Source organism: Oryx dammah, unplaced genomic scaffold (assembly GCF_014754425.2).
Source record: "Oryx dammah isolate SB20612 unplaced genomic scaffold, SCBI_Odam_1.1 HiC_scaffold_26, whole genome shotgun sequence".
NCBI classification, from domain to species: Eukaryota; Metazoa; Chordata; class Mammalia; order Artiodactyla; family Bovidae; genus Oryx; species Oryx dammah.
The window spans coordinates 87,548,848-87,620,149 of record NW_024070210.1 but is presented as its reverse complement, the minus strand read 5'-3'; the positions used below and the strand labels follow the sequence as shown (position 1 = coordinate 87,620,149).

Sequence of the window (71,302 nt, the reverse complement as noted above, 5' to 3'; positions counted from 1 at the left end):
AGATTTTACACATAGACATTTATATTAAGGTAAGTATAATATAGTGGATTCTGGACCCCCGCTGCCTTGGTTCAATCCCGCCTGCGTCAATTACTAGCTGTAGAGCCTTAGGGAAATTATCTAGCGTATTTATATTTAATCTATGTAAAGTGTTTAGAACAGAGCTAGGCACACGGTTAGTGTTATATGTGTGTGCCATTACTATAAATTCCCTACTTACCTGCTAGGGATAAAGTGATGAATTAAAAATAAAGATGTAGAGAGACTTCCCTGGTGGTCCAGTGGCTAAGGACTCTGCATTCCCAGCACAAAGGGCCGGGGATAGATTCCACACATGCCACAACTAAGGGCGTCCTAGGCAGCACTATGAGAAGGCGATGGCACCCCACTCCAGTACTCTTGCCTGGAAAATCCCATGGACAGAGGAGCCTGGTAGGCTTCAGTCCTTGGGGTCGCGAAGAGTCAGACACGACTGAGCGACTTCACATTCACTTTTCACTTTCATGCATTGGAGAAGGACATGGCAACCCACTCCAGTGTTCTTGCCTGGAGAATCCCAGGGACGGGGGAGCCTGGTCGGCTGCCGTCTGTGGGGTCGCACAGGGTCGGACACGACTGAAGCGACTTAGCAGCAGCAGCAGCAGGTAGCACTAGTGGTAGAGAACCAGCCTGCCACTGCAGGAGACGCAGAGACATGGGTCTTCCTGGGCCAGGAAGATTTCCCAGAGGAGAGCACGCAACCCACTCCTGCATTCTTGCCTGGAGAATCCCATGGACAGGGGAGCCTGGCGGGCTGTAGTCCACGGGATTGCAAAGAGTTGCACATGACTGAAGTGACTTGGCATGCACGCCGCAAGTAAGAGTTCCCATGCCGCAACGCAAAGATCCGGAGTGCTGCAGCAAAGACCTGGCCCAGCCTAATAAATAAAATCAATAAAAATAAACTTTAACATTTTGAAAATAAAGACACAGAGGTGATGGGGGTGGTCAGAGAAGTTCTCTCTGAAGGAAAAGACATTTGAACTGAAACCTGAATAAGATAAGGGTTAGAACGGTGCTGGTAACAAGAGCATTTCAGGCAGAGAGAATGGCAGGTGGAAAATTCCTGTGGTAGGATTATGCCTGGGGTCCCCAGGAGCAGTAAGATGCTGAGGATGCCTGGAGCAGAGAAAGGGAGAAGGGAGGCTGGTGAGTTGACCATGAGGTGGTTACATCAGGCCTTGTAGGTCAGAGTAGGGGTCTTGGATGTTATTCTAAGAGTAATGGGAAGTCAATAGAGGGTTCTGAGCAAGAGAGTGACAAAATTTATGTTTTAAAATCTTCTTTGTATGATGGTGCCACAAAAAAGTTAAAGTAGAATTACCATATGATTCAACAATTTCACTTCTGGGTGTATACCCAAAAGAATTGACAGTAGGGCCTCAAGAGCTACTTGTACACCTTTGTTCACAGCAATATTATTCACAAGAGCCCAAAGGCAGAAACCACCAAAGGAAGGACGTTCTGACCCACGTTGCAACACAGATGAACTTTGAGGACATCAGGCTAAGCAAAACAAGCTAGTCACCAAAAGGCAAATACTGTATGGCTCCACTTATATGAAGTACTAGAAGGGTCAAACTCATAGAAACAAAAAGTAGAATATTGGTTGCTAGGGACTAGATAAGGAGAAGGAAGGGGTTAAAGAGCTGTTTAATGGGTACAGAGGTTCAGTATTGCAACATGAAGATTTCTGGAGATGGGTTGCACAACAACGTGAATGTACAACTGCTGAGCTACATACTTTCAAATGGTTAAGAAGCCTGGGGGTCAAATCCAGCCCGTTGTTTATTACCGTATTACCTTGGTAACTCGACCTCTCTGGGCTTCTCCTTCCTGTTCCAGAAGATGAGGGTTATAATAGGTGCTCACTCTTAAGTTCATCACAGGATCAAATGAAATCTTGTATGTAAAACAACTGCCTTGAGTTCATCACAAACACAGTGGCCATAGGAAAGCCGCACATCTTGAAATCACAAAATCCGGTTCCATCCCGGGCCCCTCTTAGGCTTGGTGTAAGAACTCCCTATAAGAACAATGGAAACAGTCAGAGACTATTCTGGGGGCTCCAAAATCACTGCAGGTGGTGACTGCAGCCATGAAATTAAAAGAAAGCTGAGTGCCAAAGAATTGATGCTTTTGAACTGAGGTGTTGGAGAAGACTCTTGAAAGTCCCTTGGACTGCAAGGAGATCCAACCAGTCAATCCTAAAGGAAATCAGTCCTGAATATTCATTGGAAATACTGATGCTGAAGCTGAAATTCCAGTACTTTGGCTACCTGATGCAAAGAACTGACTCACTGGAAAAGACCCTGATGCTGGGAAAGATAGAAGGCAGGAGGAGAAGGGGACGACAGAGGATGAGATGGTTGGATGGTATCACCAACTTGATGGACATGAGTTTGAGCAAGCTCTGGGAGTTGATGATGGACAGGGAAGCCTGGTATGCTGCAGTCCATGGGGTCACAAAGAATCAGACACAACTGAGTGACTGAACTGAAGAACTTGGACAAGTCATTTAACCTCACTGTGTATGTTCCGTATAAAATCAGGCCATACTATCAGCACTCTCTGTGCCAAAAGCATTTTTGTGAGAATCAATCACAAGAACTCATAAAGAACTTTTGAAAAGGCACAAAACGGCAAATGGAAGGTATTATTACTGCATCACTAATGACTAATTACAGATCCAATATCTAGGCTTTGGGTAAAAAAACAACAACGACAGGGTGGAGTCTATATAATCCATCCTTTCTCTTGTGACCCAGGATTTCCAGGCTTGGCTTAAGGAACAGACAGGGAAGAATACCATTCAGAGTCGCTGTAAAAAAATACAACCCATAATTGTAAGTCAATCATACACATGGCATGAGAGTTGGTGAGTTATTCATAAGAATGGAATAAAGATAACAAGCTTGTATTTGTAGCATTTTCACTCTGAGGGAAAACTGTTTTGTTACTCTATTTTTTCTTTTTTTTTAATGCAGGGGAAAACAAAGGGGTGAAAGCACCAGGTCGTGATATAGAAGCAAAGAAACAGCAGGAACTGAGGGGGGGGAAAAGGCCCAAAGAAAGGTCTGTCTTCAAAGGCGAGTGCGTGACATCTGAGAACAGGCCAGGTTCTGGAACCCAGGGCAAGGACAGCAAGGCAGGAAGGACTCTAACATTCCCAGCGGCCAAAGAGAGCCTTTGGGTTTTCAGGGCTCATCTGAAAGACACCCGCACACTAAATAGCCTGGTATTCAATTTATTCTCTGCAGAAGAATGAAAGGCTGAGTCAATGCTGCAAGGATGTGAACTTGGCTTCTGAGGGAGCTGGGTGTGGATGGTTTTAAACACTAAATCGGCCCCTTCGGGCAGGGGAGCACCCATATACTAAAGGACATGGAAAGCAGTCATCGCCTTTTAAAAAGAATATTTCTGTTTTCATTATCATTTAAGGCTGTAGTCAGTGTTGAATGATAATAAGAAACTGGCATGGGGAAAAAAATGCGCCCAAATCGCAGGCGTACACAATAAAAATGCTATTATAGACTTTTGTGAATATAAATAGTTTTTTAAATGAGGCTGCTAAGACTGGCATCTTAGATGCTACCTGAAAAAGAGTCATGGTTATATATTCCAACAGTTGCACCCGCCCCTGGGCTCGGCTTTCCACTGCAGAATGGGCTGGGTAATTTTTTTGGAATAAATATCAAAGGGATAAGGAAGGGAGGCGAGGATAGAAGTGGAGGGAGCACAAAGGGCAAAGAGAAATGACTTGATGCCCAACAGGAGGAAATTGAAGAGGACAAAGGGAAGCGAAGGATAAAAAGGAACGAGGATGGGTTTATTCAGAGTCCCGTTAAATAATGCATCCTCAATCCGATCGAAGAACAGGCTTCACTTGGTGATTTTGTCCCTGCATTTAGCCTCAACCCCAAACAGTCAGGGTGTTGCTTTCTTTGCTTTCCCCCATTCGGATGAAGGTGTTGCAGTAATGCGTATTCAACAGGAACATAATAATGTCTTTGCTGGAATTTCTTCTTCTGGAGTCACTCCCCCTCCCCGCTATGTGAGTTCATAGATGTCAAGGGGGCCTAGTTGAAAAGTGGGGAGGGGGAGGAGGCCCATATTGAGAATCCATTGTGGGGAATTCCCTGGCAGCCCAATGGTTTGGACTCTTAAGGGTTTGATCCCTGGTCGGGAAATTAGAATCACTCAAGCCTCAAAGCAAGCCAAAATGAAAAAAGGAAGAAATTTTCTTGCAAAGGTCAAAGCTTGGTGTGAACAATGTAAAGTGAGCATCGGGAAGGGCTTTCTGACAGTGAGGAATGTTGCACCCTGGAAGCATAATAAAAGAGCTTGTTGAATTTCAGAGCAGTGGGTCTTCCTGAAGGTGGAGATTCAGACTAGAATAACCACCGCACGTCTCTCACATCATTCAGGTACAAATCCTTACCCAACCAGGCAATGATGTGTGGAGTTTGGTCTGCTGGGTCTGAGACTACTGACCACTGTCTGGAGGAAGCAATGGGGGCATGGAGATCTACCAAGTGAGTTTTAGAGTCTACAGTAAGTTCCATCCACTTATTGATGTTGAGCCCAAAGAGTGTGAGTAAAGAGACAGACACGTGCAGATGAAAAGCACCATAGGGTAGCTGAGAATATGGCATCAGAGCTGGGTCACTGCCATCTGGGTGCCCCGTGAGGGCCTCAGGGCAGGACTCAAGTCAGTCTGCTCTTCTCGTCAGCTCTCAGCAGACCTCCTGCCACGCTTGGCCAATCTTTTAGCCCACAGCACTGCTGTTGTCCTGGATCCCAGCTCCACACCTAGAGCCATCCCTCCATGATGCTGTTGCTGGTCCTCCTCCTCCCCATTCCTTGCAATCTGTCTGCTCTCAAGTCCTTCAAGACCCTCCCTCATCTATCCCTTCTTTTCCATCCCCTCTGATCTACCAATTCACTTTCTGATCTACCCAAGTTGAAACCATTTCTCCTCTGTAGGAGCTTCCTTCCCGTCTCCTTCCTGCTCTCATCTCCTCCTCCTTCTTCTAATAAACCATCCTGACATCATCTCCAGATTGATCTCTCAATGTGTGACTTGGATCGTACCATTCCTCTGTTGAAAGCTTTCCAGGGGTCTCCACTGCTTATACCACAAAGCCCAGGATTGGGTAACCGGTCACTCAGTGAAAGCCACCTTCCATTCTCTCATTGTCGTGTGTCTGCTTGATGTTTTACCTTCTTCTCTGCTTACACTCAGTTCAGCCACCGCCTCCACTGCTTGGCCATCCCCTGGCCTGAACTGTTATACTTAGAATCTCATGCTCTTTTTCAAATACATGTCCATTTGGCAATTCATGGCTCATTACCTGTGGCATCTCATCTGTTTCACATGACATCGTTTTGCCTCTTTGTGTCTCCACTGCCTGATCAGTTTGAAAGCTTCCTGGTCTGCAAGCACTGTCCACATCTTAATTTGTGTGTGTGCCCTAATCAATTAGTATGAACAGAGTAGGTGTTCATTAAACGCTTAACTTGGGAGAGGAAAACCTTACGAGAATTCTTCTTCACAAAGGTCTTGAAAGTCAGCAGTCTGCTCTGGAAATTACAGAAAAGGACTGCCTTCCCAAAAAGCTTCAGCCCCGGTTGAGGCAACCCTCCACATGACCCACTTCATCTCACCTTCACGGCTCAACTCGGATTAAAAATTCAAGAGCTTCACTGGAAACACCCACCAGGAGACAACACAGATAGAAGAGAGGAAATTCTGTAAAGGTCCCCGGATCTAACCCAATCACGATGAGACTAATTTTGGCTCATGACCCAACAAGCCACACAAGTAGGGTTATGAGAACAGGCTCTGGCCAGAGCTGAGCAACAGCACTTCTGGGACCCTGAGGGTGCACACATGCTCGCCTACATGCAGATTCAGACATACATAATCATCCTCAGCAGAATTTTAAAACTTTGTTCCCAAATAGCCTATGGAATTGAATTTCTGATATCTGAGTGCATATATGGATATGCATTTTCCATTACTTGTTTACACAGACTATAAAACATCACTGTAGAGGAGTCGCCAGTTTATTAACGGGTTGCCCGCTTCAAGTTCATTTGTTGGCTATTTGGAACTCAGAAGCCATTTTTTCCTGGAAGCCAGAGTGTGCCCAAGCACACTTAACCCTGTGCTTTAATACCACAAAGGTTTTCATTCTATTCATCAGAGGTTTGCAAACTCAAATGCCTGCAGTGGCCAGGGGGGCAGGGGTGGACAATCCAAATGAGGAGAGTCAGGTCAGGAGACCAGGGAATGAGGGAGACTGCTGCGCATGCCCCCTCTAAATGGGTTCCCCATCTGCGCATGCTGGAGCCCCTCCCCAGCTCCAGCAGTGGCTGCCATGTGGCTGCCCACAGGCCCAGTGCAGATCAGGAGAACCCAAACACCAAAATCTTAATCCGAAAGTAGTTGGCAACTAATTAGAAAAATATTTATACAAAGTATAGATGAAATAAGACACATTGTCCTGCTGGAACTGGGCTCATGCTTACAACCTCCACTTAATAATGTTGCTTCTTGGACTTCCCTGGTGGTCCAGGGGTTAAACTGCACTTTCACTGGAGAGGGTGTGAGTTCAATCCCAGGTGGGGAAACTAAGAGCCCACATGCTGCAACGCACAGCCAAAAATAATAATAATGTTGCTTCTTTGAGAAAAAGACATTCATCTTAATTTCTACAAGCCAACAGGAAACTATTTTCTCTCTTCCGCTAACCTGGGTGGCTCTTCCTCGGTATAGTCCTAGGTTAAGGCTCTACCTTGCATGATTGAAGGCTAATATCTCTGGGGTTCTTAAAGCCCAAGGTTGCTATAGGGCCCCGTGGCCTAAATCTAAGCCCCACACTTGGCCCCATCACTGTGTGAGGACAGGACTTTTCCATTCCCTTCCAATGTGTCAGGGCCATTTGTTAACAGGGTATATAGGGGTGAGTTAGGACCTACCTGTGTTTTGCTTTATGTTATGGTGGTGGTGGTGGTGGTTATTACTTCTCTCTTATTTTGTCTGTTTGTTTGCTTTTACTAATTATAAATGCTGTATGAGTTCACTATAGAAAACTTGGAAATTTTTCCCTTCTAGAAGTAATCACTGTTAATAATGATTTCCTTTCTTTTTTAAAAAATCTCTTCCTTTCTAATTTTCTTCACATTACATAGGTGTAGTGGGTTGAACGGTGGTGCCCGTCACTCCACTTTCCCCCAAAAAAGTTATGTCCACGTCCTAATCTCTGAAACCTATAAATGTGACCTTACTTGGAAAAGGAGTCTTAAGGGTCTTGAGATGAGAATTTAGCCTGTGGCACCACCGATGTCCCAGTTCCTAGCGCCAAACCTAGAGTCATCCCTCCGTGATAGGTTATCCAGGTAGCTCCTAAATCCAGTGGCAAATATCCTTAGAGGAGACACACAGAGGAGACACACAGAGGAGACACACAGAAGAGGAGGAAGCAGTGGGGGCAGAGTGATGAGGCCACAAGTCAAGGAACGCCAACAGCCACCAACACTGGAAGAGGAAAGGGACAGATTCTCCCCTGGAGCCGTGGGAGGGAGCACGGTCCTGCCAGACTTCGGACTTCTGGCCTCAAGAACTATGAAAGTAAATTTCTGTTTTGCTAATTTCGTGGTAATTTGTTGAGGCAGCCCTAGGAAAATAACAAAACAATACATGAGCAAATGGATGTAATTAATTCAAACAATACAGGATTAAGTAAAGTAAAAAAGAGCGATCTCTTACCTGCCACACAAATCCCTCTGTGCTCCCGATTAGTAGTAACTGTTGGTAATAACTCATCTAGGTCTTTTCCTATGCGTGCCACACACACACACAGAGACATACACAGAGACATATGCACATAAATATAGTTATATGTCTGTGTTTTTTTAATAAATGGGAGTATGATATTCTGCTATTTGTTCTTTTTTAAAATTCAGTATTTCTGAGGGATATTTGCATGTCTGTACATAAAGATCTCCCTGATGCTTCTCAATGATTGCAGTATATTCTATGAACATAGCTTATGCCATTGTTTTCAACGATTCTAAACTTAGTAACAATATTACAATGATAAATCAAAGTTGACTCTCTTCATGTGGCTACAAGTGAAGTTAATCCCCCCCTTTTCAACCTACATATTAAATATATATAGCATGTATATGTGTGAGAGAGAGAATTAGTACTGTTCACCAAATACTTCTGGATATCTTCTGCCCTTGGGATTGCGTGTGACCAAATAACTTGCTCTAGCTAGTGGTCTAGTGGCTCAGCAGTGAAGAATCTGCCTGCAATGTAGAAGACTGGGGTAGACATGGGTTCAGTCCCTGGGTAGGAAGATCCCTTGGAGAAGGAAATGGTCACCCACTTCAGTATGCTTGCCGGAATAATCCCATGGACAGAGGAGCCTGGCAGACTACAGTCCATGGGGTTGCAAAGGAGTCAGACATGACTAAGCACATACACTTGCATGTAAAGCAGAGGTCACTGCTGACATTTCCAACTGGAATCTTTAACCGCAAGTCCACAACTGTCTCATTCTTTTTCCCCTGCAAAGTAATTGCAGAAGTGCTAAAAGGAGCCCCATCAATCCAGGTCTCTTGGTAAGGATGACATAGAGTGCAGGAACAGGGACTTCCCTGGCAGTCCAGGGGTTACAGCTTCATGCTTTTACTGCTGAGGGCAAGGGCTCAATACCTGGTCAGGGAACTAAGATCTCACAAGCCAGCCGGCGTGCCCCTCTTTCAAAAAACAACATTTGACACCCCAGAGTGGAGAGACAAATAATGTGAGCAAAAAATAAAGCTTTGCGGTTTTAAATCACTGAGATTTGAGGGTTGTTTATTACTGCAGCACAACCCAGCTAATCATAACTGATTTTACAAATACAATATATATGTGATATATATATATACACACACATTTATATTTTTATATCTATATACATTTATATGTTTTCATATATGTATCGTACCCTTCTAAAATTGGAGAAAGCTTAAAACAAGTGGTTTGAAAGAAAAATGTGTGGTTTATTACAGCCTGCTCTGTATTAATCAACAATACAATTAACAATACACAGTACTTTCTGTTTACTTACTTACCCTTTTAACATTTTCACTAAGATGATGAGCTTAATGCTAGTGGAAATAAAACCCCATGCTGTCAATATCAGGCATACATTTTCACTAAGATGATGAGCTTAATGCTAAGCTGCTGCTAAGTCGCTTCAGTCGTTTCCGACTCTGTGCGACCCCAAAACGGCAGCCCACCAGGCTCCCCCGTCCCTGGGATTCTCCAGGCAAGAACACTGGAGTGGGTTGCTATTTCCTTCTCCAGTGCATGAAAGTGAAAGGTGAAAGGGAAGTCGCTCAGTCGTGTCCGACTCTTAGCGACCCCATGGACTGCAGCCTACCAGGCTCCTCCATCCATGGGATTTTCCAGGCAAGAGTACTGGAGTGGGGTGCCATTGCCTTCTCCGAGTTTAATGCTAGTGGAAATAAAACCCCATGCTGTCAGTATCAGGCATATGACGATGGCCATAAATAAGCAAATATGTTGTTTGTACATGTGGGTCTGTGAGCTTGGTTTCTATCTCTATATACCATTGTGCTCTGCATCTATTAAGGAGGTTTCAGGCTCTTTTCTATGGTTTAATGTACGTTTGAGATAACAGTGCTCTGTAGGCTTAAAGAAGAGCCCTTCTATCTTGCTTCTGGATGAGGGATTGGCAGGTGCTGCTCGAATTAGGGAGGGAGGAAGTACTGTTCTCTGATCAACAGTGATGCCTCCAGCTGATTAAAGAACATTGTTTGTAGAACTGGAAGGGGATCAAAATGCCTTTAGTTCTCTAAGTCAGAAAAGACAAGGCCTTGAAGGCTAAAATGATAAACATAACAAGAGCCTAATGGTTTCAGTGAAAGATATCCAAGATCCAAGCCTTTTTTCTCCTGGGTAGGAGAATATTTTTTAATGATCTCTCTTAAAATGTCAGATTTAATAGAAAAAAAAAAGAAAAGAAAACCCTCCTGCTCTCCCCCACCAAAACACTGCAATCAGAGAAGTTTCCTTAATTTCGGCTCTGACCGCCTTCACAACCTACACAGAAGATGGACAGCACATACCAGTAGCCTCCCACTCTCCTGGGTTTGATGACAGTAACCAGCCACACAATGAAAGACGCCTGTAACGATGACACACATTTTAAATTTAAAATGCAAATATTCAAAAATGCCAAGGCCTCCTATCACCTGTCACAGTGGGATTTTAAGAGAGGATCCTAATCTGGGAGCGGGGTGGGGGAGGGGTGGATATAGCATCATTCCTCTGTAGCAACTAAAAGGGGGAAAACAAAAGGAGATGGTTCTACCCACCAGATTGCCCATGATGCAGCTACAGATCCCACATGCCACACTAGGACCCAGTTCAGCCAAATAAATAAATACTTTTTTAAAATTTTTTTTTAAAAAAAATTAATAGAATGTAGGTTTGTATTGGTGGAGTTTTCTCCTCCTTAGCTTGAATTAACCAAAGCAGCATTATCTATCATTCATTTACTTTCATTTAGCCTCTGGATTACTAGCTTGGTTCTCTCATTTCTTTTTTTAAGAAAGTCACTTATGCTGCTCTCAGAAACTTAATAAATACTATGGTTTTAAGTATAACTTATTGAGTTCAAATGTTTGTTATGGTCTGAATGTTTGTGTCCCCCCGACAAATTCATATGCTACAATCCTGACCCTCACAGACGATGGTATTAATAGGTGGGACCTTTGGGAGTTGCTTAAGTCATGAAGTGAAACCTTCATGACTGGAATTAGTGCCTTAAAAAAGAGGCTCTGAAAAAAAAAAAAAAAAGAAGAAGGTCTGTGTTAGAGAGGGTTTGGAGAAAAAGGAACCCTCTTACACTGTTGGTGGGAATGCAAACTAGTACAGCCACCATAAGAACAGTGTGGAGATTCCTTTAAAAACTGGAAATAGAACTGCCTTATGACCCAGCAATCCCACTGCTGGGCATTCACACCAAGGAAACCAGAACTGAAAGAGACATGTGTACTCCAATGTTCATTGCAGCGCTGTTTACAATAACTAGGACATGGAAGCAACCTAGATGCCACAAACAAATGGATAAGGAAGTTGTGGTACAAATACACAATGGAATATTACTCAGCTATAAAAAAAGAACACATTTGCGTCAGTTCTAATGAGGTGGATGAAACTGCAGCCTATTATACAGAGTGAAGTAAGTTAGAAAGAGAAACACCTATATAGTATTTCGACACATATATATGGAATTTAGAAAGATGGTAACGACAACCCTATATGCAAAACAGCAAAAGAGACACGGATGTAAAGAACAGACTTTTTGAACTATGTGGGAGAAGGCGAGGGTGGGATGATTTGAGAGAATAGCATTGAAACATGTATATTAGCATATGCAAAAGAGATGACCAGTGCAAGTTCGATGCATGAAGCAGGGCACTCAAAGCTAGTGCTCTGGGACAACCCAGAGGGATGCGGTGAGAGGGAGGTGGGAGGGGGCTTCAGGATGGGGGACACATGTACCTGTGGCTGAGTCAAATCAATGTATAGCCAAAACCACCACAATATTGTAAGGTAATTGGCCTCCAATTAGAATTAATGAATTAAAAATAAAAATAAATTTTTTAAAAAAGAAAAAAAGGGTGGGCTCTGGAGAGATCTGTAGCCCCTTCTGCCATATGAGGATTCAAAGAGAAGTCTGAAACCCAGAAGAGGGTCCCCACCCAATAATGCTACCACCCTGATCTCCAAGTTCCAGCCTCCAAAACTGTGAGAAATAAACTTCTGTTGTTTACAGACTACCCAGTCTGTAGTATTTTGTTATAGCAGCCTGACAGACTATGACAGCTAGGCAGGATTCTAAGATGGTCCCAGGATTCTTGTCTCCAGTGTACACACACCTTCCGCAGGTATAACTTAATTTTAACTTTAATCTGATGAAATAACTGTATACCATGACTGATACTTCATTGGTAATAATAATCCTACAAGATGGGTGAAAGCAATTTCATCAAATAACCTCAATACAAAAAAAATTAAAATGACAAATAGCAATGTTCCTATATTTGCCTGATAAATAGCTATCCACATGACTGAATGAATTTTCTTCTAGTCTGCTTCAAGACTTAAAGGATTTTCTTTTTCTTTCCTGTATTAATCAATGAAGCTTAGTTTCTAATTAATTTTGGAGCATCTGGATCTTTGAGCACCTTGGATAAAGGTATTGTTTAAAGCTAAGGTTATTTGCTTGTTTGGTTTTTGTCTCAAATAATTGGTTGCATTTTAATGACAGTATATGAAAGCCAAGTCTCAACGGCTCAGATACCAGCACAGAAGGTACTTTATCTGAAGCACCCGCCCCCACAACAAAAATCAATGAAACAGCGCCCCTTTGTGGTAGAGGGGCAAAAGTATCCATACCCTAACCTCGCTGAGATACAATTGGCAAGCACAATAATTTTCTCTTTAAAAAATTAGAAAGAGTTAAGTAGAATATTTTAGAGTAATCATTGCAAACTGGATTATAAGGATTCACGGGGTGTTTAGAGAGCCAAAAGGGAGCCATTGTATTTGCTGGGAAAAGTGAAAATCAAGGATTAATGGCCTTTAACATATAGGAAATTAAATCACCCCTAATACAAACAGCAAAGCAATGAATGTCAGCAGCAGTTTGTCCTCCGATGACTCTTCCACTGAGATGGAGCACAAATGGAAGTAAGCTGATTCTTCAGATAAATGGGATCATGTTAGACATTTACATGACCCTTTAGGAGTCCTTGATACCAATACCCAACAACATCTGTCCTGCTTAGCTGCATTTTGTGATTGAAATCATGAAGGCCCAGGGAAGTTAGGAAAGTAGTAGGGTCACATTTGAAACCCAATGTTTCCAATTCTCTAAACCTAAAAATGTCTAGGTTTATCCCATGGTCCACTGTAGAGAAGGTACCCCATTCTGTGCCTGGCTGTTTAGCAGCTGAAAGGTGGCACGGCTGGGTCATTGCTGCCAGGGCTCTGTGTCCAAACTGCTTGGCTTCCAAGGCTGGCTCAAATCTGTGGCCCAGGGCAATTAGTCAATCCTCCTGTACTCTGGTTTCCTCACTTGCAGAATGTAATTGGTAACAGTATTACAGTCAAGGTATTATTTTGAGGATTAAATGAGAAACACAGAAACAGGACCTGGGAGCTAGTAAAAGTTTGGGAAACGTTAGCTGTAAGTACAATAGCTGATGCTTCATAGGTTGACAAGCACTTCAGAAAGCTGCAAACATTTGGGGTTATAGCTAAAGACTTCTAGGACTTTCCTGGTGGTCCAGTGGTTAAGAATCCACCTGCCAAAGCAGGAGACACGGGTCCAATGCCTGGTCTGGGAAGATGCCATGGGGCAGCTAAGCCCATGTGCCACAGCTACTGAAGCTCTTGCACCCTACAGCCTGTATTCCACCACAAAGAGAAGCCCTCACAATGAGTCCCTGCGCAGAGCAACAAGGACACGGCACAGCCAAAAACCTAAAATGAAAGAAGGAAAGAAAAGAAGGAAGACTTCCAGGATGTGTATCAGATATCGACAGTGGTAAATTACATGGAAGAAGTAGACTTTGCATGCAAGCAGAACTTCAGCCTTTTCACTTGGCATCCTTCAGTATTGTTGAAATGTATTGCAACAAGCATGTACTGTCGTGATTTTAAATAAGTAAAGAAAGAATATTTCAAAGCCTGCTTCAATAATCCCCTCTAGCCCTGGGATCTCATCGTCCAGAATTCCTTTTATACATTTAACCTCCCTGTCCTCTAAGCCCTTTGTAAAGACACCCTGTCCTCTCTAGGCTAACCCTTGGATGAAACCTTTTGATTATAATCCAGTGGTTGCTGATGTCTGCACTCCCAGCGCGCATCTGCAAAAACAGCAGGCAAATGCTATGAACTCTTGCAGCGTAAGCATGCTGGTGCTCAGCCTGAAGAAGACTGCAGTCAAGCACCAGGGAAACCTGACCACAGCCAGAGATTTCTATCAGCTGCAGAGCACTGCAAGCTGTCACAGCATTCTGCTATCTGGGCACCAGGCTGTCCATCGGCGCTCAGACTGACAAGGAAAGGAAAAACTGCAAAGAGAAGCACGCTATCAAGCATCCTTCCCAGTGTGGCAATGACATTTAGAACTGCTGGAGAATCCTGAAGCAGCTTCATCAGGACTTTTACTATCTAGCGAGGAGCTTTAAAATAAATAGGCAAGGCTTCGGCAAGTTCTTTAATCTCCTTTGTAAAGTGGGGCTGTGTTACTTAGGATAATACCAGCTGCCATAAGAAGTTTATTTCACTCCTGCAAGAGACTCCTGGGGATGCTCCTGGGGAGGGAAGACAGAACTCTGCTCTGCATAGTTCTTCAGGGACCCACGTTCGTTCGAAGGGTTGGTGGGTATGCTGTCTTCAATGCCGACTTTCAAGATCCCCTGGGCTCTGGCATCCACTCAGGAACAGGAAAGAGGAATATCCATGTGAGGTGTTCAAGGGTTAGGACTAAAAATGATGCCATTACTTTTTGTGGCCACACTTATCTATATGCAAGGAAGGCTGGGAAATGTGCAGTCACCTGTGAGCCCAGAAGAAAAAAAGGATATGGATTTGGTTAACAAGAAATCACATGTAGACCAGCACTGTAAGAAGAGGTGAGACTAGAGCTGGAGTAGTCATAGGTACAAGAGTTGAGGTGATGGTAGAGCCAACTTCGCGTAAGGGGTTTGAGTTAAGGACACTCAAGCGGTCACTAACACTCTCACCAGGGGGTTTCAGCGCACTGCCTTCAAGCCAAGGGGAGGAGTTGCACTGCCACCCAAACATCCCACCTCCACCCTCTTTTCTGACCTGGGATGTGTGGTCATGTGATTAGTTCTGGCCACTAGGCAGAAGAAACACTTGTCACTTCCAGACTGAGCTTTTAATTTCTGACCTAAGGCTGTCTAGAGGCCTCTTTTTCCTCTGCCAGTGAAGAGCAAGGGAGCTTCCGTGGTGGCTCAGTGGTAAAAAAAATTCGCCTGCCAATGCAGGAATCGTGGGTTCTATCCCTGGGTTGGGAAGATCCTCTGGAGAAGGAAATGGTAAGCCACTCCAGTATTCTTGCCTGGAAAATCCCATGAACAGAGGAGCCTGGTGGGTTACAGTACAGTCCATGGGGTTGCAAGAGTTGGACATGACTTAGCGACTAAACAACAACAATGAACGGCAAATAGTATTTCAGACAGGACTGACTCCATCCAGCCTGGGCCCTGGAGAAAATACAGAATGGATCTCACAGGCACCTATGCAACATCTTGTTGTTTTAAGTCATTGGGATTTTTGAAGTTGTATATTACTGCAGCATAACCTTGTTTATTCTGACTGAGAGAGAAACATATTTTCATCCAAGAAGCATCAGATGGTCTGTGAGACAAACAAATCAACAAAAAGGCATTCTTGTCCATTTTAGATCATCAGTTCCAAAAAACAAGGGAGTATGCTTTTGAGAACATAATTTGTACATTATCTTTGTCATGCAAGCCAAAGAAGTGCTTGGCAGGCCTTGGATTATTTTAAATACTGATAACCTCAACTTTTCAATAGAGCCCCAGACACATTCTCTACCTTAAAAGATCACTAGTCCCAAGTTAGAGGAAGTTTAAAGTTGTTGTTCAGCTGCTCAGTCGTGTCCACCTCTTTCGACCCCATGGACTGCAGCATGCTAGGTTCCCCTGCCCTTCACTATTGTTTTAAATAGTCTAAAGTAATGCTAAAGAGAGATGTTAAGGACATATAAGAAGTTAAAAAAAAAAAAGAAAGAAAGAAAATGGGAGCACTTTGGAGGGAATCATGAGCAGCTGTCAGAAGCATTTTTACGTAAAGGTCAAATCCTGTTGCGTGCCTGGGGTCTCTAGACCTGTCCTCCTGCACTGCTGGTTGCCATATGGGCCCGCCTAGTGCTTTGACCTGGGGACCAGCACTGTGACGTTCTCCTAACTTGTGTGATTCTGTCTCAGATCTCACTCACATCATCCCACATGCAGATAACTACATAAAAATGCAATGAGTGAGGGATCATGACTTTTTAATATATTCCCCCAGAGGGACTTCCCTGGTGGCCCAGGTTAAGACTCCACATTTCCAATGCAGGGGATGAGGGCTCATCCCTAGTCAGGGAACTAAGATCCTGAATGCCTTGCAGCACAGCCAAAAGATTAAAAATGACAACAACAAAAAATATGTTCTCCTAGAGCAGAGGGCCCCAACACCACTGCCCCCCGGCCCAGGCCACACAGCAGGAGGTGAGGGGTGGAAGAGTGAACAAAGCTTCACCTGTGCTTACAGCTGTTCCCCAAAGCTGGTATTACCAGCTCCACCTCCTGTCAGACCAGCAGAGGCACTAGATTCTCATAGGATGCAAACCCTAAATGTAATGAGGTTGAATCATCCTGAAACCATTCCCCTACCCAGCCACCCCACCCAGCCACACATCCACCTCCACCCCTAGTCAGTGGAAAACTGTCTTTCAAGAAAACTGTCCCTGGTGCCAAGAGGGTTCAGACCAGTGCCCTAGAGAAAGTAATCAAACTGAATACTCTAGTTCCGCTCACTTTAGCATAAAAGAAAGTGCCAGTGCTCTTCCACCAGCTGGATGAGGTGCCTTAACTAGCACTGAACAAGTTGACTATAAACTCAGATATAAGAGTTATATTTTATTCATCTGTGAAGAGTGAGGAGCCTGCTTTGGATTCAGCCAGATTCCAGCTTGGATATTGATTCCATCACTTAATAACTGGATAATGTTGACCTTGATAAGCTTAACCTCTCTAATCTTATTTCATCATCTGTAAAATGGGGATAATAATGCCTGACTCCACTGACTTTAAAATTAAATGACACTTCTTTGTAAAGCTCCTGATGCAGCTCAAAGGTCTTTGATGAGAGTTTGGAGGCACAGTGGCTTCCATCCAACCAAGAGAGTGTGATCTCAGAAGAAACTGTATTTTAGTTCAGTCACTCAGTTTTATCCGAATCTTTGTGATCCCATGGACTGCAGCACACCAAGCTTCCCTGTCCATCACCAACTCCTGGAGCTTGCTCAAACTCATGTACATCAAATTGGTGATGCCATGCAACCATCTCATCCTCTGTTGTCCCCTTCTCCTCCCACCTTCATCTTTCCCAGCATCAGGGTTTTTTCCAATGAGTCAGTTCTTTGTATCAGGTGGCCAAAGCACTGAAGTTTCAGCTTCAGCATCAGCCCTTCCAATAAATATTCAGGACTGATTTCCTTTAGGATTGATTGGTTGGATCTCCTTGCAGTCCAAGGGACTCTCAAGAGTCTCCTCCAACACCACAGTTCAAAAGCATTGATTCTTAGGCGCTCAACTTTCTTTATAGTCCAACTCTCACATCCATACATGACTGATGGAAAAAACATAGCTTTGACTAGATGGACCTTTGCTGGCAAAGTAATGTCTCTGCTTTTTAATATTCTGTCTAGGTTAGTCATAGCTTTTCTTCCAAGGAGCAAGCGTCTTTTAATTTCATGGCTGCAGTCACCATCTGCAGTGATTTGGGACTGTGTTTTAGCCTCCATCAAATTTCAAGGAGAATTCCTTTGCCAGAGGCTGCAAATGCTATCATGCTGAGGTTGAATAGATAATGTTTACCTCAAGGGAAAGGATTGGTTTCCATTTTATCTGCATTGTTTGAATTTTTATATGAATTAAAAATACATGACATTAAAAATAAATCGTTTTTTTTTTAAGGGAAAAAAACGTTGAGTTAGCAGGGTTGCTGGCTTATTTGCTGAATCTTTTAGCTCTTTCAGGGACAGCAAGAGCAACAAACAGAACATACTAATATTTATCTATATTAATACAAAACACTAATAATTGGGCTTCCCTGGTGGCTCAGCGGTAGGGAATTCATCTGCCAAAGCAGGAGATGCGAAAGCAGGGTCAGAAAGATCCCCTGGGGAAGGAAATGGCAACCCACTCTAGTATTCTTGCCCGGGAAAATCCCATGGACAGAGGAGCCTAGAGGAGCCTCCTGTCTATGGAGTTGCAATGAGTCGGATAGGACTTAGCAACTAAACAACAACAAAAAGATAAGTATCCATATTAATAAGGGGGTCTCATTCCTATATGGACCTGAACATAGAAACAAAGCACAATAATCCTTCACAGTTGCACCAAATATTTGCAAGACTTCAGTAGTTTCCCTGTACTGACAGTTTCAACTTCCCATGATTCCACTTATAATATTTGGATTTTACCATGGTGTGAAAGTAATACCCACTCGGAATTTTTTTTCTTTTCTGAGCTAATGGCACAAGACACTCTCCCATGATGCTGAGCAGGGGAACAAGTCTAAGCTCCGAGACAGCATGGTGATCAGCAGAGTAAAAACCGAAACGCTGGCAACCGTTCTGCTTTTCACTTAACAGCACAGCATTCAATAAATTACATGAGATATTCAATACTGTCTTAAATAGGCTTTTGTGTTAGATGATTCCGCCTAACTCTTGGCCAAAGTAAGTTTTCTCAGCAGGTCTAAGATAGGCTGGGTCAAGCTGTGATGTTGGGTAGGTTAGGTGTGTTAAATGGATTTTCAACGCAGATGGGTTTATCAGGACCTGATCCCATCGTCTGTGGAAGAAGATCTGTTTTATCTTCGTCTCCCTGAAGTTTTTTCCACCCCTCCCAGGCAATTCCACCCCCGGGCAACCGTTAAGGAGGGGAGAAACTGAGGCAGGGTTGGGGAGAGGCTGTGAGTCCGGCTAGAACACCCACACCGCGGGCCTCTTGCTGCTCTCAACACCGGGGTTCGGGCCGTTAGGGCGGTTTTCAGTGTGGAGCCCGGAGCGCTCAGGCCGCCTAGGGGGGCCTGCCCGCCTGGAGCTCCGCGGAGACTAGGCCGAGGGGGCGGGCCCGAAGCCTCGGCCTCGCCTCCGCCCGCGCGGCGCCTCGGCTGCCGCTTCCCGGCCGCTCGCGGAGCGGGTGCCTCCTGGGGCCCGGAACTGTGTCCGGGCGCGACCAGCATGCTGCAGAAGCGGGAGAAAGTGCTGCTTCTTAGGACCTTCCACGGCCGGACGCTGCGGATTGTGCGGGAGCATTACCTGCGGCCCAGCGTGCCCTGCAACAGCCCGCTCTGCCCGCAGCCCGCCACCTGCCACAACGGTCAGGGCCCGGGGTGCGGAGGGCTGGGGGCACCGGGCGCCGAGGCCGGCGGGAGCTGGGTGGCCGGGGCTGGAGCGCGGGGCGCCGAGGCCGGGCGGGAGCTGGGTGGCCGCTGGGTGGCCGGGGCTGGAGGGCGGGGCGCCGAGGCCCGGCAGGAGCTGGAGCTGGGGCGGCGGGGTCGGGGTAAGAGCGTCGGCCTTAAGGTGGAAGGGCGCGGCCCAGAGGCAGAGAGCGGGGCCGCGGTGGCGCAGAGTCCGAGGCCCCCGGGCCTCCGCCCGCCTCCAGACATCACCTCCGACCCGGCTGCCGGGCGCGCGCAAGGGGCAGGCGGCTTCCAGACCTCCGAGAGCTGGGCCGGGCCACGGCTCCGCGGTCTCTCAACCCCGACTCCCGATTGCTCTGCCCCGGGAAGCGGAAGGGCCGAGGGGCAGGCGCCCCAGCCGCGCAGATGCCTGGTTTGGGGGCTCTCCGGGGGGGCTGTGGGCGCTGGAGCGTCCCGCCCCAGGCTCGCGGTGGTGAAACCTGGAGGTCCCGAGCCGTGGGCCCTGCAGTGCCAGCCGGGGAGCGGGAGCAAACGCTGCTGCTGCTTCTCGTTGTACTTTGCTTTGCTCCCCACCACTTTTCTGACCTACCAGCACCGAGGCCTCAGGCATTTACCCAGTGGAGAGCCCACTTGACTGTAGGATTTGTGAATCATTTGGGCCCTCCTTGTCTACGAAGGTCATTGGGAAACTGGATTTGGGTCGGCTGCCCACTACACCTTCCTCCACTTGATTTCTAGGCTGCTGGGGTGGCCGGTTTAACGATGGAGGTTGCAGGTTCTCTTCCCCGTTGTGGGAGAGGAGCATGGTAGTCCTTTTCAGCGAATATCTGGGATCCTCAGCTTATGGTTAAGGTGAACATTTCAGTTACAGCTCGGCTAACCAGCTCCGAGACACAGGCTGGGTGGAAGTCCCACCTCTGCCCCTCTTGCACTGAGCATCTCTTCTAGTCAATTCAGCCTTCCTGGCCCAAGGAGACTTCTGAGCACGTTCGCAAGCTTGAAACAGAACCGACTTGAAGTGCCTGGGCATAAACAAGTGGTTAACATGTTTATTTGTGGTGCCCCACTGGAATGTGAGTGTAGGTCAATGAGTTAACACAAAGTTAAGTTGTGCTTGGATTTGCTTGTTTTTGTTCTTTGTATTTTAATCTGTCATCTTCTGTACGACTGGCAACACCATAGACCACATTGAGCTTTTATTTATCATAACTTCAGAAAAATGAAGGTGCTGAATTTACCTCTACCAAAGTGGATTTGTCTTTTAAAAACTTCACAGTGTTGTTAAGATTAGAAGTTGTTCTGCACATGGGGACATCGTGACATTGAAATCATAATAAGGCAGGTTTGCAAACACTGTCTGATCTCTTCCGTTTTGAATTATGCTTCAGATGGGAAACTCTTGTCTGGTGACGTGACTCATTACATGGTTCCAGATTGGAAAGTCGTTCAAGATTACCTTGAGATCCTTGAGTTTCCTGAGTTGAAGGGAATTGTTTTCATGCAAACGGCTTGTCAAGCTGTGCAGCATCAAAGAGGCCGGAGGTATCTGTTTTGCATTATTTATTTATTTATGGTGCAGGATTTTTTTTCCCCTTTAGAAAAGGTCCCTTGTTGGAGAGAGAGAGGAGGAATTCATTATTTTCATCAGAAAGGACTTTTTGAACTAATCTGGCATTTTCTTTGCCAGTAAGGAATGCAGTAACATTCTTTTTTTATTTCTTCTTCAACACCTGGCCCAAAGATCTGACTGTAAATCAATAAACTGCAGTGTCCCCAGGATGTGGGTATTTAAGATTCTTGGCTTTTGGTTTGCATTTTTATAGTAGCAGACCTATTGCTTACTTCTGGTTGAAAACTACATATTATTTAATCTTCTTATTTATAGATATATTGTTTCAGAAACGTACATTATTTTCCCCTTGGGAAAAAGAAAGTGTTTTAAAATTTAAGGCTCCTTTATTGAGGAGGCAAATTTCTTTATAAATTTATTTAATCACTTGTGATTTATTCAGTGAAACCAGAATTAACTTGTTTTATTTTTAGACTACTGGTATAACCACCAACCATAGTAATTGTATTTGCTAAACAAAGAATTTCTGGTTGAACTCAGTCTAAATGCTTGCCTTGTACGTAAAGGAAGAGCAGTTTTTCACCTTTTAAACAAATACACTATAAATGGTTTTGCTTCTTTTAAGTTGGGAAAAGATTTATGATTTGAACTTGATGGCTGTATGGAAACAGCATATTAGAATTATACACCCAACCTCTTAACACCCCAAGTTAAGCAGAAATTATGTTTATTCTTTTTTAAATGTTGTGGTTTCTTCAGACGTTGGTAGTAAAAGATGAAGTGTGTTTATTTGTATATGAAAATGATAAGTTGTCCTTATTATATGCTCAATTCAAAAAATATGCACTTACTAGATTGTGTGCAGGTTTTTCAGATAGAATATTTTTATATGAGCTTGAAGTTGATTTTGTTAAGACACAAAGATATAAATGCTTATACGCATCCAGGTTTAAATGCTGCTCCAGGTGTCGTATTTCAATTTCTGCTACTAAAATCAATTTGCTGTTATAGTGTGAGTTGCTAACACACTGCTGAGCCTTTTCAACTTCTGTTTTCTAAAATATTTTTAATATTAAGGATTGTTTTAAAAACCAATTCCTGGGACATTTGAAAGCAAAGAATTGGAATTTAAATAGTCTTTTTTCCTGAACATTTCAAAAGTAGTTAACTTGAAAAACTACTGGTTTTCAATTACTTATACAAAAACAAAAGCTGAAGAGTCATGGAACAGACTCACAGGGTAACACCCTAGTTTTGCCATTTTTGAGCTCCTAGTTCCAGGCTTTCTGAAGTACAAAAAGAAGTCTTGGTCCCTCTCTCAACAAACTTGTCTTGTTGGAGTTAGATGCAAGAAGCAAGAAGGTAATTGTGGCATACCTTGGACACATGTAAGATGATTTAATGTGGAAAGTGCAGAAGTGAACATGGGGTGTGAAGGTGAAAATGCCTTCTGAAGGAAACAGTTTTGAGACTGGTCTCAATGCAGGGAAATGAACATGACTGATGACGAGGAATAAGAAGAAGTAAAAGGAATCAGCAGGTTTGGGACTTCGTGTTTTATTTACCTGTTAGGCGACCAGCAGGTGTATTCAGGTTGAAACAGCTAAAGGAAGTTACCTAAGCCCTGCTGCTGCTGCTGCTGCTGCTGCTGCTGCTGCTGCTAAGTCGCTTCAGTCGTGTCCGACTCTGTGCGACCCCATCGACAGCAGCCCACCAGGCTTCCCCGTCCCTGGGATTCTCCAGGCAAGAACACTGGAGTGGGTTGCCATTTCCTTCTCCAATTCATGAAAGTGAAAAGTGAAAGTGAAGTCACTCAGTCGTGTCCGACTCTTCACGACCCCATGGACTGCAGCCCACCAGGCTCCTCCATCCATGGATTTTCCAAGCAACAGTACTAGAGTGGGTTGCCATTGCCTTCTCCGACCTAAGCTCTACAAGGCTACAAAGTGTCATATATTAAAAGCTAGCTTTATAGTTGATGACAGCCACTGAATGTGTAAGATTCAGGAGATAAGCTTGATTACCTTGGCCTTTGTAAGTGTTACATGTAAATCATTTGAGTATTTGTATTTAACCGAAGGCGGCCTAGCAGCAGTGGTAAGGAACCCCCCTGCCAATGCAAGAGACATAAGAGGTGCAGGTTCAATTCCTAGGTTGGGAAGATCCCCAGGAGGAGGGCATGGCAACCCACTGCAGTACTCTTGCCTGGAGAATCCCCATGGACAGAGGAGCCTGGCAGGCTACAGTTGATAGGGTCACACAGAGTCGGAAACGACTGCAGTGACTTGGCACGCCTGTGGCCTAGCAGAGGCTCTCTGGTGCTTTGCTTCATTTAATGTTGGGGAAAGTTTTTTCAGTTCTTCCTTAGAGATTTTTGAGATTCTGGTAGATAATTCATTCTATTTGGCATGCTTTTAGGAACATTGTTGCTTAGCAAAGTTTTGTCAAGTGAAAATACCTGGTCTGCTCTAGTGTCTGGAAGAAGGATGCCTTGCTTTCTCCTTTTGACTCCTTCCTAAATGCCATCTGTATAGCGTGAGTGTCTCTTAGTACATACATAACATAAGACTAAGATCAAAGTGTTACAGTTGGAGAGGATCTCAGAGGTCAACATAATCTAACTACCCACTCTACATCAATGTTACTCAACATGAGTAATGCAGTCAACTTTGTTTCTAAAAGAAAAGAAATTCTCATAGATACCCAGTGTTAATTTAAATTGTTACTTAAATATGTTTCAACATAAATTTAGGCATAAATCCTCATACCTGACTACTTAATGCAACCCTAAACCCAAATCAGACCTTCAAATTAAACAAAGCTACAAAATCAGAAAACTGCAAATGAACATTAATTTAATGGGACCAATGTCATTGTTTTACTGAAATGAAATCACCCGAGTTGGGTGTAATAATGGAAAGACACAGCCTCTATTGGAGTAGGCAATGGCAACCCACTCCAATATTCTTGCCTGGAAAACTGCATGAACCGAGGAGCCTGGCAGGCTACAGTTCATGGGATCTTAAAGAGTCAGACATGACTGAGCAACTAAGCACACACACACTGCCTCTGTGTCTATAGACATAGATTCTATATTTAATATGATTTTGTAGTTTGATTTCAATAATATCAATGCAGAAAATGCCTGTTCTCATAAGTATATTGTACAAAACAGTATGAGGAATGTCAAGTTTTTGATTGGAATAATCACACGCTCTGCCATCTAACAGTCCTCAAGTGTTTATTTAATGAGGGCTCATGTGATAGCCCTGTAAGGCTGACGTACATTCATGTGTTAAGGTGTTCATCTGTGTATTTGAGAGCTTCTGTGTGTCAGAAACTGCTAGCACTGAGGATACAGTGGAGAACAAAAGCAGACGTGCTCTTGATGGGGAGACAGGCAGTAATGGATACTCAGAAACAGATGGGGAAGTGTGACTGTGACAGGCATGCTGAGGCGTGGGGCTTGGCTCAGGAGAGCCCAGACTAGGCGCCGGAGGAAAAGCTTTCCTGAGGGAGAGGCCTGTGGAGCTCTGAGGGGTGTGTGAGTCCCAGGCAAAGAAAGAAAAGCTTTCCGGGCAAGGGAACTGTGCTGTGCAAGGTCGGGGGACGGAGTATGTGGAGAAGGAGGGAGGAGAGGCCCTGGGCTGGGCTAAGATAGGGCCCGTGGGCCTCAGGGATGTGGCAGAGGGTTTCCAGCAAGGGGGATAACATGATCGAATTCCAATTTTGAAAAGATTACTGGGCCAGTGGGAAAGAGGCTTGGCGAAAAGAGGCATTTGCTTTAGTTCACATGAGCGATGTGGCTAGCTTAGAGACAGGGAGAGAAATAGACTTTTCTAAGAGCTCTTTAGTAGGTAAGATCTATAGAACTTTGTAAATATATAACAGATTGAAAACATGTCCACACAAAAACTTGGAAACAGATGTTCATAAGAGCTGTATTCATAATAGCCAAACTATGGGAAGAACCCAAATGTCTAGCTACTGATAATGATTACACGAAAGGTGGTTTAACCATAGAATGAAATATTATTCAGCCATAACAAGGAATGAAGTAGTGATAAATGCTACAACATGGACTTGAATATGTTATGCAAAGTGAAAGAATCAAGCCACACACATGGAAATCCTATATTGTATGATTCCATTTATATAAAATGCCTAGAATAGGTAAATCCAAGAGACGAAAAGTAGGTTAGTAGTTGCCAGGGGCTGAGTCAAAGGGAATGGGAAATGACTGCTTGATGGGTATAAGTTTCTCTGGGGGTTGATAAAAATGAAGTTAGATAATGGTAACGATTACATAACTCTGGGACTACACTAAAAACCATTGAATTGTACATCTTAAAAGGGTGAATTTTATGCATCATATCTCAATAAAGCAACTGTTTTTTAAAAAGATCTATAGGGTTTAGTAATGGATTTATGTAAGTGCGATAAGGGAGAAGGTAGTGTCAAGAATGACGAATGACGCTAAGGTTTCTGGCTTGTGTAACCCGATACAGAGGGGGACCACTGGAGGAGATCGGGGTGGGAGGGTGGAGGTCTTGAGTTTGAGGCTTCCAAAAGGGCAGGCCCTGCCACCAAATGGCATTGCAGCTAGAAGCCTGGTCCAAAATATGCTCCATTTAAAATGTTTTAAGAATATCACCTAATGCAGGCAAATAGTGTTTGATTCCACTTATACAAGGTACCTAGTATAGTCGAATTCACAGTCAGAAAGTACACTGATAGATACCAGGGGCTGGGGGGCGGCGGAGGGGAGAGGAGAATGGGGAGTTAGTGTATAATGAGGACAGAGTTTCAGTTTAGGAAGGTGAATAATTTGGGAGATGGATGATGGATGAGAGTTGCACAGGTTGAATGTACTTCATGTCACTAAAAGTTAAATATGGATAAGATACTATGTTTTATATTATATGACTTTAACTACAGTGAAAAAAAGAAAATTAAGAAAGAATACAACCTAATATAAATGGAAGTAGAAATTTTTGAAATTCTTGTAGAAAACTTAAGGACCTCTGAAAGCAAGTCTAGGAGACCTCACCCAAATTCTGCAAAAACTGAAGCAATGCAGCCTTGAGTACGGAGCCCACTTCCTTGTACATCTCCCAATGGTTATATGACGCCCACTTCTAATCCCCAGAGAGAGGAGTCAGCAGGGGAAGGCGTGTTGCGTCTGCAGATAAGATCACTATTGAATAAAAATAGAAGAAAAAAAAATCAATCTAGAAAAGGTAAGTTTTGCTGTCCCCTGAGAAACTGTCTGTAGATAATGGAGATTTAGAAAACACTTTAGCCAGACCAGGAAACTAGGGTTTTTCTATAAGACTTAAAGTTTTTTAAACTTCAGATAACTTTTCTGTACTTGACTATTTGAAACTCTTGTCCTGTCATTCAGGCCAGATTTGTTTAAGGCACTATGATGATCTCTGCTGGCTGCATGCAGGATGCTCATATATCTCATTCCACATGTGCGCCACCAGCCCTGACTAGCAAAAAATACGACTGTGTTCTGTGGATATGGTATGAAATTATAACCATAAGCCCACATGCCTACAAGAGCACTTGACTGTCACACTCAGAGTGATGCGCTATTTGTTTCCTGCTTTCTCCATTAATATTCTCGTGCCATTTGTTCATTTGTTTTATCTGGCTGATAGGTAGCTGACAAATGGAAGCACACCCCAAAAGTCTAAGGGAAATATATGGGAGTAGAACTTCCAATTGAGAAAATTCTTTTTGCTAAGTGATAAATCTTTCTAAACATTGGCAAGGATTGTCATTACGCTTATTTGGTGGTAAACCCCGCTGGGTCTGGCTTGTGGAGCATCAGGTATTTGGAGAGGACTGGATTCGAGAAGCCCCACGTTTAGAGTACGAGTGTGCTAACCAATGCAGTGATGTGTGCGAAGCCTAGCAAAAGAGCAACTGGGTTCTGAAATGTCAAAGTTTGTCCCAGGGCATTTGTCTCTTGTATTTGGCTCACTGTCATTGCAACGGGTTGTGAGTTCATTGACTCATTAGGAGACATTTTTTGAGCACCTGCCATGGGTTAAGTGCTAGAGATATAAGGAGGAAGCATGCTGTCTGCTCTCTCGAGCCTGTTGTCCCCTCTCTTTCCTCCTTGGGGCCCTTTGTCCACTTAATGCTCACCCATCCTGTTCCCTCCCTCCTGGATGCCTTCCTCTTCCCTCCTGGGTTCCCATCACACCCTGCACATTGCCTTTCATGTGAAGGCACTTATCCCACTGAAATGGGTTGTTCTATCTTTTTTTGTGGTTTTATTTTGACAATTAGTGTAGCTATTTTTTTTTAATAGTAAAATATATATAACATAAAATGTACCTCTATCTAAGTATACCGTTTGGTAGCATTGAATACACTGACACTGTTGTAACAACCCGCCTTCAGAACTTTTTCATCTTCCCAAACTGAAACCCATTAAATGTTAATTCCCCATCCCCCTCCCCCAAGACCCGCACCCCCACCCCCCCAAACCCGACACACACAACCACCGTCCTGCTTTCTGTTTCCGTGTATTTGGCTCCTCCGGGAAATACATATAAGCCTAATCAAGCAATACTTGTCCTTTTGTGACCGGCTTGTTTCACTCAGCATGTCTTCAATGGTCATCTGTGCTGTAGAATATATCAGAGCTTCCCTTTTAAGGCTGAGTAACAGTCCATGGTATGTATATACCACGTTTTGTTTATCCATCCATTCCTCTGTAGACACCTGGGCTGGTTCTACCTTTTAGCTAATATGAATAATGTTGTTATGAACATGGGTGTGCAAATATCTCTTTGAGACGCTGCTTTCAGTTCTTCGAGGTCTGTACCCAGAAGTGAATTGCTGGGACATGTGGTAGTTCTAGTTTTGACTTTTTTTTTTTTTTTTTTTTTTGAGGAATGGATGGTTATGTTGCGTTCACCATGAGCAGGACCATGCAGATGAAGGACAGCATCGGGGATATCTAGATGGTTCCCCTGAGGGCCCTCAACAGAGCACAGAGAAGGTGTTTGCTAACTGCAAGCTGTTTAGTCTGGTATAGTACAGCCAATACCTGCACTGAACTCAGGTGCTTTATTAGGGATATGGCTAAAGGGAGCAAAACACTGGAGGAGATCAGGAAAAACAGGCAATAATTTTTCAGTATTTTCTCTGAATTAATAAATTTCAGATGTTTATAAAACCTCTTCTAGAATTTTTTATTGCTTAGCAAGAAAAGTACTCATTTAAAAAATTCATGCATGCCAGAACTGTGTGAAGCAGGAAGTGAAAGTCCTTGCCTAACCACCTGGTAAGGAGGGTCTGGGTCTTGCTACCACAGTGATGGAGATGCTTCTGTGCATATTCTCAGAGGCTGTGAAAAATGATTTTAAGTGTATCTTTGTGAAAGTGGGAAAATTATAAATTGAATATGTTCTAGGGGAAAGGAGCAGCTTTTGTTTACACAAGTGAAATTTTATGAAGGAAAGCTACCATTCACATAAATGAAGCTTGAATCCTTTTGTTCATTAGGACAGTTTTATAAGTTGTAGTTACTTGATGATTCTTTTTGCTGTTGATTCCTTTTAAAGTGGCTCAAAATTAGAATTACTAAGAAAGTAAAATGTGTTTCTTGTTTTCCAATGAAGTGTTGAGATGATATAGATTTGATAGCATTTATTTAGAGGGAAAAAGTTAAAGTTCTGCCTTTGCTTTATTGAAAAGACTCATTTTTAAAAATCCATGGTGGCAGGCTGGAGGTAGGAATGCAAGGACACAAATTTTATTATATTAAATGCCAGTCATCTACCTTGGATAATTTATATGTTAATTTAACATCTGATTTAATATTAATCCATTTTAAAATAAATAATTGGTTTCCTTTAAAATAATTGTGAATATTATATATTTCATATTACCAAGACAATTGAAAAGCACCTTCTTAGAAACTGACTTTTTTTTTTTTTTTAATTTTATTTATTTATTTGGCTGCTCTGTGTCTTAGTTGTAGCATGTGGGATCTAGCTCCCTGACCAGGGATCGAACCTGGGCCCCCTGCACTAGGAGCTCAGAGTCTTAGCCACTGGACCACCAGGGAAGTCCCTAGAAACTGACTTAAATGAGACTTTACATTTTATTTGCTTTGGCTGAGATTAACAGGAAGATCTTCTGATGGGGAAAAACCTTAAAACTTTCTGTTAGTTGTCTGACAGATGAAGCTAGCCTTCATTCATGTAAATGGTGTGGCTGCATCAATGAAATTCACAGATAAATCCCCAAACTTACCTTACATGCCTTTTCCAGGTCTGCCAGCAAAAAATAAACTGTATTAAAACCCAATGTCATTTATGGAATAAAGTGAAGTATAAAAATACAGCCCTAAACTCTGCTTGCCTCTGAGAGCCTTTGACTAAGGGGCTACATGAGGCAAGGTCGTATAATTACATAATAAACAGCCAGAGGTCTCAGAAAGGGAAAGGGATGTAGAGGAATTTAATTGACCTATGAACTAACTAATGAGGCTCTGCCCACACCCATTCCAGCAGGTGAAATGGAGAAACTGCAGCCCAAGCACACTGCACACTCTAAGGCCAATATAAATAAGTGTTTCTTGGGTTTTAAATAATCAATCTTTCACTCTAAAATACCTCATCTTTTTTGAACCTTAGCAAGAGCTGGCAGGAGATGAGTACATGCTACGTGAGATTTATTCTTCTTCTCTGTGTCACAGACAGTATAACAAACTGCGAAATCTCCTAAAGGATGCGCGTCATGACTGTGTCCTCTTCGCTAATGAATTCCAGCAGTCCTGCTATCTCCCTCGGGAAAGAGGGGAGTCCATGGAGAAGTGGCAGAGCAGGTATGGCCCTGAATAACAGCTAGGTTTTCACCCTGTCAGCTTCTTTCATTTCTCTACCATTGGTTATTTCGCAGTTGATCTCAATATAATGCCAGAACAAACCAACAATTATTCTGGAACTGTGATTAATACTGAAATGCTTAATGTGTCCACATTCTAGAGATGTCATTTGAATACAATTTTAGAAATTGTAATTAAGGAGATACAGGTGCCTAGAGTAAGTTGCCCCAGGCCCCTAAAGGCTAATAGGATCCAGAAGTCACAGCATTAATGCAAGTGTGTGTGTGTGTGTGTGTGTGTGTGTGTGAGGCAGGGAGAGGTCCTACTTACTTTTAAGCTAAGATCATCTCACTTTCTCTGATTTAGGTTGCTTTAATATCCCCATCTGTCTTACTAAACAGAAACTCATAGTTTAATTCTAGTCAAGCTGTTTTAGGAACTGGGGGTCATAGTTGAGGCTGTGTACCTAAATGCAGAGCCCTGAGGCAAAGATTTGGGAGATGAGTTGTTTATGTGAGAAGCAATTCCCAGAAGCAGGAGTGAGGAACTGGGGAGAGTGATGCAGAGAAGCAGGGAAAACAGTAAAGGATGTGCTGCTGCTGAGGGAAACTGAGGCTCCGTCTTCTGGGAACCTCTGCAGAGCGTGCCCCAGAAGTCACCTCCAAGGGCAGAGGTGAGGGCACTTAGTTACCACTCTAGCTGAGGGTCATTCCCTGAGGGTGTTAACTCCAGTCAGCGGGCTCTTGAGAAGGGACGGAACTGTCACCCCGCCTCAGCTGAAGCCAGAGGCAGCCTTAGGGCGCAGGTGCTGGGTACCCATAGCTTCTGCTACACTCTTCTGTAGAAGGCAAAAAAGACTATAGTTTTAAAATAGCTTAGCCATACAAAATATTTACATCATCTTTTTCCTTGTAATTCTTTGTCTGTGTAGCCATTAAATATTTAAATTCTCTGAAGCAAAATAAGCACTGATATATACTGAGTCTTTAATGGACTAAGTTCCCACAGGGCTCCACAGCAGAAAGGGAAAAGCAAATCTTTTGCTAGATTGGGTCACGTGTGAGGACTCACACTTACTAACTACACAGCCTTGCATGCAGTCAGTACTCAGTGAATATTTTTTAATTCTAGAACTAAAGGAACCTTATATAGCATCTTCATTTGCAGAAAGGGAGACAGATGCCTACAGAAACTGACTTTCCAAGTCCATCCACTTCATCGGAAACACGATCCTTTCTTGAATACATCTCCAGACCTAGACTCCCATTTTCAGTTCAGATTCTCCTCAGGAAGGTTTTCAGACATTTCACGTGGTACCACATTGGATTTTGTCTTTACTGGGTTATGATCTTCAGCTACTTGCATCCAGCCTACTTTTTCTCTTAGCCAAAGTCTTGTTTGTGGTGCTATGTGGTTCATCCGTCAAGTTAAAAGGTGTTAATGGTGTCAGAGCCTCATGGTTTCTAGGACATATCAAGAAATGGATGAGGTTTCTGTGGTACTTGGATGTCTTAGAAAAAAGAGATCTCAAGCACTTTCTGATTCTTCTTTTTATCCCCCAGAGTACCCAATCCAGGACATGTTTATAATGGGTGCTCAGGAAGTACGTGGTGAATGAGTGAATGGTTGTCTGTATAAACCAAAGGGGAGCAGACTGGAAGCCAAGTGTGGGGTTCTGATCAAGAGCTTGGGTTTGTCTGCCTTGGGAGGGCTCACATGCCCCTTGCTTTCCAGGAGCATCTACAATGCAGCCGCTTGGTACTATCATCACTGCCAGGATAGGATGCCCATCGTTATGGTGACAGAAGATGAAGAGGCAATTCAGCAGTATGGAAGTGAAACAGAAGGAGTGTTTGTGATTTCCTTCAAGGTATTTCCAGCTGGGGAGTGTGTGTGTGTGTGTTCACTTCCACAGTGGTGCTCATAAGGCTCTGGATCCCTTTAGCAATACAGAAAAGGGAAAATAAAGAATGAAGACTTTAAGAAGTTCTGTGTTTTTATCACTCTCCACTTAATTAATCTTATCTTTGGCAAATTTGGGCAAACTCCCTGTGACTGTAAGGCCTACAGTTTCTAAGACTGCAGACCAGTAAACCCCTATTGACAGTGAACACATGTTTAGAGTTATAACAGTAATACTAGTAGTAACGATGATAGGTTGAATCTTATAAAATTGCCAATATTCTGTTGTTTTTGACTTAACAAAATGGCAGTTTTACATGGTTCTACCTAAAAATAATAGCCAGCATTTATCTATGCCAGGCACTGTTCTGAGTTTATTATTTCATTCAGTTCTAACAACAACCCTTTGAGACAGGTGTTAGTATCCCCATTTTATTGGTGAGGAAACTGAAGCACAGAAAGGCTAAAGCAACTTGCCCAAGGTCACAGAGAGGAAGTGATAGAACTAGGATGAGAACCCAGGCAGTCTAACTCCAAAGCTCTTAATCACTATGCTCTATTGACTCCAAAGCTGTTTTGCTGAATATACACAAAACATAGTTTTAAAGGCCAATCTTCTTTTTCTGCTATTCCAGTGTTCCTCACACTTCTTTACTTGTGACCTTGGGCGTGTGTCAGTAAGGGTAAAGGAAGGGGTGACCTGTGATATTACTTCTGTGAAGGCTGTTGGACCAGCTTGGTGTCCATGTAACAGACAGGAGCAGCATTATCAGTGACTGTTCTTTGACTTTTCTGACCCAACACAGTTCTCCTATTTCTTAGGTACCTTTTTAGAGAATAGGATGCCTGTTACTCTCTCAAGAGATTACTGGTCACTTCTGCCTGCCCAGTTGGTTGATCAGGTTTCAATGGTGAATATTGTTTTTTGATTCAGAAACTAGAATGAGGCCCTCCATTACCCCTGTCAGTTTACAGAACGTCTAGTTGGATTTTGAATTGTAGATCCTATAAAGGTTCCCATGTACATGTATTGCCAAAGATTTGCCAATAGAATTTTCTTGGCCCTGCTATAAAGAAAAAGTGTTCTGACATGCCAGAAAAATCCAGGGGCGCTGGATATTAATGGCAGTGTCACTTATTTTTTCTGTTGCAATACATCATGTCTTGTTCCTGCAGAGGACAGTTGACTAAAATTACGTTTTTCTACTTTTTGTGAAAATTACTTTTCTCTGTAGCCCAGTAGCATAGTACAGTTTGATTTTGTATAGCATTTCCTAAGCAAACTGTGTGACCAAGTGCTTTATAGCAGTGTATGATAGCAGAGAAAAAGAGATACTATGCAGTTCAGATAAGCAGGAAGCCCAGAATTTTCTGTGGAGACTCGAAGGTAGATTAGAAGGCGTGAGGACAATAAAGTCCTCTTGAAGAAGTGAGCGCATGTAGCCTGGACACAGGAGGCAGATGAAGCGCAGGCAGCCTCACCACACCAGTCTCCTCTGGGTGTTGACCTTGGTGTCTTTTCTAGGGCCTCTCTGCAAGTTACACCAAGAAGTACAATAATATTCAGTAATGTTCTACTTGGAGGGGACCCTAACACTTGTTTGGGAATTATGTTTCATACCAGGTCGTCACACTGATAAAGCATCTCCACAAAGGTCTCCACATGAATTGTGACTATATCTGTATAGTCACAAAAGAAGATGTGGTCCTCAGGGAGTTTATGAGGCTGGAAAACCTAACACCAAAGAACAGAAACCTCTTTCCTTTCCTCCTCTCTGCACATCTGAGATTGCCTATAGGTTGAGGGAGGGGAGACTCTGCCTTATTATACTTTACTCCTCACCATTTTTTGCCAGGTTATTTAGATTTCTTATAATCTCAAACATTTCAAGGTTTTTTTAAATTGCACATGTAGGAGCTCTGCCTGTCCGTTCACTGGGGGCTGTTATCTGCAGCAAAGTAAAGACAGGCAGCCCGGATGTGTGCACATACTTGCCTGTCTTTGGAGAGTGAGGGAGACTTGAAAATGCAGAGTGATCAGGGGGTAGAAGCGTTCCACCGTAGGAACAGCCTCTCCTGCGGTTCCTTGGGCAAGACTGCCAGGATTAATGAGATGGTAGAAAATGAACCGGTAGCATGAGGCTCGGGAGGGTACTGCCATTTAACACCTCTTCAAAACCGCACGGCGGCAGTTCCTGTTCGGGAGTTTTTGTAATGCTGCTATAACAGAACCTTTATCTCCTGACCATGTTTCTCTCGTGCCTTTATTAAATGCAGAACTACCTGGACAATTTTTGGCCTGATTTAAAGGCCGCCCGCGAGCTCTGTGAGTCTATCCTTCAGTCTCGACGAGAAAGAGAGAATGAGAGTCAGGAGAGCCATGGGAAGGAGTACCCAGAACACGTACCCCTCGAAGTGCTAGAAGCCGGCATCAAGTCTGGGCGCTACGTCCAGGTGAGGGTGGCGGTGGAGAATCGGCGCAGGACCAACCAGTGTGTTTCCTGCTCTTCTTTATCTAGCTCCTGTCCCAGGCCTCTGATTTCAAAGGCTGTCAGCGAGATGGCCTCCGTAAGCCAGAGTCGCCAGTGTTCAAGGCAATGTGGGAGTCCCCTCTGTAGGCATCGCTCTTGGGTTTGGAGCTACTCCCTAGTGCTCTTAGTTAGATTACACACTAAGCGTCACACAGGTAGCCTTTAAATGCCTCCCGTGGGCTTCCTAGGCAGCACTAGTGGTGAAGGAACCACCTGCAAATGTAGGAGATGTAAGAGATGCTGGTTTGACCCCTGGATCGGGAAGATCCCTAGAGAAGGACATGGCAACCCACTCCAGTATTCTTGCCTGGAGGATCCCATGGACAGAGGAGCCTGGTGGGCTGCAGTCCACGGGGTCGCACAGAGACAGACACGTCTTAGCACGCACCGGGAAAGAGAATATCTTTTTGCATTAAGGTCTGGAGGTTTGGCAGAATTGTAAAGTTGTTGAAATTTTACTTCCTCGTGCCTTTCCCATTTTCCTGCCCCTTCCAAATGTGTCTGTGTGTTATCTCAGGACCCAGGACCCAGATACTATCAGGGTCTTGAGAGAAAATCAGAATTATTATTCAGATTTCAACAGTTCTCCATGCTTTACTCTGTGTGTGCATGCGTGCACACGTGCAGTTTTATCACATGTGTAAACTTGTGTATTTACCACCACAGTCAAGATACAGAGCTGTTCTACCATCGATTTTACATACAGATTTTTATGTAGATTTGGGTTGAACCTACCACATTAAACTCCCTCCCTAAAGTGTAGGGTTTTTTTTTTAATTATTTATTTCTTTGTGGGATCTTTGATCCTTGTTGTGACACGGGAGATTTTTAGTTGTGACATGTGAGCTCTCAGTTGTATGTGGGATCTAGCTCCCTGACCAGGATTTGAACCCAGGTCCCCTTGCATTGGGAGCAAGGGGTCTTAGTCACTGGACCATCAGGGAAGTCCCTGAATGTGGGTGTTTAAAACCTATATCTGTTGGAGAGGCTAATGCTTCCAATTGGTAATAAAGTTTACAGCATTCCTGAGGATATTTTGGGGAAGAAGATATTTTAAAGACTGCTCATCACTTAGGTGAGATAAATCATAGCACTTGTAACACTTGGTACAGCTAAGAGTAGGTCAAAATGATGGTACATTCTCTGGAGAAAATAAACGTTGGTGATGAATTATTATTATTATTCCTAAAGAAAGGGATCATAAACCTTATATGAATATAATGGGGATATTTTCATACAATTTTTGAGCTGTACCTTTTGGAGGTTAAAACAGATAGAAAAGAAGCTTTTCATATTGATTTTGATTTTAGGGAACTCTGAATGTCAACAAACACAGAGCACAAATAGAAGCTTTTGTTCGACTTCAAGGAGCCAGCAGTAAAGATTCAGGTTCAGTATAAACCTTACATAAATTTCCATACTGCTTTTTTCCTCTGATATTACACACTGAAGAAAGCAAAGTTGAAATTATCACTTCATATATGCCATGTCAGATATCCTCACATACACTGGTTGTGTGGGATCACGGGCTGTTTTTTTTTCTTCCCTAGCTTTTTTGTCTATAATTTCTGATTTTTTGGTAATAACTCTAAGAAATGGTAATGGCTACCATTTTATTGAGTGCTTATTATGTATCAGATACTATTCTAAGCACTTAAAGTAGGTATTGTTATTGTTTACTGCCTTTTACACATGAAGAAATTTAACGACAGAAAAGCGAAGTAACTGTCCCAGGATGGTGCACTCGGTAAGCAGTGGGACTGAACCTGTGAGGCTTTAAGACATTGTCCTGTACTGCATCACTGAGCTATATATTGCCTCATTGGAGTCTTTTAAAAAGTAACACAGATGAAAAAAAATGTGTGAATAAATTGGATCATAATAGAGTGTACTGTTAGATCTGCAATGACAGGGTGAGGCTGGAGGAGGATGAGAAGCAATAGCTTTCTCTGGGCTTCTGCTCGTCAGACTTCTAGTTCTGCAGTATCTGCAGTTCAGTGGCCTGCTGACTGTTCCCTCACCACATGGCCCCTGAAGGTATGGGACAGAGTCCCAGTGTGGGCTGACACTGTCTCCTGCAGGGAAGCTACCTTAAAAGACAGTTGAGGGACTTCCCTGGCAGTCCTTCCCTGGTGGCTCAGAGGTTAAAGCGTCTGCCTCCAATGCGGGAGACCTGGGTTCGATCCCTGGGTCAGGAAGATCCCCTGGAGAAGGAAATGGCAACCCACTCCAGTATTCTTGCCTGGAGAATCCCCTGGACGGAGGAGCCTGGTAGGCTACAGTCCATGGGGTCGCAGAGTCGGACACGACTGAGTGACTTCACCTTCACCTTCACCTGGCAGTCCAGCGGTTAAGACTCTATACTTCAGGGCAGGGGATGCAGATTTGATCCCTGGTTGGGAAACTAAAATCCCATATGTCAAGCGGTGAGGCCAAAAAAAAATAGATGGTTGGGGAGTGGCTTTATGAAAGCACATTATACAGCATGGCCTAGCAGCAGCCTTTCTTCCTTCCTAACCTGTGGAACAAAAGTTGCCTTCAGTTTGACTTTCCATCTTTGAAAGGAGAGAGCTTTTATTTGCAATAATGCTGATTAGATCTTGAATGGATTATGTTGAAAGGCCTCACTGGCCTCACCAAAGATCACTGGTGTGGTCTCCCCCTTGGCTTTATGGGGTTTCTCTGTGCTGCTCCCAAAACAGATCTCGTCAGTGACGTCCTAATCCACGGGATGAAGGCTCGAAACCGCTCAATTCATGGAGACGTGGTGGTTGTCGAACTGCTCCCTAAAAGTGAATGGAAAGGGAGAACCACCGCCCTGGGTGAGAATGACGGTGATGACAAGGCCTTGGGCGAGTCCCCAAGTGAGCCCATGCCCACAGGTGAGCCAGCCCGAAAGCTGCCTGGCTGTCCAAGGGGACTGTTTATTTTTCCTCTCCTTAGTCCAGAAATACTGCAATTATTAATATATGATATCGTCTCTTTTCCTACATTATCAGTTTCCCATCTCTGCAAGTTTATTTTGTTTTCATCAGCACCCAAATAGGCTATAATATGTCTCACCTTAAAATAAAAACCCTCTTAGGTCCCACATCCTCTCCAGCTATTGCCGTTTTCTCTGCTTCAGTTTCTGGAGAAACTCATTGAAAAGGGAATTCTCCCTCTCCTCTCCAGTTCCTCTCTCCCTGGTCTCTCCCAAAACCACAACATCCAGGCCCCACCCCCTCCTACCTCTTGTCCTTTGTCAGAGTCACCGGTGACCTCCCTGCCCACAGTGCTCGGCACCTATAACCTGCCAGCAGCATTTGGCTGGCAGATCACCACCTCATCTTCGGCTTCTGGGCTTTTCTCCTCCACTGGTGGATTCCTCCTTATTCCCTTGCTGGTTCTTGCCCGTCTTACTGTACTCTCGGACGCACCCGGCTCCTCCTCTCTGGGTCTCTCCCTCTCCGCACTCTCCCCAGGAGCTGCCTCCAGCCCTCTGACTGTCTCTCCAGCCCAGAACCCCTCTGCAGCCAGTTTTGTCTACTCAGTGATCTGTGTGGCCTCCTCCCCTGGATGTCTAACAGGCACCTCAGACTTTGCACACCTAATAACAAACTCCTGATTTCTGCCCCCCAACCTGTTTCTCTCCGACTCTTCCGCATCTCAGTAAATGGCAAGGCTGTTTTTACAGTTGGTCACCCCAAGACCTTGGAGCTCTCCTCACCTTCGTTCACACATCAGCATGTGCTGTCCACTCTAGCTTTAAGGCGTGGTCTGGGTCCAGCCGCTCCTGCCCTCTGCCACGTGGCTCCTAAGTCAGTGCCCTAAGACCTCCGGGTGAGATTTTCCCGACGCCGCCTCACCTGCCTCCCTGTGCCTGTCCTTGCTCCCAGAGAGTCTTCTTGGCAAGGGAGCCACGGTGAGTCTTTTAAAATCTTCAGGTCCTGTCAGGTCTCTGCTTCTGCCGCGGTGAGCAACTTGTCCTTTACCACCTGAGAAGCAAGCTCTCCCCAGACCTCACACCCCCTTTCCTGACTTCAGGTCTCTGCTCAGAAGTCACTTCATTTCAAATAGCTGCCACTCTGACCCTTCATCCCTCCTGGTCACCTTACGCTACACTGCAACTCTTAGCTTCCTCACTCCTCACATATTTGTCTCCCACCCCCACAGACACCCAGACTGGAGTGTAAACCCCAAGAAGTCAGGGACTTTGTTCTGATACAGCTGTATTCCCTGCTAGAACCTAGAACAGGGCTTATCCCTAGTAGGGGCTCCATAAATACTTGTGAAAAGCAAAGATCGCACTTTTAACTATTACACTTTGCCTTTTCTTGACTTCAATCTGTGATGATTAAAAGTTTTAGGTACCAGACTTATGATTTGTATTACTTTTTCTGTGAATAATGTTGAACCAAATGATTTTGGCTGGTAGGAAAATGCAAGACAGTGAAAATGCACAACAGAAGGCATAGGTTTAAAAAAGTGAAAATCAGGGACTTCCCCGGCGGCCCAGTGGTTAAGACCTCATGCCTCCCCTGCAGGGGGCATGGATTCGATCCCTGGTCAGGAAGATCCCTGTGGTCAAAAAAAAAAAAAAAAGGTGAAAATCACTGACTTTCCCCAACATACCTAAACCTGAGATTGGTGAAGTCAGGGCCAGAAAGTGGGACTAATGTCTTCTAAAAGTCACACCACAAGAAAAGGTAGGTGGGGGGAACACATACTAACTGTTTATTTTAAAAATTACCCATCTTAAAAAAAAATGATCCATCCTTCTTAGAAGGAAGGCAAATGTTTGCATCTCTCAGCTTGTGTGGATGTGCTTGAAAAAACTGGATGTTGCGTTTCCTGTTCTCTTCCTCACTGCTGAGCTGGTCAGAGTCCAGTTAGCTGACACCTTACCAGTGAAGGTTTCTTTTGTTTTGTTTTCCCAAAGGCAGAGTGGTAGGCATCCTTCAGAAGAACTGGCGGGACTATGTGGTGACATTTCCGTCCATAGAAGAGGTCCAATCACAGGGCAAAAATGCCCAGAAAATCCTAGTTACACCTTGGGATTACAGAATTCCCAAAATCCGAATCAGCACTCAACAAGCAGAAGCTCTCCAGGTACCTCCTCTCTTTGCCTCTGGTCTCTGCCAGCTTTCGAGCAGTACCAGGAAATACTGTTAACTTCTTTGCATAAGAAGGGGTAAATTATTGATGGCATGTGGCATTCCGAGATCCTGTTTTCTAAAAATTCTAAATAGATAGAACCATCTATTAAGTAGTCCTTGGTTAATAAATGAAGGCCAGAGAGAAACCGTCCTAGAAAGAGCTGTGCAGGACAGCTGGAGAGAACATTCATTATCCAGCTGTCCAACACAAACTTCCAATAGATACACTTTGCCAACGCTAACAAGCTTTCTTCCAGCAAGTGATATAGAAATACGATTGCTCTGCCCTGTGGGGATGATATAGTGGTACTTCACAGAATCGATTATCCATAAAGGAACGGAGCCCCGGAGAGAAGAAGTAAACAAGAAAGTTAGAAATTAACCTTTACTGTGGCAAAGGGTGTAGGCGTCACCCAGTCTGATTTGCCCGATGTTCTCTAGTTTGTAAATGAGACGTTGAAGCAGGATGTCCCCAGCCTGTAACCTGTTCATTGTGTACCTTTCCATCCTGAAGCCTCACTCAGGCTCTCAGAGGCCAGGTGCAATAGCTGCTTTCTGTATCTGTGGCTTGCTGGAATATGGGGCAGTGAGGTTCAGTTCACGCTGATAACCTTCTCCCCACCAAAAGATGTCTTAAGAAATTAGAAGGTAACTCCAAAACACACACAAATTGAAATTTTTTGCTTTGAAGTTTCATCTGGACTGGGCATAGTTGGGCTTTTCCCTTGGGCTGCACATGTTAACTAGGATGTGTCACAGGTGGCTCTGTCCCTCAGCTTTCCGTCTCCAGCCCACTTACTTGGTGCAGAGAGGTAATGCCTCCCTTCAGAGCACTGGGTTAAGCGTTTACCTACCATCTGGCAATTTAGTAAAACAGGAAGAACCCAATAAAAGGAAAAAAAAGAAAAGAAGATGGTTATTTGTATTAATAAATTGGCCACTCTCTGTGGACCTCAATGTTTATCCCTTGTTTGTTTGGTATTGCTAGTTGACCCACTTAACTCCTGACACTGGGTTTGTGTTTCCCCCTCTCTGTGCAGGACTTCAGGGTAGTCGTGCGCATCGACTCCTGGGAGTCAACATCCATGTACCCAAATGGACATTTCGTGCGTGTTCTAGGGAGAATCGGAGAGCTGGAAGGGGAAATTGCAACCATCCTGGTGGAAAACAACATCTCAGTTGTCCCGTTCTCAGAAGCTCAGGTCAGCCTTGCCCCAGTCCTTTGGTCTGATAAAAGGCATTTTCTACTTTTTCGTTTGTTTGCCTTTGTTGTTGTTCTGTCGGTAAGAAAGAAAAATTTTTGTACTGTGTAACAAACTGCTGTCTAAACCAGAGCTAATGGGAAAAGTTCATTCCTCTTTAACTCTGTGTTTGAACGAGATTGAAGTCAACTTCAAGTGCAGTTAGTTTCTTACAGCCTCATAGCTGTCAGATTTTTACATGTTTCCAACTGTGCTTACAAATGGTATGTCAGTAGCTTATAGTCAGTATCCATCCGTCCCCCGGAACTACATGGGCACCTAGTTGTTACAGACCCACTGGGCTCTGCTCCCTGTCTTGTTCATTCAACCAGAGGCCTGCAGAAAGCTGTGGGAAGCAGCTTCTTGGGTATATATCTCTGACCCATGGGTCAAAACAGTCATGCTCATTAGGAAATCATTTCTGTGACCTTTACAGAAGACAAAAATTATATGAACATAAAGCATCAGCTCTTTCCATCACATTATGATCTGTTAAAAATCCTCGTAAATCTTGTTTATTATTCTTGCATAGCTAAATTCATAGTGCACATAGGCTATTTTTTGCTTCTTGCACTTAAAATTATTTCTATGTGTTGACATAGCCTACTTATTTTTAATAATGATGGCAAATTACTCTATATTGATGTACTCTAGTTTGCTTAAGCTTTCCTCAGTTGTGGAGCATTTGGGATTTTTAATGTTTCAGTATTATAAAAGGTGCTACTTCAAATGTTTCATAAACAACACTTTTTTTTAAATGTTTTGATCATTTTCTTTAGAATGTAATACTTAAAGTGAGATTACCAAGTCAAAGGGCATAAAAAAATTTAAATAGTTTTTGCTGTGAATTGGCAGGTTGTCCTCCAGAAAAACTGGGCCAGTTTGCATTGTCACTAAGAGCATATGGGTGTTCTTATTTTCATTATAATTTTTGACAGAATAGTAACTATAATAGTAAAAATACTTTAGAATATCTTAACATTATTAAAATTTTATGTTTAACATTAGTATCTCGAAATCATTTGTTGACTTGTTTTGACAGCTTAGTGAAAAGGTTGGAACAAAATAAAACATGAATTAGACTTCATAGGACTAGAATTCTTCCCTTTTAGCCTACTTAACTGCAAATTGATGGCTTGAATAGGTAATAATGCAGAAAAAAATGCCCAAGATTGATCTTGCTTTAAAAGGGGAATATGCTTTTAATATCTGGGACATGTTGATTTTTTTCAGGGCTTGACTTGAAATAAAAGCTCAAATATACTTAAACAAATGGATCATTTGAAAATGCGGTAGATATTGTACTTTTTATAAGCCACCCATTCATTCTTGCTCCAACCCTCACAACTAAAGAGACTGTAAATGCTCTGGAACATTTCCTGTCAGACTGTAGAGCCTTCAAGGGCACGAAGCTTGTGTCTTTCCTATTGAGTCCCAACTTTCCAGAACCTCACACGGCTGCTGACACCTATTAGGCACCTAATAAATAATTATTGCTCAAAAGAAACAAACAAAAAAAAAAAAAAAAAAAAAAGAAACAAACATAGGTAGAAGGTAGTGAGTAATGAGGGGCTTCCCAGGTGATCCTAATGGTAAAGAATCTGCCTGGCAATGCAGGAGACGTAAGAGACTCGGGTTCAGCCCTTGGGTTGGGAAGATCCCCTGGAGGAGGAAATGGCAACCTACCCCAGTATTTTTGCCTGGAGAATCCCATGGGCAGAGGAGCCTGGTGGGCTACAGTCCATAGGGTCGCAAAGAGTCGGACACGACTAAGTGACTTAGCGCACGCACACAATGAGTAATGAATGAGGTTTCTATGAGGTCACATGGAGAATGTTAGCGAGTTTTTATGGAAACTTCTGGTGCATGAATTGCTGAATCTTGGGCCTCTCCTTGTACAGATGTGTGAGATGCCAGTCAACACACCAGAAAATCCCTGGAAGGTAAATTCCCAAGAGGAACGAGACCGTAAAGACCTGAGGAAAACCCACCTGGTGTTCAGCATCGACCCCAGCGGCTGTGAAGATGTGGACGACACCCTGTCGGTCAGAGCCTTGGATAATGGCAACCTGGAGCTTGGAGTCCACATTGCAGATGTGACGCACTTTGTAGCACCACACTCTTACATTGACATTGAAGCTAGGACAAGGTAATGCTTTTAGAAATCAGCACTAGGATTGTGTGTGTGTGACTATAACGTGTTCTGCAACTGTGCTAAGTCACTTCAGTCATGTCTGACTTTTTGCGACCCTATGGACTATAGCCCACCAGGCTGCTCTGTCCAAGGGATTCTCCAGGCAAGAATACTGGAGTGGGTTGTTATTTCCTCCTCCAGGGAATCTTCCCTATCCAGGGATCAAACCCAAGTCTCTTACATCTCCTGCGTTGGAAGGTGGGTTCTTTACCTCTAGCGCCACCTGGGAAGCCCATGCTAGTTTCAGATTTTTTAAATAAAGATTTCACAATCGGGAACAGTCCTAAAGATCCTTCCAGGAAAAAAAAATTTTTTTTTGAAGTCCACTTCCCCTTTGCCTTGAGAAAAGTAGTATCTTGATCAATTTCTGTTTCCTTTATTTGCTTTTTGGCTGCATGTGGGCTTTCTCTAGTTGGGATGAGTGGGAGCTACTCCCTAGTTGCGATGTGCGGGCTTCTCTTTGCAGTGGCTTCTCTTGAGGGAGGTTGCAAGGGCTTAGTTACCGCATGGCATGTGGGATCTTCCCGGATCAAGGACTGAACCTGAGTCCCATGCATTGGCAGGTGATTCTTAACCACTGGACCCCAGGGAAGCCCCTGCCTTTCCTTTTTTAACAAAATCTTTTCACATGTTGTACCCTACAGTGAAATGGGTTAAATTTTTCATGTAGTAATATCCTATTTTATATAAATACTGGGTCATTACACTTTTAATTTTTCCTACACAACTAAGATTTGTGCCACTCTGTCTTTCTCTTTTATATCAGTGGAAGAACATTCAGCCCAAAGCGATACCACTTAGGAAAGTGGGAACAGGCATAGCTTTGTCGCCCAGTCTGCTGCACTTTATGAAAAGCAGCAGCCTTGGGGAATTGGCACTGAGCCCTCGGCCATTTCCTCACCGCAGCCTGTGCCGTCAGCAGTTCCGCCTCTTGCTGCTGAAGGTCATGGACCTGCTTATGTGTCGTTCACAGGGCCACCACTTATTACTTAGCGGACCGTCGCTATGACATGCTGCCCGCCATCCTCAGCGCTGACGTGTGCTCCCTCCTGGGAGGCGTTGATAGGTGAGTTGCTTCCTTATTTCTGTCATCAGAGCTCGTCTTGGTCCTTCCGTGATCGCTGGTAGCTCTGCTTCTGGCCGCTTCCTCTTTCTAAGCTACTTTCCCACCACCCTTCCCACCCCTGCTTCCTCCCTAATCCTCTGTTTGGGGGCAGCTTTATTTCTCGCACCTTTCCTTCCCTTCCACTCCTCTTTTCTTTTTGTCTCCTTTCCTTCTGCCTAGCAGGGAGGCTGCTTCTTCCTCTTGTTGACTTTTTAAAGTCAAAGTCTAAGAACAAATGTGTGTCACTTTGTACATATATGTTCCCTGGTTGAGGCTGTTTTTCACAAGGGTCATGAACTTAGGGAGTTTTGTGTTTATTTGTTGTAATTAAAGTTTATATCTGTCCTTGAAGCTGAAAATTCACACCTTCCAAAAGAGGTTTAGTGAAAGGCTCCCACCTGCCACTTTCCATCAGTTACCAATTTATGTATTTTTTTAGATACAATACTGTAGCAAAAAAGCACGCTCCGTTTTCCACCTTCCTGTATGGGGAAACACCCAGTTCTTCCCCGCTCTTTCTTTCTTTCCCATAAGTCTCCCTTGTCTTTACAGAGGGCACATTACCTCTGACACTGCTCGCCACCAGACACGTGGAGGTCTTCCTCCACACCAAGCTGTTCTCTGCAGCCCCAGCTGGGGGTCCTACAGTTTGATTCAGTTCTGATGCTGTCTTCCCCGGAGATGGCATCAGGTTCCACAGGGTGAGGGCTCAGCCTCACACAACTGTCCACCTCTCCCCAACTTCAGACACTGTCACAGGCCCAGATTGTCACCGTGCTTCTGACTGACCCGCTGTAGGTTAGAGCAGGGGTCCCCAACCCCCAGGCCACGGACTGGTACCAGTTAGGAACCAGACCGTCACACACTAGGTGAGCAGTGGGCAGGCAAGTGAGCGAAACTTCATCTCTATTTACAGCCTCGCCCCAGGGCTCGCGCTGCCACCCGAGCGCCGCCTCCCGTTGGACCAGTGGTGGCATTAGATTCTCATAGCACGAACCCTGCTGCTCTTGACTCATCCTGAAGGCTTCCCCAGTCCACCCCTGGTCTGTGGAAAAACTGTCTTCCATGAAACTGGTCCCTGGTGCCAGGAGATTGGGGACTGCTGGATTAGAGCTCTCCACTAACCGCTCCTCGCACTTCAGATGCCAGTTGAAGTCCACACTGTTACCTGTACTTCTGACCAACTGGCTGTAAATCAGAGATAGCCAGACCTCCTCCTCAGGTTCAATTAATTGTTAGAGCAGCTCTCAGAACTCAGCGAAACAATGTACTTATGTTCACTGTATAAAGTGTATGATAAGGGATACAGGCGAACCTCCAGATGAAAGTTGTGTAGGGCAAGGTATGTGGAAGGAACACAGAGCTTCTAGGCCTGGGGTGCCACTCTCCCAGCGCCTCCGTGTGTTCACCAACCCAGAAGCTCTCCAAACCTCGCTCACTGGGGATTTTATGGAAGCTTCATCACATTGGCGTGATCCATTAGTAACTCCATTTTCAGCCCTTCTCGAGAGAATGAGGGGCAGGATTGAAAGCTTCTAATCATGGCTTGGTCTTTCTAGCGACCAGCCTCCTGCAGGAGCCCACCTCATTAGAACAAGACATGCCTGTCTCCCAGGAAATTACAAGGAGCCCTGTGTCAGGAGGTAGGGACAAAGACCAACATGAGTCTTCTGTTATTTCACACACTAATGCGCATATTTGGACATGTGGTCTTTCTTTGTTGTACAAATGGTGACCATATATATACTCTTCAGACCTTGCTTCTTTTTTAACTTAACAATGTGTATCTTGGAGATCACTCCATATTAATAACAGTTCTCTATCTACGGAAATTTGGATTGTTTCCAAGCTTTTGCTATTATAAACAAAACTGCACTGAATTACTTGGAATGTAGCTCGTTTCACCTTTTTAAAAGTACAGTGTTTCTGGAAGATAAAGTCCTAGAAGTAGAATTTCTGTGTCAAACGGTATATGCATTTGTGTTTAAAAAGCAAATTGCCTTCCATAGAGGTTATACCAGTTACATTCTCTGTCACTGTATGAGAGTGCTAGTTTCTCCACAACCTTGCCAACACAATAGTATTTTTTTATCTTTGCCAATTTGATAAATGAACATGGTATCTTAAAAGTGGTTTTGATTTGCATTTTTCCTTCTATGAGTAAAGTCATTTTTTTTTGTATGCCTAACAGTCGTTTGTGTATCCTGTTCTATGAACTCTTTCATGTTTTTTGCCCCTTTTTCTTTTGCTTTCTTGATCTATTAGTAATTGGTATGTAAGAGCTCTTCACATGTTAAGAAATTAGCTTTTTTTTTTTAAAGAAATTAGCTCTGTTTTTGATGTCAGTTGCAGATGTTAGAGTTATGGTGGTAAAGTTTTTATTTACTAAGTGAACTTTTTGCTCATGAACCTGCTATCAAGACTGATATCCTAGTTCAGTGTTACCTAGTAGCATTCAAAAGTCTTGACTCCTCTTTGCTAGAGAGCCCAGTAGGCTTAACTCTTCTATCAGTGCTATGCTGTTCTAAGGAACATGGAGAACCATTAAGTTGGGCTTGCAACAGTTCGTGTGAACTCATTTCAGATTTGCTCAGAGATCCACAGAAACTTGTCTAACCTCCTTTTAAGTATCTTTCACCTTAGCAGCAGAGTGTTGGATTGAAACATCAGACCGGAAACCCATAGCAGTGTCATTTCTTTCGTTAAATTTAGGCTCTAGTTCTGTTCATTTCAAACAGTGGTAGAATTAACAATGATGAATGTGACTGGTTTTGCAGGTATGCCGTAAGCGTGATGTGGGAATTAGATAAGACCTCCTATGAAATTAAGAAAGTATGGTATGGCAGAACCATTATTCGATCGGCATACAAACTGTTTTATGAAGCAGCCCAAGACTTGCTGGACGGAAACTTCAGCGTTGTGAAGGATATTCCGGAATTCAAGGATCTGGATGAGAAGAGCCGACAAGCCAAGCTGGAGGAGTTGGTGTGGGCGATCAGAAAGCTGACTGACATAGCCCGCCACATCCGAGCCAAGCGAGACCGCTGCGGTGCCCTGGAGCTGGAAGGGGTGGAGGTTCGCATCCAGCTCGATGAGAAAAAGAACATTCACGACCTCATCCCCAAGCAACCCCTGGAAGTCCACGAGACCGTGGCTGAATGCATGATCCTGGCCAACCACTGGGTAGCCAAGAAGATCTGGGAGAGCTTCCCTCACCAAGCCTTGCTGCGCCGACACCCTCCTCCCCACCAGGAGTTTTTCTCTGAACTCCGAGAGTGTGCTAAAGCAAAGGGCTTCTTCATAGATACACGGTAATTTCTCTTTTGAAGGGGCAGGAAAATGGAAGGGGTTACTGTACCCTTACGTATTTTACAGTGGTTATTAAAATGTGACAGCCAGATCTTTGACCAAAAAGAGAAAACTTCTTGGCTTTTCTTCATTTGCTATAATGTAGGTAAAGAGGCTTCCTTTTTTCATTCTGGCTGCCCCACATAGCTTAGATTTTAGTTCCCCAACCAGGAATTGAAGCATGTAGTTTTAACCACTGGACCACAAGGGAAGTCCTTGGCTCAAAAATTCTTGATTTAAAAAAAGAAAAAGTTCATTTATTGACCTATACAGGATGTTTAAGGTTAAGGGTGTTAGGAATTTAACTCGAAAGGTACCTGGCCACCCACTGTGTGCTGAGCGTTAACTTCACCTCATAGGTTCAGCACATTATTCTTCACTGCTTAAGAAAGGTAGTGGAGGGAATTCCCTGGTAAGCCAGTGGTTAGGACTTGGCGCTTTTGACTGCGGTGGCCTGGGTTCCATTTCTGGTTGGGGAACTAAGATCCTGTAAGCTGTGCAGTGTGGCAAAAACAGAAAACAATGTTATTTGAATTCTGAAATGTTGTTTAAATCTCAAAAGCAAGTTAGATTTCTGTAGTTGAAAAAAGTTGCTTCTCTGAAATGTGTCCCAAATAAATTTAACTATGGGCAGATGAGCGTATTCAGTTGGTGAGTAAAGGGTTCCCCTTGAGTGTTGACTTGTAAATTATTGCTGGGGACCAAATAAGAATTTTTCCATTTTTTGTCAGGTCCAATAAAGCACTGGCTGATTCTCTGGATAATGCAAATGACCCCAACGATCCCATCGTCAACAAGTTGCTTCGATCCATGGCTACACAGGCCATGTCTAACGCTCTGTATTTTTCCACCGGATCATGTGCCGAGGAAGAGTTCCATCACTATGGTGAATGAGTGCCATTTTCTTCTGTTGTGGCCAAAGCCTTGAGCAAACTGTTTAAAAAAGTTTGTTGTTGTTGTTGTTTATTTTGATTTTTTGGTTTATTTTTTAAGGTCTTGCATTAGATAAATATACTCACTTTACCTCTCCAATAAGAAGATACTCAGATATTATAGTGCATCGATTACTAATGGCAGCCATTTCAAAAGATAAGAAAATGGAAATTAAGGAAAATTTATTTAGCAACAAAGATCTTGAGGAGTTATGCAGACATATCAACAACAGAAACCGAGTAAGAGGGATTTTTAATTCTCTTACCATCATCTCTTTTGCTAACAGAATATCAACTTTATTGTGTAGTGGAACAAAGTACTGTATATCCCAGCAAATTAAACTCTAGAATTATTCCATTCAGTGAGAAAGATGAAAAATCATAAGGTTTGTTGAGTAGCTCTCAATACATTTACAAATGTTCTGAAATACTTAATGTGGATTTATGAGATTCGAGTCAGATTTTTCCCCCCAAAATGTAGAAATGTGAAAGATTGTCTATCATCTTACTACCCAAAGATAATAACAATTCTAGACAATGCTTTTTATTTATAAAAATATCCAATCATACCTGCTGTTTGAAGTAGGGCCTTTTTTCACTTAACATTGTTATTTATAGATACCATATCAATATAGTTACATCATTATTTTATAAACTACTTTGTATTTTATTTCATATTGTTGCTATTGACCATGTTATACAACTTAGATAGAACTAGACCATTTGGTTAAACATCAGATTGGAAACTGCCTAAATGTTTAATATTATCTGTATCCAGTTAGAACACTAGTTTGATACTAAACAGTCTTGTAGCCAGTACTCATGTTGGTTTAAATTAAAAATTTAGCTCCTCACTTGCACTAGCCACATTCACATGCTTAATAGACACGTGTAGCTAGTGGCTACCTATGGGACAACACAGATACAGAATGTTTCCATCATTTCAGAAAGTTTGGTTAGGCAGCAGTGTTCCTGGCAATCTAGTTTACAACCATCCTCATGTATATTTTTACAGACTTCTCACATTTTGCCTGGATAAATTCCTGGCAATAATGAATTACTAAATCAAAAGAGGTACACAAAACTTTCAGCTTTTGTTTTAATTGGAAGATAATTGCTGTACAATTTATAGTGAAATAAATCAGATTAATGAATCTGCCATACATCAACACAAATCAGGCATAATTAAAACTTTCATACCTAATACTAAATTGCCCTCCAGAATATAGTTCTAATTTGCACTTCCATCAGCAAACAGACAGACTTGAAAAATACAGGTAAGACATAGACCTGGGTACTTTTCCTCTTCTTGAGTGAACTATAAACAGCTTTTAAATAACAAACAAGTAGTTTTCTTTAAAGAATTAATTTTCTAAGACATTTCTGAGGGATTGATAAAGGGTCCTACAAATTGATTTAATTAATAATAGAGAATATTTGTATTAATGGTTTTCTAGAACCTCGCCTTTCTAAAAGACATTGTTTCTTTGGGAATATGAATCACATGTTTCTTCTGGGGTGTCCAGAAGTCCATCATGTTTGGGGCTTGTGCTTCTTCTTACAGGCAGCACAGCATTCTCAGAAGCAATCTACTGAGCTCTTCCAATGCATGTATTTTAAAGACAAAGACCCAGAAACTGAGGAGCGTTGCATATCTGATGGGGTCATTTATTCAATTAGGACAAATGGTGTGCTTGTGTTTATACCAAGGTATGTTATTTCTAACACAAAAGTTGTTACGAAGTCATAGTTAACCTTAATACAGACACAGTGTAGAAATGGTGGGCTCGATTCCTGGGTTGGGAAGATCCCCTGGAGAAGGGAAAGTCTACCTACTCCAGTATTCTGGCCTGGAGAATTCCATGGACTGTACAGTCCATGGGGTCACAGAGTCGGACACGACTGAGTGACTTTCACTTTATAGAAATGGTACATTAGATATCATTCTTTAAAGCACTTTAGCAACTGTTTTGAAGTTACCATATGTACATAATGTAATATATAATTCATTATATAAGTATAAAAAGAGAGATCCCTGGTAGCTCAGATGGTAAAGAATCTGCCTGCAATGCAGGAGACCTAGGTTCAATTTCTGAGTCAGGAAGATCCCCTAGAGAAGGGAATGGCAACCCACTCCAGTATTCTTGCCTGGAAAATTTCAGGAACAAAGGAGCCTGGCAGGCTACAGTCCATGGGGGTCACAAAAAGCTGGACGCAAGTGAGCGACTAACACATTCACTCACTTCTGTATAAGTCATCGGATAGTTTTACTTTTTTCTTTAGCAAAACATTTTGTTTTCGTTTGCTCAATGAAGTAGATATTTGGAGGTTAATCAGATGTAAAGTTCTTTTTCTTGTTTGTTTTTGGAAGTTTTTTGATGTTGTTTCTAAGCTGTAAGAAAAACTAGCATTCTAGATAAGTATACAAGATCTGCATACTAAGAATATACTATCTCTGAATTTTTATTCTAACAATACTTCAGGTTTGGGATTAAAGGTGCTGCTTATTTAAGAAATAAAGATGGTTTAGTGGTCTCATGTGGCCCAGATGGCCATTCTGAATGGAAACCAGGATCCCTTCAACGCTTTCAAAACAAAATCACCTCTACCACGACAGAAGGGGAATCTGTTACATTCCATTTGTTTGACCATGTAACAGTAAGTCTGTATTTAATTAAGCATTGCTTTCAATGCAACAAGCAAAGAATGTGACTTAGTAATATACATTTTCTCCTCTATGATAGGTGAGACTATCTGTACAGACCTCACGTTGCCATTCTGATACAATACGGCTTGAAATAATAAGCAATAAACCACACATGACACCAGATACAGAACTTTTTCAGCAGAGTTCCCTCTTGCTAAAGAGTGATTTAGTGAAAGAAGTAACTAGATCTGTGGAGGAGGCTCAGCTTGCTCAAGAAGTCGCAGTAAACATCACTGAGGATTGTCAAAAATACTGCCAAACAAAGGGAAGAAGCCTGTACACACTTCTAGAGGAAATAAGAGACCTAGCTCTCCTGGATGTTTCCAACAATTACAGCATATGAAACTCTTCTGACTTCACTGAAAGAGAACTTTGTCTTCCGTGAGTGTTTTACCTTCTTTTCAACATCAAGATAAAAGTTTCTGAGCCATTGAGTGCCACCAATCCCTGATTGCAGGGTGGGGGGGGAGGCGAGATTGGGTAGGTATTTCACATATTTGTGAAATGTTTTATCACTAAGTTGTATTAAAGTACAATTAGGTCAGTATGGAAAGTGGTTTTTCAGATACTGGATCACTGAATCCTGGCTCTGCAAAACAGGTTGCCAGTCTTGTTAATAAACCTAGAATTGACTTTTGGCCAGCTTGTCTCAAATCAGTTCTTTTATTGCGTTAATTTCCCAGTAATTTCTACACTGGGCCATTTGGGTCACAGGTCCCTCTGACATCTGCCAGATTAACTTTTCAGTCTCCTTCAGACAGTAAGACTCAGTCCTGTCCATCTGTCCACTTTAAAACTCTCAACTTCGTATTTGACTCAGTCTCCCCTGCTGTCCCCGGCACCAGTTGGGGTTGGGGCCTAGGGAGTGGGATGGGAGGCACAGGGTAAGGTCTGTTCTCTCACACCTCCCTTCCATCCTCTCATTGAGCTAAGTACTCCTCAGATGAGCTGCCCAGGCCTTGCTGTTGCTGGAGACTTATTACTTAGCACTATCACTTTGCCAGTCACACCTCTCCCCAAAAGCAACTTTCTCCATGTCCTAGTTCGTAAAGATTACCTTTGCCTTTCTCTCTCCCCCGTGGGAATCTCCTAAGAACCAGACAAACCTTTAAACTTGATTCTCAACATAGTACTGTCTGTAATTACCCCTCCACCAAGTTAATAAACTGAGGCTGGAAAAACGCCAATTAGGTCTTCCCACCACGTGCCTCTAACACTTCAGCCTCATATCCACCATTCCCAAATCTCTTATTTCCTAGATTTTCATTTCTATATTATTGCACATGTTCTTCCCAATCCTCGGCATCTCCACCAACCCAAGGTCTCCTGTGAATCCTCCCAAGGTGCCCATGATACTCTGCAAATTTCTCTCCAACTACCTAGTCAGTAAGGTACCAACCTTCCCTGGTGGTTTAGTGGGAAAGAATCCGCCTGCCAATACAGAAGATATGGGTTTGGTCCCTGGTCTGACAAGATCCCCCTCTGGAGAAGGAAATGGGAACCCACTCCAGTACTGCCTGGAGAACCCCATGGACAGAGGAGCCTGCTGTGCCACAGTCCATGGGGTCACAAAGAGCTGGAGACAACTTAGTGACTGAACAACAATAAAAAGGTACCAAGGAGCGTTTGAACTTCCTAGGACCTATGCAGGCCAGGCAATACGTCTGCTTTTCACTGACCCTTTGAAAGTATTAAAGTGACTTCTCAAAAGACATGTAAACACATATATAACAACTGTAAACATTTTACCGTAAGTATATAGTGTAGCACTAAAGAGCAGTAAGAAACTTTTATAAAGCCTCTAGGGATAGTTCGTGAGATTTTTATTTAAAAAAAAAAAACATTATTTATTATACATATTTACATCTTAAAACACCACCCAATTTAGTAAAAATAGGGCATTCAATGGAACATAAGCAGCAAAAGCTACTTATTAACTACCAATCATTTTTACAAGGTCATACTTATATACAAATAAACACTAAGGAGAAAAATAGACAACGGAAGTTAATAAGAAACAATTATAAATAAGGCCTCCGCAGTGGCTCAGCACTAAAGAATCTGCCTGCAGTACAGGAGACACTGGAGACTCAGGCTTGATCCCAGGGTTGAGATCCCCTGGAGGAGGAAATGGCAAACCCACTCCAGTGATTCCTGCCTGGAAAACCCTATGGACAGAAGAGCCTGGCAGGCTACAATCCATGGGGGTCACAGTCAGACACAACTGAGCAATTGAGCACATAATTAAAATAATGCCAAATTTTAAACAGGAGTCTTAAAAGTTTCACTATATAAAGATTTTCACTCAAAGCAAACAAAATGCACTGCACCGTCATCTCAAATTTGGAAGACAGCAAGTTAATAGATGTTCTCATTTGAGGCCTATCCAACTTGAGGAACATTTCTAGACGAAGCCTTAAGTTACTACCGTACATTTTAAAAGGATTGGTCCAGTTGCGTTTTCTCAACTTTTAATTCCTCCTCTTCTTTTACAGTACTGGCAGCACCAGCATTAACTGGACTGTCTAGGTCTTTGTTAAATCCATTTGATTCTTCCTCCTTTTGCTCCTCACCTGTTCTACCCTCCTCAGATGTCTGTGTGCTAGGTGTGTTCACTGACAAGTCTACAAGAGAAACCATTATTAATCATTACAAGCACTGGACCTGTTCTTACCTAATACAAACTTCTTCACAAGTCTAGATCAATAAAAATGAAATCTATGATCACTTAAATGTTAATTATGATCCCTTTCTTCCAAATAAAGCCATTTCTATACATGTATTATTATAAAATCCATTATAAATGCAAGTTGAACTCAAACTTTTGAATCATAGCCAGATGCAACTGTTCACATTTAAAAATCACAATTACTAGATAGGTTTTGTAAAGTCAAATATTCTTATGAGATATATAAGTTATAGTAAAAAAATATTTAAGATACTCATTTCTACTCAGAAAATTTTAAAGTCATATATTATAAATAGAAGATGTGCCTTAAAATACTTATCGCCAAGTGAACTTTGATAATGACAGCAAGGAAGAACTGCCACCAACAACAGTTCTATCTTCATGTAATTTTTCATAAAGTAGTATAAAACATCCATTTGTTAGGTTAAAAATTAAATTCATTCTAACTGGAAAACAACTGATAATACCATTGAATAATTTTCACTTGAGAATTTCATTATTTTGCGTGAAACTTGTTTTATAACATGGTATCTTCACTACTGTAATGCTTATTTTCCCACTTCAAAAGGAAAAACTGGATTGGAAACTGACAAAGGTAAATGTGATTATGTATGCTTCATTCAAAAGCAATTTGCAATTATTTTTTAAATACAGCTTTCCAAATTTGATTATCCAGTTTCCAAACCCACAGTCTGTTTTAAATCAGCAAATTGTAAGGCAGTCTTAAAAGAGATAAGGGAATCAATAAGAAAGCAAATATGACAGCTCACAGCAGAAGTGACACAATGCAATAAAAAGCATTCATGTCACAGCAAATGGCTCCGAAGTCCTCAATGGGTGCAGAGTATTTTATATGTTTAGGAAATAACAAAGCAATTAATATTTTAATTATGATCATTAAGATAAAATCATATGTCACATGCTTTAAGGAGTCAGGGAAGAATCTGTTTTTGAAAGATCCAGAATCAATTTTAAATGATTATTAGAATAATTTTTTAACAGATGCTCAGCTACCCAGAAAACTATCTTGAACTTGTATTCTTTGTGGATTCCAACTAGGTCTCTCACTCACTCTCTCTTGAATATACATAAATTTAATATACTATACCATATTTTTCTATTCTTCGAGGTATTTTATTTGGAGGAATAGTAAAGAAGTTAAAATTTCTAACATGCCCTTGATATATTAACGGTAGCACATAAAATGCAGCATAAAATTTACCATTTCCTAGGGACTGACTGTTACTCAGTAGCTTTGCCTGTCTTCTTTCCAAGGCCAGTTGTTTATTTCTCTCAATTCTTTGTTGTTGTTCTTCTGTTAGGCTTCTACTGGACTCAGAAGCAAACTCTACACTTCCGTATGAGTTTGTCAGAAAGGGATCTAATTCAGTAGCAGTTACATCGTTGCCATTATTTTCCTCTACTTCATCTGCAGTAGAAAAGAAAAAGTGTGTCTGTAGTGTTAAACTAGTTAGAAAAAGAGTTTCTGCAGCTATTGACTGAAAACCAGTTTAAAGCAACAAGGTACCAGACGTGAAGAAACAATTTGTGAGGTATGAGAATGTCAGATGCCTGACATGCTTGACTCAAACAAGTAGAAGGAATATTTAAAGAGTTATTTTAAGTCAAACGGGATACTAGTTTAAAAATATGTATTGACAGAGAGCAAAAGTTTGTAGTTCTCAATAAAAGAACTTAAAGAATCCAATGCATATCCTTGTTTTACATTAAAAACATTTTACTAGCTTGCTACATTGTTTGTATGACACACAGTAATTATTTTATACAGGCTATTTTTATATAGGGTAAAACCGAGACACGAAGTGGAAAAGGAAAAGAAATTTAGAGATCTGTGGACATATTTCCAAGCTAATTTTTTAAATTCAGTGCTGTCTACATTATTGTCTTAATAAATTCTTAAAACCCTTTACACCAGTTATCTCAAAGTAGGATGTTCCTAAAATGATCCACAGGGGTATGAAAAGTAAATACTAAATTTTCCCTTTATACTTCATTGAAGAATTAAGAACAATTTATATTTCTTCTTCTAACTTACATCTAGAAGAAGAACTGGCGGTAACAACCTATCACTTATCCTAAGCTACCTTCAAGGCAGGGTGGAGTTGAGTCCTCATTTGTTAAATTCAGCATATTATGACATATAGATGATATGCTGATGACCTAGTTAAGCAAACTGACATACTATCTATTTTAACCAAAACAAACCCTAACAAAATGCACAAGTGGTAACTTTAAAAGATTTTTGCAAAATAACAGAACATCTGTAGGTGGAAGATAACAGAAGTATAAGCAAGAACTAAGAAGATAGCAAAGCTGACACTTTAACTTCTCTTTGTATCATTCACATTATGGAGTTCCAAGACAACCATTTGAAATATGAATTTACATCTACTCTCCTTTCCTAGGAGTGTGTGTGTCTGTATATATTGTACAGTGTTGTTGTTATTTAGTCACTATGTCCAACTCTTTTGTGACCCCATGGACCATAGCTCACCAGGTTCCTCTGTCCATGGGATTTCCCAGGCAAGAATAGTGGTGTGGGTTGCCATTTCCTTCTCCATGGGATATTCCCAACCCACGTCTCCTGCATTGGCAGGCAGATTCTTTACCACTGAGCCACCAAGGAAGCCCATTAGCACATAGTACGAAGCTCAAAAAGTTCAATGAATAAGCTAACTAACCCAGTAGGATATGCTGTGGGATTCAGCCTGATAACTAATTCCTTTCACATATCAAATCCCATACCAACATTTCATACCATACCTTACCAAATAATTAAACCTTGGATTATTTAAATCACAATCTTTTACACCTTTAAAAGCAATTTATAAATAAGTTTCGGGGATTCTATATGGAGCCTGTATTTTCTACTACATCTATTAAAAATTTTAAAAACAAAAAGCAAACATGTATGGAGCCATCGCACAGAAAATCTGATAACTATACAGACCCTGTCGGCAGGAACCATATGTTTTGATGTATGTGACTGCCTATGGTTGCACTGTACAACTAACAAATGCAATCAATACCAGGAACAGTCACATAGGTCTAATTAAAGTCATATATACAAGATCTGTACTCTTATGTGAAATGTGAACTAGTTCAACATCAAATTATTCTAATTTCCCAGAACCACTTTTTTATAATGGGCATGTATATGAACACTGTATCTTTTCATATATTTTTATTAACAAGCACTACAAAAGATCAATGGGTCATGACCAACAGTTCACAAAAACTCATGCTCTTTGTGAACATGTAAAGATATTTTTACATCTCTTAATGGCATACCACTGTGTATTCTAGATGTACCAAGGCATCTTAATTCATTCCTATTTACTATACGGTAATTATATACTCAAAATAGACTAAGAACTTGGTCCTATAACACTGCCAACCCCAACTAGATCCATTTGTAAAAGCAAACTTATTATCAAGCAGATAAACCTATATTCTTACCATTATTGCTTACAAAATCTTCATGTACAATAGGGAGATCAAGTCGAATTCGTTTTAAACAGGTCTGAAAATAAAAGACATTTTTACATTTTCACTTAGATTTGGGAGAAATGGTCACTGATTTTATTATTAGTTTCAAAAAAAGTTGCTCAAGTAACTACTATTAACTCTCCTCCTCTCTACTAAGACTGCAAAATGAAGACCCCAAAGAGCTACTTAGCCTCAACTAAATATATCCTTATACAATTTAGCATTGTGAATGATATTCATAGTAATCTCAACACCTACCTGAACTTCCTTTTTATTTCCCAGATATTCAACTCTGTCAATAAAATCTTCAAACTGCAGTTTAGGGAATAGCCTATGTGCCCAGTGCTCCATGTGTCTGATTAGTATCTTCAAGTCCTCAGCCTGGCACATAAAAATAAAAATGCTAAGTAGAAGATTCATTCACACAAGTGACCTTGTCAGCAGATTTCAGAATTGAACAGTAGTACCAAAGTCACTGGTGTCCTTCTATATCTATAAGGTTAATAAACTTTTAGAAGAACTTTAAGAAGAAAAGTATGTATTAAGGGCTTAGGGATTGCAGTAGGTTTAAAACCTGCAGTAGGCTTTAAAATTTGGAGGAAAAAAAGAAACGTAGTATGAAAACTTAATAAAAGTTAAAAGATAATCACATGTGTCTTTTCAGGACTATAGAGTAATACTTGAAAGTAAATTTAATAAAATAGAACAAGGTTATCTTTTAGAAATAACTATACAAACTGACAGGGCCCTAAAAATCATATACAGAGAAGAAAGCACTGAGAATCAGCTCTGCTGATTTCCAAGGGCAAAGTACTGAAGACGAGCAAGAAAAGTGCATTCTCAGACCATAGTACCTCTCTACATTTGAAATTTCAATTGAACACTAAAAAAAATTTTAATGAAAAACAAAATTTAATAAACCACAGTAATAAATGAAAGAAGTTCCAAATTCCTGATTTTACTATAATTTTTTTTTTCTTACAGAATTTTAAAATAGGAGATGATTAAAAGCTCTGGATCAGACCGCATAGATTCAAATCTAAATTCTACCACTTAATACCTGTGTGACGTTGAACAAATCACTTTACCTGTGTAATTTTTCTTCATGAATAAAATGAGATTATACACACCTCATAGTGTTGTTACGAGGATTAAGTAATATAAGTAAAGTGCCTGACACAAAGCAAGCCCACAAATGTCCACTATTATTGTGATGGTGGTATTTAATCTTGCTGATATTTGAACCATAAGAAGCTCGTGGTTAAAACAATAAACGCTACCAATAACTCAATATGTAATACTGAGAACATAATGTCTTATTGTTCTCATTCTGATAAAGATAAAAGTTCTTTTAAAGGCTCAACCACCTATGACCATCTTCCAGTTGTTGACCAACCACCCCATAATGTCATGTTAGACCCAAGGGACAGAGAAGAGACATACCTAAATACAGTGTAAAGTCCCAAATCATACCTGGAAAAAAGGTATCAGTGATGCAACTTTGTGAGCAAATAGTAAGAATTTTCAAAGGCAAAGTATAGAAGACTAGACAAACTCAGAGCCCACTCTCACCCAGTGAAGGAATACAAAATATTTATTCTTCATATAAGTTTATTTATCTTAACAAAGAACTTATAAAAATGATGACGATGTCACAATTTCAAAGCACCAGTTTATCATTACTACCTGAAAATTTCAATAAAAGCAGTGAATTAACTGAGCTGGGCATGGTTTTTAAATATCTTGACTTAGGTTTAGTTTTGTGGCAAAATAGAACACAGGCTTATATTCTTCCTTATTGTCCACCGAAGCTAAGAAAATGTAATACAGGTTTTTCAGCTTCCTAGGTTTAAAATTTGGGGATTTTTACTTTTGTACCTCCCAATCACCTCCAAGTATTATAAGTTGTTCATCTCCTTGCTATTATTAATATCCTATCTAGGCTATTTCACTTCGTTCCCCTGGAAGTGAAACAGCCTCTGAATTACTGTCTGCTTCTGTTCATTTCCCTCTTTCCAACTCTCCTGAACACCACACCAAAATCATGCTCATGTTGTATTAATGATCCTCTAGCTGGTCCATGAAACAAAAGTCAAGGGTCTGCTCTTAACCACTGGCAGTGGAAGCTTAAAACTAAAACTCAGTTTCCTTCACTATATAATGGGACCAACACCTACCCCAGAGGTTGATAATTTAAGAACATATTTGAAAATCCTTCATAAATTATTACAAAGCTCTACAAAGATATCATCTGCAAAAAAATTATATCTACATTCTACATGATGCAAAAGAAATTTTTAAATGTCCACTTGTGCAGAGATTGACAGTTCCTAGATGTCTTCAATGTCCTTTCCACATATCACAGTTTCTAAAGAGATATGAAACATTCTAAGATTCCTGAAAGCATGATAATGGGCACACAGTCTCACCAATATTTTAAGAAACAAAGGTCTAAAATACAAATCAGACATTTCTTACCTCATGACCTTTACCTTTGAATTTTGCCTTCTCAAACACATGCCTTAATGCTGGGAGCCCTCTCTCTGAAATTAATCTGTGAATAGAAGTATTTTTAAATTTCAAGTTTTCTAAAGCCATCAAGGCCAAAGCAAGATCATAAGAAAAAAACGTTATCTATTAAACTGAAAAAAAATGCTTTTAGAAATATCTGATCCCAAAATCATCCCAACCAAAAGCTTGTAACGTAAGAGGGAAAAGATGATGGCAAGAAAAGTATAAATGTTTAAGGAAATAGTAAATGTACCTCTCAGCATTCAGCTTGGGTATATTCCTTTTAACTGTTCTCTTCGGAGGTACAGGAACAGGCGCTCCTCTCCCTGACTCTGGTGAAATATACCAAGATTTATTATTACTTATTTAAGCCTCATTTCTAAAATGTGTCATTTTGTAAGCTGACAGAGGGAAAGCTGAACATGGACACCATGGACCTTCTGCAGGTTCAGCGCCTTCACCATCTTCCCTCTCTGGAGAGGCTGGAGGTGGGAACGGAGGAAAAGTTTCATCTTCTATATGCTCATAATCTGGTAGGTCAACCAAGCCATTCTCCTGTGGTTCTAGCATCTTTTCCTCTAGGGAAAAAAAAGTAAAATGTTTATTCATCCAAGCAGTTTTTCTATTACACAGTTAAGTTCCACTTGCAGCAAAATGCATGTTTTTCAGTCAGTTAAACCAGATTTCAAACTTACACATCGTGAAACAAAGTGGAGAATACAACAATTACAGAAAAAAGAACCTAAGTTAGAAACTGGAAGAACTGAGTTCTAATGGACAGCCTACCACTAAATAACTATATGGGTTTGAGCAAAACATTTTACCTTAACTGTTGAGCTTCCCCATTATAAAATGATTTTAACTTTTCAAAGGGTTTCAAACTGTGGTCCAAATGGGCTGAAACAGGCAGGGTACAAGAACCTCACCTCCACTCCAACCAGAGCTTTAAAAATTACTAGGAATTCCCGGGTTGTCCAGTGGTTAGGGCTCTGTGCTCTGCCAGGGCCCTGGGTTCAATCCCTGCCCTGGGAACCAAGATCCCATAAGCTGTGCAGTGGGGCCAAAAGGGGAAAAAATAAAAATACTGTTTACATATTGGCTTTCTAGTAAAGTTTCCTTTGAAATGGAAATAATTTCTTGATTGGTAACATGAAAGAATGCTTTCATACCATCTCACTTGACCTCTCAGAAACATCTGACACTTTTAATCAGTTCCTTTTACTGGAAAAGTATTTTTGTTGACTTCTGAAACACAGTATTCACCTGGTTTTCCTCCCTTCCTGGACACGCCTCCTAAACTTCTGCAGATTCATCTTCCTCTAACCTGGTTAATAAGTATCCAAGATTTCATCCTCGGCCCTCTTCACTCAGTTATGCACATGACTCTAATTTACAGATGACTCGCTAATTTTTTATTTCTACACAAGCATCAAATCTGAGCTCTAAATCCCTACTTCGCATTCTACAGCTCTAAAATTTTTCAAAGGCATCTAAAACTTACCTTGTATAAAACCAATCTTCTAAATTTTCTCCGTTCAGTAAATGACACCAATCCAGCTACACAAGTCAGAAACCTGCAAGTCACCCTTAATACTTCATTCCCCTATCCTACTTACCCTGTCCATTTACTTCCAGATTACTCCTTGAGTCTGCCATTTCTATTTCCACAACTACTTCCTAACATATATTGGATTATTCCATTACTCCTATCATTTTGCCCTTTCACTCCATTCTTCGTATTACAGCTTACCTAACCTCTGGAATGTGACAGAATATCACCTACTGGAGATGGGAATGGCAAACCACTTCAGTATTCTTGCCTTGAGAACCCCATGAGCAGTATGAAAAGACAAAATGATAGGATACCGAAAGAGGAACTCCCCAGGTCAGTAGGTGCCCAATACGCTACTGGAGATCAATGGAGAAATAACTCCAGAAAGAATGAAGGGATGGAGCCAAAGCAAAAACAATACCCAGTTGTGGATGTGACTGGTGATAGAAGCAAGGTCTGATGCTGTAAAGAGCAATATTGCATAGGAACCTGGAATGTCAGGTCCATGAATCAAGGCAAATTGGAAGTGGTCAAACAGGAGATGGCAAGAGTGAACGTCGACATTCTAGGAATCAGCAAACTAAAATGAACTGGAATGGGTGAATTTAACTCAGATGACCATTATATTTACTACTGTGGGCAGGAATACCTTAGAAGGAATGGAGTAGCCATCATGGTCAACAAAAAAGTCCGAAATGCAGTACTTGGATGCAATTTAAAAAACGACAGAATGATCTCTGTTCGTTTCCAAGGCAAACCATTCAATATCACGGTGATCCAAGTCTATGCCCCAACCAGTAATGCTGAAGAAGCTAAAGTTGAACGGTTCTATGAAGACCTACAAGATCTTTTAGAACTAACACCCCAAAAAGATATCCTTTTCATTATAGGGGACTGGAATGCAAAAGTAGGAAGTCAAGAAACACCTGGAGTAACGGCTAAATTTGGCCTTGGAGTATGGAATGAAGCAGGGCAAAGACTAATAGAGTTTTGCCAAGAGAACGCACTGGTCATATCAAACACCCTCTTCCAACAACACAAGAGAACACTCTACACATGGACATCACCAGATGGTCAACAGTGAAATCAGAGTGATTATATTCTTTGCAGCCAAAGATGGAGAAGCTCTATACAGTCAGCAAAAATAAGACCGGGAGCTGGCTGTGGCTCAGATCATGAACTCCTTATTGCCAAATTCAGACTTAAATTGAAGAAAGTAGGGAAAACCACTAGACCATTCAGGTATGACCTAAATCAAATCCCTTATGATTATACAATGGAAGTGAGAAATAGATTTAAGGGCCTAGATCTGATAGACAGAGTACCTGATGAACTATGGACGGAGATTTGTGACACTGTACAGGAGAAGGGATCAAGACCATCCCCATGGAAAATGCAAAAAAGCAAAATGGCTGTCTGGGGAGGCCTTACAAATAGCTGTGAAAAGAAGTGAAAAGCAAAGGAAAAAAGGAAAGATATAAGCATCTGAATGCAGAGTTCCAAAGAATAGCAAGAAGAGATAGGAAAGCCTTCCTCAGCAAACAATGCAAAGAAATAGAGGAAAAGAACAGAATGGGAAAGACTAGAGATCTCTTCAAGAAAATTAGATATACCAAGGGAACATTTCATGCAAAGATGGGCTTGATAAAGGACAGAAATGGTATGGACCTAACAGAAGCAGAAGATATTAAGAAGGGTGGCAAGAATACACAGAAGAACTGTACAAAAAAGATCTTCACAACCCAGATAATCACAATGGTGTGATCACTCACCTAGATCCAGACATCCTGGAATGTGAAGTCAAGTGGGCCTTAGAAAGCATCACTATGAACAAAGCTAGTGGAGGTGATGGAATTCCAGTTGAGCTATTTCAAATCCTGAAAGATGATGCTGCGAAAGTGCTGCACTCAATATGCCAGCAAATTTGGAAAACTCAGCAGTGGCCACAGGACTGGAAAAGGTCAGTTTTCATTCCAATCCCAAAGAAAGGCAATGCCAAAGAATGCTCAAACTACCGCACAATTGCACTCATTTCACACGATAGTAAAGTAATGCTCAAAATTCTCCAAGCCAGGCTTCAGCAATACGTGAACCATGAACTTCCAGATGTTCAAGCTGGTTTTAGAAAAGGCAGAGGAACCAGAGATCAAATTGCCAACATCTGCTGGATCATGGAAAAAGCAAGAGAGTTCCAGAAAAACATCTATTTCTGCTTTATTGATTACGCCAAAGCCTTTGACTGTGTGGATCACAATAAACTGTGGAAAATTCTGAAGAGATGGGAATACCAGACCACCTGACCTGCCTCTTGAGAAACCTTTATGCAGATCAGGAAGCAACAGTTAGAACTGGACATGGAACAACAGACTGGTTCCAAATAGGAAAAGGAGTATATCAAAGCTGTATATTGTCACCCTGCTTATTTAAGTTATATGTAGAGTACATCATGAGAAATGCTGGGCTGGAGGAAGCACAAGCTGGAATCAAGATTGCCAGGAGAAATATCAACAACCTCAGATATGCAGATGACACCACCCTTATGGCAGAAAGTGAAGAGGAACTAAAAAGCCTCTTGATGAAAGCGAAAGAGGAGAGTGAAAAAGTTGGCTTAAAGCTCAACATTCAGAAAATGAAGATCATGGCATCTGGTCCCATCACTTCATAGGAAATAGATGGAGAAACAGTGGAAACAGTGTCAGACTTTATTTTGGGGGGTTCCAAAATCACTGCAGATGGTGATTGGAGCCATGAAATTAAAAGACACTTACTCCTTGGAAGGAAGTTATGACCAACCTAGATAGCATATTCAAAAGCAGAGACATTACTTTGCCAACAAAGGTCCATCTAATCAAGGCTATGGTTTTTCCAGTAGTCATGTATGGATGTGAGAGTTGGACTGTGAAGAAAGCTGAGCACCGACGAATTGATGCTTTTGAACTGTGGTGTTGGAGAGGACTCTTGAGAGTCCCCTGGACTGCAAGGAGATCCAACCAGTCCATTCTGAAGGAGATCAGCCCTGGGTCTTCTTTGGAAGGAATGATGCTGAAGCTGAAACTCCAGTACTTTTGCCACCTCATGCGAAGAGTTGACTCATTGGAAAAGACCCTAATGCTGGGAGGGATTGGGGGCAGGAGGAGAAGGGGATGACAGAAGATGAGATGGCTGGATGTCATCACTGACTCGATGGACATGAGTTTGGGTGAACTCCGGGAGTTGGTGATGGACAGAGAGGCCTGGTGTGCTGCCATTTATGGGATCGCAAAGAGTCGGACACGACTGAGCAACTGAACTGAACTGTACCTTTGGAAATGTCAAGCTAATCATATCACTACCAGGCTTAAAGACGTCAATGACTTTCTGCTGCTCTTAAGATAATGACAAAACTCTAAGGCCCTGCAGGGTTTAGCACCTTCCTCCTTCTCTACAGACTTCACACTATTCTCTATGCTTTGTCTGACCCCTCAGGCCACTAGACCTTTACAAAGGCTCTTCTCTGACTCCTCATCCCTTTCAGATCTCAACTGTCAAATCAGAAAAATCTCCCCCAATTTTCCTAAATTAAATCCTTTATAAGCATTCAAAATGTCAAGTAGTAGTTTCATAGCACTTACCCAGACCCAGTATTAGGTTCTATTTGTGTCATTATTTGATAAATGTTTGTCTCCCATAGGAGACTGTAGCTCTAAAAGGGCAATGACAAGGTGGGTCTTTGTTCTCCTCTATTGTATCCCCAGAGCTGATACACAGCTGGTGTTGGAGAAATAGTTCTTGATCTTGGCCCTCCCAACTTGTACTAGCAGAAAACCTAGGCAGCTCTACAGCCCCAAAGGAGAGCACACCTCCCAACGCCTACTTCAAATATGGCCAAGAGGGAAATGGACAGGAAAGGGATTCTTGGAGGGCAAGGCTGGAACCCTGGAGGAAGAGAACAAAGTGTTGGTCCCCGAGAGGAGAAATGAAGTGACCAACTGATCTTTCTCGTTTCACTGCCAGAACAATTAGCCCAAGAATCCTCACTATCCAAATTCATATTCCCTGAATTCAGATACTGAGAGTTACTTTAGTGAGTTCAGGTCATGGGTGCTGTAATGCTTCATCCCAATCTATCAGATTCCTGAGTTTTGGATAACAAACATGAGGGTTCATGAAAGAAAGATATCTCAACAAGTTATCTGAATCTGTTCAGTTCCTGAGTTTGGACAGGGACAGTTCTGACGGCAATGATACTTGACAACTGCAATCTCCATCTAGCAGGATTAATAACTGCAATGGACCACTGAAAAAACAAAAGTAATACAAAATAATTGTTGAATGGACGAATGAAGAATTTCAAAATTTCCCCAAAACTATAAAACTACCAGAGCCAGATGATTTCCAAAGTCTTGCCAATTCTAAATTTCCAAGACAACAAGTACATAAAAACAAAACAAAGTTATCAACCATAGATTTTCAAAACTGGAAAGGCAGTTAAAGGTCATACTGAAGTTTTTTTGGTTTTTAAGTAAAAATAGAAGATATATTTTTCATTTTCACCAAGAACATTATTGAACAAGGTATTCACTGTGGTTCCACTACCTTCTGCCATTTTTAAGGCAAGTTTGTAATTCGATCTGCTCAAAACTATTTATCTTTTTGAGGAAAGAACAGTTCTAGGTGCCTTTTACAGTTTTCCAGAGAATGGAGATTTTTTTTTTCCATTAAGAGAATTTTGTACAGACCAAAATAAATGGAAATCCCAAGGTGCAATGGCTGGTGGATGAATCAGAACTTCCCAGCCAAGTTGTAACAGTTTTTGCCTGATTATCAAAGAAATATATGATACCAGAAAAACAAAACAACCCAATCAAAAAGTGGGCAAAGACCTAAACAGACATTTCTCCAAAGAAGACATACAGATAGCTAATAAAAACATGACAAGATGCTCAACATTGCTCATTATTAGAGAAATGAAAATCAAAACTACAGTGAGGTATCACCTCACACCAGTCAGAATGGCCATCATCAAAAAATCCACAAACAATAAACACTGGAGAGGGTGTGGAGAAAAGGGAACCCTCTTGCTCTACTGGTGGGAAAGTAAACTGATACAGCCACTATGGAAAATATGATTCCTCAAAACACTGGGAGTAGAACTGACACAGGACCCAGCAACCCCACTATTTGGCATATACTCTGAGGAAATCAAAATTGAACAAGGCACATGTACCCCAGTGTCCTCTGCAGCACTATTTCCAAGAACTGGGGCACGGAAGCAACCTAGATGTCCATCGACAGATGACTGGATAAAAGAAACAGTGATACATATATACAATGGAATACTACTCAGCCATTAAAAGGGACACACCTGAGTCAGTTCTAATGAAGTGGATCAATCTAGAGCCTATTATACACAGTGAAGTCAGAAACAGGAAAACAAATATAGTATATAACGCGTATAGAATCTAGAAAGATGGCAGTAATGTACCTATCTGCAGGGCAGCAATGGAGATGCAGACATAGAGAAAAAACTTATGGACAAGGAGGGGGCAAGAAGGAGAGGGTGGGATGAATTGAGAGAGAAACATGGAAGCATATATACTACCATATGTAAAATACATAACCAATAGGAATTTGTTTTATGACTCAGAGAACTCAAACTGGGGCTCTGCAACATCCTAGAGGGGTGGGAGGTGAGAGCGAGGCTCAAGAGGGAGGGGACATACGTATACCTATGGCTGATCATGTTGATGTATGGCAGAGGCCAACACACTATTGTGGAGCAACTACCCTTCAATTAAAAATAAATGAATTTTAAATAAATAAATATTTTTAAAAGTAAAGAAACATATGGTCTTACATTCTATTTGTTTTCTGTTGACTAATTCAGATGCTTTTTGTTAAGTGCTTTCAGCTGGTCTAATATGGAAACTGGCAGATTTCATTTCCTTGAGCTCCAGAATCACTGTGGATGGTGACTACAGGCATGAAATTGAAAGATGCTTGCTCCCTGGAAGAAAAACTATGACAAACCTAGACACAGTATTAAAAAGCAGAGACATCAATTTGCCAACAAAGGTCCATATAGTCAAAGCTATGGTTTTTCCAGCCATCAGGTACAGACCTGAGAGCTGGACCATAAAGAAAGCTGAGCACTGAAGAACTGATGCTTTTGAACTGCAGTGCTGGAGAAGATTCTTGAGAGTCCCTTTGACTGCAAGGAGGTCAAGCCAGTCAATCTTAAAGGAAATTACCCTGAATATTCATTGGAAGGACTGATGCTGAAACTCTAATAATTTGGCCATCTGATGCAAAGAGCCAACTCACTGGAAAAGACCCTGATGCTGTGAAAGATTGAGGGCAAGAGGAGAAGGGGCAACAAAGGATGAGATGGTTGGACGGCATCACCGACTCAACAGACATAAGTTTGGGCAAACTAGGGGAGATACTGAAGGACAGGGAAGCCAGTTGTGCCGCGGTCCATGATGTTGCAAAGAGTGGGACAACACTTAGCTAATGAACAACAAATTGGAACAAGTATTTGTTGGAATCAATCCTTGGTTTTCCAGAGAGAGCTTGTAAGAGACGACTTCCTTCCAATCCCACCATATACACATCAACTTCTTTGGATGAAGACAGGCCTTTGGTGTGGTTGATGTTCACTTCACTTGCCCCAGGATCTCTTCCATTCCACATTATTGTAGTGTATGCATTTTTAATTGCCCATAACAAATTGTTTTAAAAATGGAAGTTTTTTTTTTATTATATTTAAGTTAAGAATTGCATGCAAAACTAAGGTCAAGAAGGTTTTTTCCACTTAACTTATGTGGAACCCAAACATCAAAGCGATGAACATAACCAAGCTGGTGTAAATGATTTTCAATGCTTGATTTGATATCTTGAGTATGTCGGCTATCTCCCATGTAGTATAACGTTGATTGTTCTCAATGTCTTGATTTATTCACTGGTCTACCAGACCATGGAGCGTCATCCAGTGAGAAACTGCCAGCATGAAACTTTGTAAACCACTTTTAACACTTTTGCTCAGTCACAGCACCTTCTCCATACACTGTACAAATCTTTTTTTGAGTTTCAGTTGCATTTTTACTTTTCTTAAAATAATAAAGCATAATATGCCAAAAATGCTTTTTTTCTTCCATCTTCAATATTAAAAAACGGCTACATAAAAATTCACCAATTTTGATGTTTGGTTTTTTTAATGCATGCTGATAACAAATTTGTTTTCAATGAAGTTAAAGACAACTAAGTGCTATTAGAGCCATTATACAAAAAAAAAAAAAAAACTTTTTGGCGAACCTAAAATAATCTAGTTTCATATCACCAAAAAGTATACTTAGCCCCATTCTGCTTAAGCCTCCTGGAAAGAAATGTGGTTCACATCTTTGAGACCAAAAGGGAGCTATAAATGAGGTAACAAGGCACAAACTATATTAAGCATAACTTGGTCAAGCCTGGAGTGGGACTTGTCAGTAAACTCGTAGTGAATATGACAGTTCCTTGCATAGTCTCTTTTTAGACATTGATGAAGCTCTCTTCACTTCCTCCTCTAGGCCTCAGAATCGCAGAGGAGTGAAGGTAACAAAGAAATTTAATATACAAATTCATTCCCACAGTCTTAGGTGTCCAAAGTCCAACTTTTAAGTTATCAAAACAGAAGACCTTGTCGCCAGAAATCCTACCAAAGTGACTCCATGATCGTCTTTGCTGCTGCTGCTACCCAGGCTTAAAACCACAAAACTTCCCATCCTATCCCTCTTCTCCAATCTCTCCTCTTCTGTGCTTCCTTGTCTAGCCTCTCTTTCAACCGTATTCATTCAACATTCACAGGACGCCTCCTGAGTTTAGAAGTCGCGGCACAGAAGCCGGAGATGTAAAGATGTATCTGACACACGTTCCCTTCCGCTAAAAGGTTTGGTTTAGAGAGTGGCAGACCCGAATGTAAACGAAGTAAAAAAGCGGCAGCTCTGGTCCCCACCGACCTCCTCTCTGCACAGGTCGTGGCCGGTCAGGCCTCCCTTCCCTGCAGTCCTAATCAGCCCAGGTCCGTCTAAGTCACGTCCGCCTGCTTCCTCTCTCTCTCCTTGCGACTGCCCAGCATGCCCACTCCCCGCCTTGACTACCTCGACCATCTCTCCCCTCCGTAATTTCACTCACCCCTCGACCCGCTCTCACCTCGCTCGGGCCGCTGCCGCCACCAGCGCAGAGTTCCGCGCGGCGGAAAAACCGCGTTTCTCTCGAACTCTCGCGAGAAGACTCCTTGGCGTTCGGCGCCAAATCTGCGCACACCCTGGGCGGTGCCTACCAGACCCACCTTCCCCAGGTCCCGCCCACTCATGTCTTCCCCACCTTTCCCAGGTCCAGCCCATCGCTCTACTGCCTTCCGCACCGCACCGCACCCGCCTTCCTGAATTCCTCCCAGAAGCTTAACCTCCTTGCTCCTATGATGTTCGTGTTGCTTATGCTCTATGCACTTTAGACTTTGGAAATAGATCTCAGGTTTTTTAGAAAACTGGATTGTGGATGGAATATAAAGGATAGAGGCAAACAGAATGACTGAGCGATTTCACTTTTTCACCGATTCTTCAGATTTACTAACAGAAATCCTTCAACATGAATTCTCAGGTGGCTCAGTGGTAAGGAAGCCGCCTACCACGGGAGCCCTTGGAGGAGGAAATAACAACCCACTCCCCTATTCTTGCCTGGAAAATCCCATGGACAGAGGAGCCAGGCTGGCTACAGTCTATAGGATGGCAAAGAGTGGAACACCACTGAGCCACTGAGCATGCACCATGTGAATGTAACTACCACAGTTGTAAGGCACTGACATATTAATGTCTGACTGTCCTTTTTCACGTGGGAGAAATACTAGAAATACATTTTCCTTAGCAATTGCACCAGACATGTAAAATATATATAGCTTTCACATAGGCCATGTCACTAAAACTTTTAAAATTGTTTGGTGTTTTTAAAAGTGAATAGTGTTGAAAACACATGAGGCCATCAGTTAGAGGCAGCTGCACATGGAATTGGAAACTCTGGCTTCAGTGTGGTTGAGTTTCTCCAGTATTACCTCAATGAGCAGGGAGACCTTGTCTACATGCTGAAGAAGCTTGACCTTGTGGAACAACACACCCGCTCAACCCATCCTGCTTGGTTCTCCCCAGACAAATACTTTGACACCGCATCATGATCAAGGAACCCTTCAGGACTTCCCTGGTGGTCCAGTGTCTAGGACTCCATGGTTCCATGGCAGAGGGTCCAGGGTTCAATCCCTGGTTGGGGAACTAGATCCCACGTGCTGCAACTAAGACTTGGCGCAGTCAAAAAAATAAAAAGAGGTAAGGAAAGAAACATTCATCGGACTTCACTGGTGGTTCAGTGTTAAGAATCCGCCCTGCAATGCAGGGGACTTGGATTTGATCCCTGGTAGGGGAACTAAGATCCCACATGGAAGTAAGCCTGAGCGCCGCAACTAATGAAGCCTAACATCACAACAAGAGAGTCTTTGCTCCACAACAAAAGATCCCACATGCCACAACTAAGACCCAGTGCAGCCAAATAAATACATAGAAAAGAAATGCTTCAAGGTCCTCAGGACCCAGCAACCATGTCCCATCCTCTGCTGCTGCTGCTGCTGCTAAGTCGCTTCAGTTGTGTCCAACTCTCTGCAACCCCATAGACGGCAGCCCATCAGGCTCCGCCATCCCTGGGATTCTCCAGGCAAGAACACTGGAGTGGGTTGCCATTTCCTTCTCCAACGCATGAAAGTGAAAAGTGAAAGGGAAGTCGCTCAGTCGTGTCCGACTCTTAGCTACCCCATGGACTGCAGCCTACCAGGCTCCTCCGTCCATGGGATTTTCCAGGCAAGAGTACTGGAGTGGGGTGCCATTGCCTTCTCCGGTCCCATCCTCTGAGGATCTATTAAAATTTTATGTCTCTTCAGCTGCCTGCTAGCCTTCAAGAGACTTTCTGAAACTAAACTCTCCAATCTGTGAGCCCTGAGGCCTTTCTATGACCCTTGCAGTCTCATCATGCTTATTGTGAGGCCATCATGGTAGCATCCCCTTTAAAGGGAAGATGTTTGAATCTTCTTTTCATACTTTGAATCATTCCCAGGTTATTAAAATGATTTGAAAGAGCTAGGGAAAAAATGAAGTGTTAAAGAAAAAGTAGACTATTAAAGAACAAAGA

At 42.2% G+C, this 71,302-nt stretch overlaps 2 protein-coding genes and 1 non-coding gene across 8 annotated transcripts; 1 reads left to right on the top strand and 2 right to left on the bottom strand.

The window, feature by feature from the left end:
- The first annotated feature begins 19,054 nt into the window (after positions 1-19,054).
- DIS3L (DIS3 like exosome 3'-5' exoribonuclease) lies at positions 19,055-51,494 on the top strand. Of its 3 annotated transcripts, none has more exons than XM_040225822.1 (17): positions 19,055-19,287; positions 20,719-20,872; positions 29,626-29,754; positions 31,489-31,624; positions 33,934-34,110; positions 35,498-35,576; positions 36,890-37,069; positions 39,109-39,278; positions 40,366-40,527; positions 42,468-42,715; positions 43,734-43,826; positions 46,643-47,176; positions 47,945-48,099; positions 48,207-48,385; positions 49,710-49,855; positions 50,629-50,803; positions 50,890-51,494. In XM_040225822.1, the coding sequence occupies exons 1-17, from the start codon at positions 19,149-19,151 to the stop codon at positions 51,193-51,195; spliced, it is 3,162 nt and encodes a 1,053-aa protein (XP_040081756.1). In that variant the 5' UTR covers positions 19,055-19,148; the 3' UTR covers positions 51,196-51,494. The 3 variants fall into 3 exon arrangements, with proteins under 3 accessions (XP_040081756.1, XP_040081757.1, XP_040081758.1); XM_040225823.1 differs by lacking the exon at positions 19,055-19,287 and adding an exon at positions 19,828-20,182; XM_040225824.1 differs by lacking the exons at positions 19,055-19,287; positions 20,719-20,872; positions 29,626-29,754; ... (2 more) ...; positions 35,498-35,576; positions 39,109-39,278 and having other exon boundaries at positions 37,016-37,069.
- A 1,164-nt stretch (positions 51,495-52,658) lies between these two features.
- On the bottom strand, positions 52,659-69,382 carry TIPIN (TIMELESS interacting protein). Of its 4 annotated transcripts, none has more exons than XM_040225818.1 (8): positions 69,284-69,382; positions 60,000-60,140; positions 59,816-59,894; positions 59,530-59,605; positions 57,310-57,432; positions 57,022-57,085; positions 54,764-54,970; positions 52,659-53,476 (listed from the first exon to the last, which is right to left on the bottom strand). In XM_040225818.1, exons 2-8 carry the CDS (start codon positions 60,130-60,132, stop codon positions 53,289-53,291), a joined length of 870 nt encoding a protein of 289 aa, XP_040081752.1. In that variant the 5' UTR covers positions 60,133-60,140; positions 69,284-69,382; the 3' UTR covers positions 52,659-53,288. The 4 variants fall into 4 exon arrangements, with proteins under 4 accessions (XP_040081752.1, XP_040081754.1, XP_040081753.1 ...); XM_040225820.1 differs by having other exon boundaries at positions 57,310-59,419; positions 69,284-69,333; XM_040225819.1 differs by lacking the exon at positions 69,284-69,382 and adding an exon at positions 60,826-61,411.
- On the bottom strand, positions 56,469-56,604 carry LOC120853790. Its single transcript, XR_005718847.1, has one exon.
- Positions 69,383-71,302: the final 1,920 nt, after the last annotated feature.

Coding starts and splice junctions, on each gene's coding strand:
- DIS3L (XM_040225822.1), top strand. CDS start 19,149: ATGCTGCAGAAGCGGGAGAAAGTGCTGCTTCTTAGGACCTTCCACGGC. Junction 37,070..39,108: donor AAGTGAGCCCATGCCCACAG/GTGAGCCAGCCC, acceptor GTTTTCCCAAAG/GCAGAGTGGTAGGCATCCTT. Junction 42,716..43,733: donor GACATTGAAGCTAGGACAAG/GTAATGCTTTTA, acceptor TGTCGTTCACAG/GGCCACCACTTATTACTTAG.
- TIPIN (XM_040225817.1), bottom strand. CDS start 60,171: ATGAATAAACATTTTACTTTTTTTTCCCTAGAGGAAAAGATGCTAGAA. Junction 59,606..59,815: donor CCCAAGCTGAATGCTGAGAG/GTACATTTACTA, acceptor TTCTATTCACAG/ATTAATTTCAGAGAGAGGGC. Junction 57,433..59,529: donor TCAAAGGTAAAGGTCATGAG/GTAAGAAATGTC, acceptor TTTATGTGCCAG/GCTGAGGACTTGAAGATACT.